This window comes from Convolutriloba macropyga, unplaced genomic scaffold (assembly GCF_964194025.1).
Source record: "Convolutriloba macropyga unplaced genomic scaffold, txConMacr16.3 SCAFFOLD_926, whole genome shotgun sequence".
Lineage (NCBI taxonomy): Eukaryota > Metazoa > Xenacoelomorpha > Acoela > Convolutidae > Convolutriloba > Convolutriloba macropyga.
This window is the reverse complement of record NW_027452912.1, coordinates 1-72,089: the sequence shown is the minus strand read 5'-3', so window position 1 is coordinate 72,089 and position 72,089 is coordinate 1. Positions and strand designations below refer to the sequence as shown.

Below are 72,089 nucleotides of genomic sequence, written 5' to 3'. Positions count from 1 at the left end.
GGGAAGAAAATTTTGTCTTATCCAATTAGAGGCAAGCCAGCTGCAAAAATTTAACGATAATCCAAATTGGAGGGAGTATGTCGGTCTGCCCAAGCTACTTCATAATTTACAAAAACTAAGCAAAAAATACCCATGACCAGAAACCAAGTATTAATTGTCAATTGTAATTAATTGAAGAAACGAACAATGGCAGCAGCAATTTTCCAAAAACTGAAAATTTTGTAGCTAAATACTCTGTGCAGAATAGACAAAAATTATAATGGTACTTTAATTATAAGTACTTATAAGGGTATTTCAAAATCAAAGATTATGGGAAACGGCTGGGTCAATTAGGACACTATTTCACCCAGCACTCGCTCAGAAAAAAACATTCAGTTCATATATGTCTACGGTCACTCAAATAGCTCTGTAAAATTGTATCATAGCTTGACTGTTTGTTTCTATGAATTAGTTTTTGTGAACAACCGACAATTTCAGAGAAAAAAAAAACAATTTCAGAAAAACAATTTCAGGTTTTCGGCGAGTAATGAAGTAAACTTATTGGTAGCAGTTGCATTTTTAAAGTTATTTTGTACACTTTTAGTCGCTTTTGACTAATCAATTTAAAAAATATTTTCTAGACTATGATTTGGAAGCACGCAAACTCGATTTTGTGCGACTCATCTGACCATTGAGAGGAGAATACCCACAATGAGTTATCAAAGGAAAATTTTAAAATTAGTTCACTTGAACAAATTTTTCTAAGATTGTAATGTGAGATGAGTATGACATTAAAATGGCATAACATTCCCGTGATTGTTTCCCAAAAAACCTACTAGGGAAACGGGGAATCTTATTTTTTACTGGTATTCTTGGCAGGAAAACCGGGAAATTTTGAATTTTTTTTATTTACAAATATTGATCTGATTATAGCAAATTTTTTTTTTCTAAGGATTAAATTGATTCTTTGGGTAATTTGTATCATTATAAATAAAATAAAATTTATGATGCGTATAAAAACAACATGCGGAGGACTGTTTGTATTTGAAGCAGTGATTGGTCAATTTAAAGCTTCGAAATTTAAATGAAATCGAAAATATTCTGATTACTTAGTCAGTCTGACTGCAAAACATGGACAACTCTTATCATAATTAGTCGATGGAAATGTGCACCATTGCACTATTCAGATAACCATGTGTTTGTTGGCATGGCCCCAAAAATATTTAATTGCAGAGTGAATAGAAAGAAATTGGCACAGGAAAGCTTGTTCCCGGGACAGATTTTTTCCCCTTAGAATTAGAATTTCTCTCATTAAAAATTAATTTTGCTATGGTCTCAAACTCTGTTTTTTTCCTCAAATTTGATTGAATCTGGCAACTGATAACATGTTGAAGCCATATATAAGCTGATGCATTACTGAAATATCCTCAATTTTTTGCTCAAAACTTAAACGCCAAACATTATATATTCTCTCGACAGATTTGAACGTATGAGCAGGCCGAATTGTCGTCTACGCAGAGTTGACTAGAAAAAAGTCAAATACAGACATTTTACTTTCAAATCAGTATATCCATTAAGGAACGTCGCACTGAACTTGAAATGAAGCACAGATGAACAAATTTAAAATTTTCATAAAGAAAGTTATGTTTTTACGACTCAGACAGTCTTTTCAGAACTATTGTCAATTGTGCAGTTTTGCCTGTATTCAATTTTTGTAGCCTCATAAGTTTAAGTTCCCCTTAGCTGCTTATGCAGGCGTAATTGAATTTAATTTTAAACAATTTTTTGATCAAGTTGGAACGGTTTTTATATTTGGAAATTATTGTTTTCAAAATATCGGTCGTATTTTCAACTTTGACTTTTTTGTTCCTACTGCTTTCGGCCTGCAACATAAAGCGCAGATCTCAGCCATTTTTTATTTAGACGTAGCAATTTTTTGTTTTCAGTGCTGTTAAGTTTTTATCTAATGGTTTGATAGCTCTCCTACTCATAAAGACTTTGTGATTTTTGGAAATTTGTTTGGACAATTTTTATATTAGTCCAAAAAATGACTTATCAATTCATCTTTTTGTGGTACACCGTTGAGGTGCTCAGTGTATCATCTACGTTTTTTTACTTTGATTTTTATCTGTTTCGTTAAACGGTTTAGATTTGTTATAGATTTATTAATAGCAAGCGTTGTTTAGTAGGAAACCAAAAAATCCATACGTTTTTAAAACTCAGCGCTGATTTTTAGTTATTCATTTCCCTATTTGTTAAATTTGCGCTTTTCTTTCTTAGTGGCATCCATTAGCAACTTTAGCTGCTCTCAAAACTTGGAATTTATTTAGCGATTTGATTTTTCCATTTATATTTATGTCTTTTGTAAAACATGACGCCACTAGTTTCCAAAAATCTATCAGTAATACCAAATGTCTGCTTGTTGTCTTTTCAATTACCCTTCCTGTCTTGTCGGGAATCGTGAAACAGATTTTTTGTTGTGCTGCCATATTTTTTTTGACAAACTGACGCCAATAAAGAATAAAAACCGCCCATTTGTATTTGTTTTGGTGTATTTATGTTCATATGTTTTGTTGACTATGAATGGCTTTTTTAAATTAAAAAGCTTCAATCGAATTCATTAAAAAAATCAATCCAATAGTTTTTTTTCAAAATCTGTGCGAATTAATTTAGCTGTCAAACTTTGTTTTTTCTATATCGCCGTTTCCCTTGAACATTGTGAAGAAGGTTATCACGCACCAAGGAGAAATATTTAGAGCTGGCTTCTACCACTCAGCATTTGAATGCAATAAAAATTGACCACACCGTATGCATCAGGACTTCTTTTACTGCAATTTGCTCGCTTTCTTAGTAGGTCAATCGTGCGAAATCTATCTAGAGCACACACGAATTATCTCACTTAAAAACGTTACTTCTGTTTTCAATTTAAATCTAAATTAAGAATCTTGAGTCTAACTAATTTTAAATAGCAACCAGATAGCTAGATCAATATAGGTCTATAATAATTTTTTGAGTAGGACAATCATCTTTTCGAATAAATTTTTTAATCAGGTGAGAGTTTGTACATCCTGCTAGTATTAAAAAGTGATTTGCTCACTGGTATACATGTTTGTAGTTTTTATGCTTGTCGATCAAATCTGAAATCACAAAATAGAAAATACTAATTTGTTTTCAAATATTTTCAATATGCTGCTTTTGGGAGACGAATAAGCCAAATAAAAGAATGATTGGTGACGGAACAAAATCTGCCAACTCACATTTATAAGATTTAACGTTTTTCCGTATATTAACAAGGAATGGTAGCTTTTTGCACTTCAGTGCTATAGTTACGCTCCGGATGTCGGTTTTTAATTTTATCATAATTTTATACTGAATGCGCCACTAAAAGTAAAAGGAAAAATAGTTTTGAAACTTTTTCAAAGGATTAAGGCAACCCTCTAAGGGAAAAATGTGAAACACAAGAAATTTAACTCGGCCATCTGATTTTTATCACTACATCAGGGCTCTATGTCCTTGTGTTTTAGAGTATAGCTACATAGTAACTAAACTACCCACCACTTTACCTTTAAAAATTTCTAAAGACACAAAACCGATAAATGCACAACTTTCTCTTGTATGTCAGGCACGGTTCGAAAGTTCTGAGCATCATGTTTTGAGACATTGTGGTCAAAATCCGGGAAATAACTGTGACCGAATTACTCCTCACAAAGAAATTTTGCGTAACAAAATATTATCCTTCAAAAAAGATCTCAACAGGCTGGAAGTCTCAAAGATTGAAATTTTAATAAGCGAAGCCGGCATGCTGCAATTATGCCAATGTATGTTAATAACAAAAGACAAGAAGTTCAATTTTGTGCGTGTAACAGAAATTTCCAACGCAAGTTTTGGTTTTAGTGATTACCGGTTATACCAAGTAATAGTCATCAGACAAATTATTTCTGGAAAAGATCTATTTATAGCTTTGAAAACCTTTCTGAAATAGTAACTAGAGACCAACTAAAGTACTTTTCAAAAGTTTTAAAGTTGGATTAAAAGTTTCAAAACATAAAAAATTGAGAACACGAGTTGTCGCACTATCCAATTCAGCTTAGTAGAAATGTATAGAGAATAACGATATCATTGTTTGAGGATGAAGTTACCAAAACACGAACAGTTGCCAGCTTTTTTTCAGCGAGCGTGGCGTTTAGGGCGAAAACTGGCCTTTAAAATAAGGAAAAGTAACAGAAAAGATCAGGGAACTGTTCGCTCCTCAAGGGAAAAAACACAATTTAAGAAAAAAATAAAGCAAAAAAGACTAACTACCGTCCATCTATGAAGCTTTGATTCCTGTAGTGATTCAATTGAAAAATTGCTGAAAGCAATGAGCTAATTACCGACCAGAATTTGAGCATCCATAATATTGGATTTGTTCATTTTGTCGAAAACGATCAGTTCAAAAGGACCCGAAACAATTTTTTTAGAAATATCTGAAGCAATTGACGGGAAATTATACCAGAAATTAGAGATAACCTCATATTTTGAGGACATACACAATCTTTTCGATAAATTGGAAAGTTATTGCAATATGTCATTTTGATACTAAATATACCAAATAATGAGGCAACAAGGGAACAACAAGCGAGAGAAGACCTCAAAAATAACTAATAGAGTTATGAAAACAAACAGTTTAAAAGTTAATAAAAACCGTTAGATTTAATTAAATTTGAACTAAATTCTCACCCATTTCAGTAAAGAGCCAATGAAATCTATCGTTCAGCAGACTACGTGACAAAAAGACAAAATGGCCCAAAAAAATTAAAGAATAATTAAATATTTGTAAAAAAATAAATTGTGTGGAAGTCATAAAACCGATAGATATGGACAGAAACCATTGAGCAGATTCAATTATGCCTCATTTTAGTGACATTAAAACATTATTCAAACTAAGTGCGAGAGAAACCAGTAGCCCTTTGTTTGTTTTCAAAAAATCTCTTATGGTCTACGATATTTATTGAAAGACTGGTAAAAATTCAAAGTTTATCTATTTGCATACCATGACGATTTATCCTGATAATGTCATATTTGCAGAGTAAAAAAGCATGAGAACAATTCTGTGCAAAGATTTTTCGAAATAGGTTTTCCGGCTGGCAAAATATTGTATACCAGCTACAGTGTTCAATGATTTCGCAACGCCGTGCCAAGAATTGCAAATTATCGGAACAGAATTTCGAATCCTGCGAAAAAACAATGACAGAAATTAAAACGATTCTTAATTTTGAGTGAGTAGCATAGATTTAAGAGACTCTTCAAATTTGATCACGCATAGTTGAATCAGTTCTTCATTTCGTTTGCCTGCTTGGGTTATTAATGATAAAAGAGGCGTTTACCAGGATAAAACTTTACTCAAGATGAAAACAATTAACACTTCAGATAGTGTTTTGTAGCCTCTTCGGGTTAGAGATATTTTTTAAAATGGAATCATATTTTTTTTCAAGAGAGTGGTTAAACAATTGAGAACTCTTTTATTCAAAATAATGAGAACAGATTTAGAATTTTTCTCATTCATGCAGTTTTTAATCTAAAAATTGGATTAACACGTTTTTTTGCTGATTGAAATATGGAAAACAGAAAGTAAAAATTAAAGATCGCGCAGCAGTGTTGATCTAAAATGAGACGTATTTATTTGACTTTATTACTCTGTCATTGGTCGTTAAAATATTTACAGCCAGAATATCGAGATATATTCACTCTAGTTACAGCTGTTTTCTAAAAATAGATATTTATGAAAAAAGGGGTTTTCCTAACTTCTCGGCACTGCTGCTCTGAGTGATTTTACCTTAGCTTTACTCTGAGCTTTCATTATTACATGAGTTAAAACATAACCGACTAACGTCGGGCGAATTGCTCTCAAACGACCGAAGAGCTGTTGGCTTCGTCAGTAGCTAGCTATGGTTTAGTGAGGCTAGCCTTTGCCTAATTGAAGGGATGTGAAGTGAGCGAAGCGGGGGGGGGGGGGGAGGTGCGCCTGGGAAGGTGGGGCAACAGTGGGGGTGGGGCAACGGTGGTAGGGGTTTTTGGCTGCATGGGACCCCTACGCCTTGAACGATGGGCAGGGGTGGGGATTGGGGGTAAAGTGAGAGGGGGCTGATGTGGGTGGTGGGGGTCAATCTCTAGAAACCAACCTTCACACCATAAGTATAGGTCTTCAACTCATTTTCTGTGAAACAGTTACTTGGAGACTATTGAGCTGAAAGGCTCTAAGAGAACTCAATGTCCGCTGGGCGCTACCCTTTTATCCCGTTTTTGAGGACGAAAAATCTAATGGGTCAGCCGAAATATCGGTCATGAGAAAAATTGCGTTAAACAAAGACCGACTGGACTAATGTAATTGCTACAAATTTCGTTTGAGAGCTATTAATGAAGAAGATGGAAGTAATTTCCTCTTACTCGTGCCGATTTTCATAAAAATTGTTTTAGCAATGATCAAAAATTGTATTTTTGCTCTTTAACTTCAAAATGCATCACTGCATTTTCGATGGTCGACTACAACCAGGAGACAACATTTTAAAGTAATTGTTGAAAATTCCTTCCGGCTTTGCCAAAGCATCTCTAAAAGGTGAGATTTTTTTGAAAAAAAACATTACTGGCTCCCAGCCAAAGTATGATGAACTTTCTATTGTATAGCAATAGACCATGGTGAAAACGAATCACTTTTCGAAAGAGGTTCCACATTTCGAATTTATGGTTTCTATTGTCCCAATTTACTGAGCAAAAGCACAGACGCTGCGAAGATTTTCATAACTTAAAGAATTCGCCTATGAAGAAGTTTTGAAAGAAATTGGGAAAATTATTTACAAAATTTTGCAAATTTGACCAAAACTGTTCAAGAAACGAAAGCATTTTATGGTAGAAAGTTTATTTCAGAACGTTAGACGGAAAACTCCAGAAAGCTGATTTTAAATTCCTTCAAGAAATTGGGATAAACATTTGTAACAAAAATTTTAAAACTATCAAAGTTTATCAAAACTATTTTAAAAAAATAACATCATTGGACAGATTGTATGTTCAATTATTGTAGCTTCGCGCGTGTATTGCATTTATTTTCTTTTACCGATAAAATCTAGGAATCGGCTTTTAACTTTCCCATAGTTAATTTCAGTTTCCCCGGGTAGAGACACTTTCACCTCGTGCCATTTCGTGTCTATAAAAGTTTTCTCTAACTTTTTTCGATTTGAATCTTCCGAATTCTGAGCCTGAACTTGTTTCACTACAGTAGCCCAGCGTGAATAGTTTTTGTTTGTAAATAATTTGTTTGTTTTTGAGTCGTTGTTGGCATTGGTTGTTTCTGTTGGTGAATTTTTAATGTTCGTGTTGTTTTCTTTTGGTGGTGGCGCAGTTTTGGACGCCGAACTATTTCTTGAGGCTGAAACTAGTTGGTTATTTCTAGTTGCATGCGTCTTAATTTGAGCTTTTGGTGGTGTTTTCGGAGCTATTTTGGCAGTTTTTGATTGGTTAAGAGGTGTTTTTGCAGATAGTTGTCTCCCGCTGCTAACTCGCGAGTCATTTCTAGTAGCGGTACTCGATTTTGTCCGATCTGTCCACGCAGTTTTGCTGGCTTCTTTTTTACTGATTTCAGAAACTTTAAAACCATTGTGAGGTGAGCTTTGGTCATCATTTATCAATATCGAACAATCAACACTTTCATCGTGTTCTGTGGCACTTAATGTCCTCGGCGAAGTTTGGGCAATATCTGATGCGTTTGTTTTGCTATCGCTTTCGTCTTTTTGTTTTAGGTTTCGTTTTCTTTTGCTCAAACAGCGCTTTACTTTATATATTACTAAACCGATAGTTATAATTGAGAGCGTAGACGATACCGTTGCAATTATTATTAACCAGATTGGAATCGACGAATTTTTACTATTTTTGTCAAAATCGTGAGAAAATGTGCTAATATTACTTGCTAAATTTTGATCGGATTGCATAAATTTAGTCGTGGAAGTTTCCAAATGAAGCGATTGCAGTGTAAGCTCTGCCTCTGGCGCAATCGATGACGTAATTTGAGATGCTGTTGCATCAACTAATTGCGTAGCTTCCGTTCGTGCTAACGTAGATGACATAATCGATGCAGTCTCAATCGATTGCGTCGTTTCCGGCGTTTGTGAGCGCGATGACGCAATCAAAGGTTTAGTCGTCTGAACTGATTGCGCAACTTCTCCGGTTGGTTTAATAGGTGACGTAATAGGCAGCACTGAAGTACTTCTGCTCTGCGTAACATCCGATGGTGACGTAATTGAATACAAACTTGGAAACAAAGAGTTCACCGATCGCATAACAATTGAAGTCGGTTCCAACAACGAAGTATTCGAGGAAAGAGTTGATTCCTCAGATTGCGTAATTTCCGGTGACGTCGAAACCGATGACGTAATTTGAGCAGTTGTTGTAAGAATTGCCGACTGCGAAGTGTCCAGTTGATTTGCAACAGATGACGTAATAGTGGGTAACAATTGTGTAACATTCTCGGAATTATCAGTCGTTGCGATTGGCTGTCGTACTGCAGAAGTTTGAGGAACGTGTGATGTCTTTTCTGACGTCACGACAGATGACGTAGAAGGAGTTGCTATAGCGGTTGAATGCTCAACGTTTGGTGTTGTTGTAGTTGTTGTTGTTTGTGGTGACGTCATCGGTAGCTTTATCCCGACAGTTGACTGAACGACACTAGGCGGTGTCGGGTCTTTTGATGACGTAATCGAACTCGTTGCCGCGAACATTGATTGCGTAACATCCGGTTGCGATGCAGTCGATGACATAATCGGAATAGTTGATGTAAATGCTGACGTAACAGCATCCGGTGAGGTTTTGATTCGTGAACTAATCGGAGAACTTAACATAGTTGCTGATTGCATAACATGTGGGGTCGATAAAAGTGACGATCCGTCAGTTCTAATGAAAGTCGATTTCATATCATCAGGAGTTGATGCGTATATTTTACTGGTCCCAGTAACGCTCGTTTGTATATTTGTGGATTTAGACATAGTCGGTGATATTCTAGATGTTGTTGATAGAACAGATTGCGCAACTTTTGCGTGTGATGCAACGGATGATGTAAGCAAAAGTGCTGACGCACTCGTAGATTGCGTAATTTCGGGAGTTGGTCCGATAGATGATGTAATCATCGATAATGCCACGTTCGTAGATTGCGTAACTTTGGAAGCGGCAACTGGAGGTGTCTGTGACCGAGTTTTTCCGACGGTCGAACTCGAAATATTCAATGTTGTCGCGGGTTCGGTTATCGGATGAGAATTTGTGGACTCTTTTGGTCGAGTTCTTTGGTGTTGAAAACTTGTAGGTGACGCCACAAGTGAAACTGCAACATCAACTGTCGTTTGTTTTTCAGTCACGTGATTTTCGAAAGCTGAAGTGAAGTCAGTAAGCTGTTGAAAAATGGTTGTGGTATCAATTCTGGTCGATATTGGAGTTCGAGGTGTAGATGGAACGTGGGCAGTTGTCGAGGGTTTTAATGTTGTCTTGAAGGTTTGAGAGGTCGTTTTTATTATTGTTGACGTTTCCATATCGTGAAAAGTTGGTTGCGGGGGAGCGGTCGGAACTGGTACTAAAAATACACTCCTAAGTGAACAATTATCTTAAGGTTTGGTCTCGACTGTTGCAAAATGAAAACAATTTTGCCCAATATATTTTCCCAATATTTACGCAATATTTCACAAATACAGCAGATAAATAGCAATGTTTTGTTTCAAGCTTTGTGTTATATTTCAACTTTCTACTTTGTATCTATCTACTCCCCCCAGCCCTTTTGCAATCGCCTCCCACGCTCACAGGTCATATAAGTTTTCCACTCCCCCGTGGCCCGCGAGGCATGGCCAGACGCGCTAAATGCGCAGCTCTTTAATAGTATAACAACAATAACATGTCCTTAGATTTGAAAACCGAATTTATTATAGTAAATTGGGGGTTTATTTCCCTTAATCTCGGAACAGAATAGAGTGAATTTTATCATTCAAACTTGAAAATTTGGCATGACTTATATAATATCTTACGTGTGGCTGTTATCAAAACTGAGGCGGACGTTTTCTTGTCTCTATTAGCACAGAACGAAACAGGCTTGACGGCATAAGTCCTAGTTGGTTGCAGACCATCGAATACGATTTGTTTACTGTCACTGATGTCTAACCCAGAAAGCTCAATTTCTTCTTCACTCACTTCGGCGTCATTTAGAAACAACTGGATATTGAATTTGTCCATGTTTCCGAAATCTGTAACTGTAATTGTGAATGTTATTGACGAACTTTTCACAGACAGTGACGAATAAGCGAACTTTGGGTTCGGGCCTGAAAAAAGATGGCTTGTTAAACTTTTCACGACCTGCTCTACTGTTTTATAGCACTATTGAAGGCCACTCAACGTGAAACCCCGGGTCGGATGTCCTCCCTAAAATCCTCCTATTTTGTTGTTAAGAGTGGGGGGAAATTTGTTTATGAGGGGTAAATTGATGTAAGAGTGTGGGGGTATTTTTTGAGGGGGTAAAATGATGTAAGAGATGGGAGAACTTTCGAGGAATTACCCCCCCCCCCCCTGACTAAAAATGCCATGTAAGAATGGGCTGCAATGGGAGGACTTTTCAGGAATTACCCCCTGATTAAAATTGCCATGTAAGAGAGAGTGGGCTGCAATGGGCTGCAATGGGAGGACTTTTCAGGAATTACCCCTGCCTAAAATTGACATGTAAGAGAGAGTGGGCTGCAATGGGCTGCAATGGGAGGACTTTTCAGGAATTATCACCTGACTAAAATTGCCATGTAAGAGAGAGTGGGCTGCAATGGGAGGACTTTTCAAGAATTACCCCCTGACTAAAAATGACATGTAAGAGAGAGTGGGCTGCAATGGGCTGCAATGGGAGAACTTTTCAGGAATTACCACCCGACTAAAATTGCCATGTAAGAGAGTGTGGGCTGCAATGGGAGGACTTTTCAGGAATTACCCCCTGACTAAAATTGACATGTAAGAGTGGGCTGCAATAGGCTGCAATGGGAGGACTTTTGAGGAATTACCCCCTGACTGAAATTGCCATGTAAGAGTGAGCTGCAATGGGCTGCAATGGGAGGACTTTTCAGGAATTACCCCCTGACTAAAATTGCCATGCAAGAGAGAGTGGGCTGCAATGGGCTGCAATGGGAGGACTTTTCAGGAATTACCCCCTGACTAAAAATGCCATGCAAGAATGGGCTGCAATGGGAGGACTTTTCAGGAATTACCCCTGACTAAAATTGACATGTGAGAGAGTGGGCTGCAATGGGCTGCAATGGGAGGAATTTCAGAATTACCCCCTGACTAAAATTGACATGTAAGAGAGAGTGGGCTGCAATGGGCTGCAATGGGAGGACTTGTCAGAAATTACCCCTGACTAAAATTGACATGTAAGAGAGAGTGGGCTGCAATGGGAGAACTTTTCAGGAATTACCACCTGACTAAAATTGCCATGTAAGAGAGTGTGGGCTGCAATGGGAGGACTTTTCAGGAATTACCCCCTGACTAAAATTGACATGTAAGAGTGGGCTGCAATAGGCTGCAATGGGAGGACTTTTGAGGAATTACCCCCTGACTGAAATTGCCATGTAAGAGTGAGCTGCAATGGGAGGACTTTTCATGAATTACCCCCTGACTAAAATTGCCATGCAAGAGAGAGTGGGCTGCAATGGGCTGCAATGGGAGAACTTTTCAGGAATTACCACCTGACTAAAATTGCCATGTAAGAGAGTGTGGGCTGCAATGGGAGGACTTTTCAGGAATTAACCCCTGACTAAAATTGACATGTAAGTGTGGGCTGCAATAGGCTGCAATGGGAGGACTTTTGAGGAATTACCCCCTGACTGAAATTGCCATGTAAGAGTGAGCTGCAATGGGCTGCAATGGGAGGACTTTTCAGGAATTACCCCCTGACTAAAATTGCCATGCAAGAGAGAGTGGGCTGCAATGGGCTGCAATGGGAGGACTTTTCAGGAATTACCCCCTGACTAAAATTGACATGTAAGAGTGGGCTGCAATAGGCTGCAATGGGAGGACTTTTGAGGAATTACCCCCTGACTGAAATTGCCATGTAAGAGTGAGCTGCAATGGGAGGACTTTTCAGGAATTACCCCCTGACTAAAATTGCCATGCAAGAGAGAGTGGGCTGCAATGGGCTGCAATGGGAGGACTTTTCAGGAATTACCCCCTGACTAAAAATGCCATGTAAGAATGGCTGCAATGGGAGGACTTTTCAGGAATTATCCCCTGACTAAAATTGACATGTAAGAGAGAGTGGGCTGCAATGGGAGGACTTTTCAGGAATTACCCCCAGACTAAAATTGACATGAAAAAGAGAGTGGTTTGGCAATGGGCTGCAATGGGAGGACTTTCCAGGAATTACCCCCTGACTAAAATTGCCATGTAAGAGAGAGTGGGCTGCAATGGGCTGCAATGGGAGGCCTATTCAGGAATTACCCCCTGACTAAAATTACCATGTAAGAGAGAGTGGGCTGCAATGGGAGGCCTTTTCAGGAATTACCCCCTCACTAAAACTGCCATGTAAAAGAGAGTGGGCTGAAATGGGCTGCAATGGGAGGACTTTTCAGGAATTATCCCCTGACTAAAATTGCCATGTAAGAGAGAGTGGGCTACAATGAGCTGCAATGGGAGGACTTTTCAGGAATTACCCCTGCCTAAAATTGACATGTAAGAGAGAGTGGGCTGCAATGGGCTGCAATGGGAGGACTTTTCAGGATTTATCCCCTGACTAAAATTGCCATGTAAGAGAGAGTGGGCTGCAATGGGAGGACTTTTCAGGAATTACCCCTGCCTAAAATTGACATGTAAGAGAGAGTGGGCTGCAATGGGCTGCAATGGGAGGACTTTTCAGGAATTACCCCCTGACTAAAATTGACATGTAAGAGAGAGTGGGCTGCAATGGGCTGCAATGGGATTACTTTTCAGGAATTACCCCCTGACTAAAATTGACATGTAAGAGAGAGTGGGCTGCAATGGGCTAAAATGGGAGGACTTTTCAGGAATTACCCACGGACTAAAATTGACATGTAAGAGAGAGTGGGCTGCAATGGGCTGCAATGGGAGGACTTTTCAGGAAGTACCCCTGACTAAAATTGACATGTAAGAGAGAGGGGGCTGCAATGGGCTGCAATGGGAGGACTTTTCAGGAATTACCCCCTGACTAAAAATGCCATGTAAGAATGGCTGCAATGGGAAGACTTTTCAGGAGTTATCCCCTGACTAAAATTGACATGTAAGAGAGAGTGGGCTGCAATGGGAGGACTTTTCAGGAATTAACCCCAGACTAAAATTGACATGAAAAAGAGAGTGGTTTGGCAATGGGCTGCAATGGGAGGACTTTCCAGGAATTACCCCCTGACTAAAATTGCCATGTAAGAGAGAGTGGGCTGCAATGGGAGGCCTATTCAGGAATTACCCCCTGACTAAAATTACCATGTAAGAGAGAGTGGGCTGCAATGGGCTGCAATGGGAGGCCTTTTCAGGAATTACCCCCTGACTAAAACTGCCATGTAGAAGAGAGTGGGCTGCAACGGGCTGCAATGAGAGGACTTTTCAGGAATTATCCCCTAACTAAAATTGCCATGTAAGAGAGAGTGGGCTACAATGGGCTGAAATGGGAGGACTTTTCAGGAATTACCCCTGCCTAAAATTGACATGTAAGAGAGAGTGGGCTGCAATGGGCTGCAATGGGAGGACTTTTCAGGAATTATCCCCTGACTAAAATTACCATGTAAGAGAGAGTGGGCTGCAATGGGCTGCAATGGGAGGCCTTTTCAGGAATTACCCCCTCACTAAAACTGCCATGTAAAAGAGAGTGGGCTGCAATGGGCTGCAATGGGAGGACTTTTCAGGAATTATCCCCTGACTAAAATTGCCATGTAAGAGAGAGTGGGCTACAATGAGCTGCAATGGGAGGACTTTTCAGGAATTACCCCTGCCTAAAATTGACATGTAAGAGAGAGTGGGCTGCAATGGGCTGCAATGGGAGGACTTTTCAGGATTTATCCCCTGACTAAAATTGCCATGTAGGAGAGAGTGGGCTGCAATGGGAGGACTTTTCAGGAATTACCCCTGCCTAAAATTGACATGTAAGAGAGAGTGGGCTGCAATGGGCTGCAATGGGAGGACTTTTCAGGAATTACCCCCTGACTAAAATTGACATGTAAGAGAGAGTGGGCTGCAATGGGCTGCAATGGGATTACTTTTCAGGAATTACCCCCTGACTAAAATTGACATGTAAGAGAGAGTGGGCTGCAATGGGCTAAAATGGGAGGACTTTTCAGGAATTACCCACGGACTAAAATTGACATGTAAGAGAGAGTGGGCTGCAATGGGCTGCAATGGGAGGACTTTTCAGGAAGTACCCCTGACTAAAATTGACATGTAAGAGAGAGGGGGCTGCAATGGGCTGCAATGGGAGGACTTTTCAGGAATTACCCCCTGACTAAAAATGCCATGTAAGAATGGCTGCAATGGGAAGACTTTTCAGGAGTTATCCCCTGACTAAAATTGACATGTAAGAGAGAGTGGGCTGCAATGGGAGGACTTTTCAGGAATTAACTCCAGACTAAAATTGACATGAAAAAGAGAGTGGTTTGGCAATGGGCTGCAATGGGAGGACTTTCCAGGAATTACCCCCTGACTAAAATTGCCATGTAAGAGAGAGTGGGCTGCAATGGGCTGCAATGGGAGGCCTATTCAGGAATTACCCCCTGACTAAAATTACCATGTAAGAGAGAGTGGGCTGCAATGGGAGGCCTTTTCAGGAATTACCCCCTGACTAAAACTGCCATGTAGAAGAGAGTGGGCTGCAACGGGCTGCAATGAGAGGACTTTTCAGGAATTATCCCCTAACTAAAATTGCCATGTAAGAGAGAGTGGGCTACAATGGGCTGAAATGGGAGGACTTTTCAGGAATTACCCCTGCCTAAAATTGACATGTAAGAGAGAGTGGGCTGCAATGGGCTGCAATGGGAGGACTTTTCAGGAATTACCCCTGCCTAAAATTGACATGTAAGAGAGAGTGGGCTGCAATGGGCTGCAATGGGAGGACTTTTCAGGAATTACCCCCTGACTAAAATTGACATGTAAGAGAGAGTGGGCTGCAATGGGATTACTTTTCAGGAATTACCCCCTGACTAAAATTGACATTTAAGAGAGAGTGGGCTGCAATGGGCTGCAATGGGAGGACTTTTCAGGAATTACCCACGGACTAAAATTGACATGTAAGAGAGAGTGGGCTGCAATGGGCTGCAATGGGAGGACTTTTCAGGAAGTACCCCCTGACTAAAAATGCCATGTAAGAATGGGCTGCAACGGGAGGACTTTTCAGGAATTACCCCCTGACTAAAATTCACATGTAAGAGAGAGTGGGCTGCAATGGGCTGCAATGGGAGGACTTTTCAGGAATTACCCCCAGACTAAAATTGACATGTAAAAGAGAGTGGGCTGCAATGGGCTGCATTGGGAGGACTTTTCAGGAATTACCCCCTGACTAAAATTGCCATGTAAGAGAGAGTGGGCTGCAATGGGAGGACTTTTTAGGAATTACCCCCTGACTAAAATTGCCATGTAAGAGAGAGTGGGCTGCAATGGGCTGCAACGCGAGGACTTTTCAAGAATTAACCCCTGACTAAAATTGCCATGTAAGAGAGAGTGGGCTGCAATGGGCTGCATTGGGAGGACTTTTCAGGAATTACCCCCTGACTAAAATTGCCATGTAAGAGAGAGTGGGCTGCAATGGGAGGACTTTTCAGGAATTACCCCTGCCTAAAACTGACATGTAAGAGAGAGTGGGCTACAATGAGCTGCAATGGGAGGTTTTTTCAGGAATTACACCCTGACTAAAATTGCCATGTAAGAGAGAGTGGGCTGCAATGGGCTGCAATGGGAGGACTTTTCAGGAATTACCCCCTGACTAAAATTGACATGTAAGAGAGAGTGGGCTGCAACGGGCTGCAATGGGAGGACTTTTCAGGAATTACCCCCTGACTAAAAATGCCATGTAAGAATGGGCTGCAATGGGAGGACTTTTCAGGAATTACCCCCCGACTAAAATTCACATGTAAGAGAGAGTGGGCTTCAATGGGCTGCAATGGGTTGCAATGGGAGGACTTTTCAGGAATTACCCCCAGACTAAAATTGACATGTAAAAAAGAGTGGCCTGCAATGGGCTGCATTGGGAGGACTTTTCAGGAATTACCCCCTGACTAAAATTGCCTTGTAAGAGAGAGTGGGCTGCAATGGGAAGACTTTTCAGGAATTACCCCCTGACTAAAATTGCCATGTAAGAGAGAGTGGGCTGCAATGGGAGGACTTTTCAGGAATTACCCCCAGACTAAAATTGACATGTAAAAGAGAGTGGGCTACAATGGGCTGCAATGGGAGGACTTTTCAGGAATTACCCCCTGACTAAAATTGCCATGTAAGAGAGAGTGGGCTGCAATGGGCTGCAATGGGAGGACTTTTCAGGAATTACCCCTGACTAAAATTGACATGTAAGAGAGAGTGGGCTGCAACGGGCTGCAATAGGAGGACTTTTCAGGAATTACCCCCTGACTAAAAATGCCATGTAAGAATGGGCTGCAATGGGAGGACTTTTCAGGAATTACCCCTGACTAAAATTCACATGTAAGAGAGAGTGGGCTGCAATGGGCTGCAATGGGAGGACTTTTCAGGAATTACCCCCAGACTAAAATTGACATGTAAGAGAGAGTGGGCTGCAACGGGAGGACTTTTCAGGAATTACCCCCTGACTAAAAATGCCATGTAAGAATGGGCTGCAATGGGCTGCAATGGGAGGACTTTTCAGGAATTACCCCCTGACAAAAAATTGCCATGTAAGAGAGAGTGGGCTGCAATGGGCTGCAATGGGAGGACTTTTCAGGAATTACCCCCTGACTAAAATTGACATGTAAGAGAGAGTGGGCTGCAACGGGCTGCAATGGGAGGACTTTTCAGGAATTACCCCCTGACTAAAAATGCCATGTAAGAATGGGCTGCAATGGGAGGACTTTTCAGGAATTACCCCCCGACTAAAATTCACATGTAAGAGAGAGTGGGCTTCAATGGGCTGCAATGGGTTGCAATGGGAGGACTTTTCAGGAATTACCCCCAGACTAAAATTGACATGTAAAAAAGAGTGGCCTGCAATGGGCTGCATTGGGAGGACTTTTCAGGAATTACCCCCTGACTAAAATTGCCTTGTAAGAGAGAGTGGGCTGCAATGGGAAGACTTTTCAGGAATTACCCCCTGACTAAAATTGCCATGTAAGAGAGAGTGGGCTGCAATGGGAGGACTTTTCAGGAATTACCCCCAGACTAAAATTGACATGTAAAAGAGAGTGGGCTACAATGGGCTGCAATGGGAGGACTTTTCAGGAATTACCCCCTGACTAAAATTGCCATGTAAGAGAGAGTGGGCTGCAATGGGCTGCAATGGGAGGACTTTTCAGGAATTACCCCTGACTAAAATTGACATGTAAGAGAGAGTGGGCTGCAACGGGCTGCAATAGGAGGACTTTTCAGGAATTACCCCCTGACTAAAAATGCCATGTAAGAATGGGCTGCAATGGGAGGACTTTTCAGGAATTACCCCTGACTAAAATTCACATGTAAGAGAGAGTGGGCTGCAATGGGCTGCAATGGGAGGACTTTTCAGGAATTACCCCCAGACTAAAATTGACATGTAAAAGAGAGTGGGCTGCAATGGGCTGCATTGGGAGGACTTTTCAGGAATTACCCCCCGGACTAAAATTGCCATGTAAGAGAGAGTGGGCTGCAATGGGAGGACTTTTCAGGAGTTACCCCCTGACTAAAATTGCCATGTAAGAGAGAGTGGGCTGCAATGGGCTGCAATGGGAGGACATTTCAGGAATTACCCCCAGACTAAAATTGACATGTAAAAGAAAGTGGGCTGCAATGGGCTGCATTGTGAGGACTTTTCAGGAATTACCCCCTGACTAAAATTGCCATGTAAGAGAGAGTGGGCTGCAATGGGAGGACTTATCAGGAATTACCGCCTGACTAAAATTGCCATGTAAGAGAGAGTGGGCTGCAATGGGCTGCAATGGGAGGACTTTTCAGGAATTACCCCAGCCTAAAATTGCCATGTAAGAGTGGGCTGCAATGGGCTGCAACGGGAGGACTTTTCAGGAATTACCCCCTGACTAAAATTGACATGTAAGAGAGAGTGGGCTGCAATGGGCTGCAATGGGAGAACTTTTCAGGAAATACCACCTGACTAAAATTGCCATGTAAGAGAGAGTGGGCTGCAATGGGAGGACTTTTCAGGAATTACCCGCTGACTAAAATTGACATGTAAGAGTGGGCTGCAATGGGCTGCAATGGGAGGACTTTTGAGGAATTACCCCCTGACTGAAATTGCCATGTAAGAGTGAGCTGCAATGGGCTGCAATGGGAGGACTTTTCAGGAATTACCCCCTGACAAAAAATTGCCATGTAAGAGAGAGTGGGCTGCAATGGGCTGCAATGGGAGGACTTTTCAGGAATTACCACTTGACTAAAATTGCCATGTAAGAGAGAGTGGGCTGCAATGGGCTCCAACGGGAGGACTTTTCAGGAATTACCCCCTGACTAAAATTGACATGTAAGAGTGGGCTGCAATGGGCTGCAATGGGAGGACTTTTGAGGAATTACCCCCTGACTAAAATTGCCATGTAAGAGTGGGCTGCAATGGGCTGCAACGGGAGGACTTTTCAGGAATTACCCCCTGACTAAAATTGCCATGTAAGAGAGAGTGGGCTGCAATGGGCTGCAATGGGAGGACTTTTGAGGAATTACCCCCTGACTGAAATTGCCATGTAAGAGTGAGCTGCAATGGGCTGCAATGGGAGGACTTTTCAGGAACTACCCCCTGCCAAAAAATTGCCATGTAAGAGAGAGTGGGCTGCAATGGGCTGCAATGGGAGGACTTTTCAGGAATTACCACTTGACTAAAATTGCCATGTAAGAGAGAGTGGGCTGCAATGGGCTGCAACGGGAGGACTTTTCAGGAATTACCCCCTGACTAAAATTGACATGTAAGAGTGGGCTGCAATGGGCTGCAATGGGAGGACTTTTGAGGAATTACCCCCTGACTAAAATTGCCATGTAAGAGTGGGCTGCAATGGGCTGCAACGGGAGGACTTTTCAGGAATTACCCCCTGACTAAAATTGCCATGTAAGAGAGAGTGGGCTGCAATGGGCTGCAATGGGAGGACTTTTGAGGAATTAACCACTGACTAAAGTTGCCATGTAAGAGTTGGGGGTTAATTTGTCTTTTACCCCCTCATTCTTACACAATTTTACCCCCGTTGGAAGCATAATGCAGTCCAAAAAAACGTAAGAGTTTTGAGCTGCAATTTCCTAAAAAATTCTCCCATTGCAGCCCCACTCTTACATCATTTTGGGCGGAAAAATTTGACACGGGACGCTTTAAATCACCTTTTTTTTGATTGGATAAAAATATTTTATGCTGAACAAAATTTTTAATCCTCTGAATGAAAATTTAATAAATCACAATACTAATGGTCAAAGCTACCGTCAAGGTATCCGAAAAGATTTTCCTGAAAAAGTGATTATAATATTGGTCTACAATACTAATAGATATACCCTTTAAGCTACGTTATTCTAATTACGCCATCGGATTCTTCAATTACTTGTACCACTGATAAAACCGTTTGTAAGGTTATCAAAATTAAAATAAGATCTAAAAAATTATTTTTTCACTTATCGGAGCTCTACCTAAGTTACTGACTCTACTGGTTCGTTAAGGGACTTATTTTGCTCTAAACTTCAGTTTCGAAAAATTTTTGTCGATCGAAATCAGAACAATCAAAAGTTATGATGTTGCAAAATTGATGATCCTAATGTATGTGCAAAAATTGTGCAAAAAAGTTGAATTATATCAACCCGGATTGTCAAAATGCTATAACTACTGAATTTTTTTTTATGGTGCACGGACTTTATACATCAAAAAGGTAATGAGAAAATGGTAGTACAAAAAATTTCTCACAAATCAAAAATCTACTATTAGAATTTTCCATAATGGGAGCTCAACAATAACAGTTTTTTCATAAATTGAGGTCATATAGTATCTCATCCTTCATTGCCAACAAACAAGAGATATTTATCGTTTTTGAGTGATACCTCCCGCCCGAGCTTCTTAAAGTACGAAAAAACTTTTTTCCTTTTTTACAAATCAGATTCTTACATGTTTGCCATACCGTTGAATTTATTGTAAACTCCGCTTAGATCATATGTATCATATTTGGCATTCGATATAAGTTTAAACAAAGAGCCTTAGTTCAGAGCACTGAAAAGCCGGATATAACAGGACCATGGCCTGATCATGACCAATGAGCAGGAAAACTGAATTAAACTTAAAAATGAGTTTTGTTATTGTTCCAACCCCATTTATTATATTTTTGCTTTTTTTTTCTTCAGGCAAACCATATCAACTATTTTTCGTGCTTGAAAGATAAGAGATCGATTTATATTGATTTGGAGAACTATCGATGTTTAATGTTTTGCAAATATCGGGCAGTTTTTGGTTACTTTAGTACAATTTTTTAAGATTTTTTTTGTCTTAAACTTTTGTTTTCTAGAACACGTTGAGATTGTTTGATTAACAGTCATTGGTCTCAATCTCTATAAGGGAAAAGTGGTTGAAAGTAACTATTTTCTGGTTTTCCAGGAAATTGTTTCTAGCATTAAAATTTGAAATTTGATTGAAAAAACTTATATTTATCATGGGGCTCTCGATTCTTCTTCCCGAAGCAATTGATTTGTATGACATCTCTAGATTACAGCAAACAATTACTGATTATACCAGATAAAGTTTTTTGATCCAACTTTGTGACAACAAATATACTTATATATTCAACTGTCAAATCAAAAATTTTATGTTTTAGTGATTTATTTGTGGGCATCAACTGATATTGTCGTTAAAAATAAGCAAAAATTTTACTGAAAAACATAAGTTATTTTTTTTCCTTCGGAACATTCTGATTGTAAATGTAATAGTTGAATAGACCGTTTTAGAGGACTCTCTAGGAACAGAAATCGACCATTTATATAGACACGTGAACATGAAAACAGCGTATGCTACCGTCGGTTTCAGTTTCCAGTTATTACAAGAACTAGTATTAAAAATTTTCAATCCTTATCGTTTGTGTTGTTTTCCGCTTAGGACAATAATTGAATTCATTTAGGTTGCTTGCAAACTGTATTTTTTTGTTTGCATGGGATGTAAGAGGGAACCGAAACAACGTATCGATGTAATACGATTTCCTAATGTCAAAAATACTTTAGATAGTGAAAATCATGTGATTTGAAGCAATAGCTTTAAACAGACAACTTTCTCCAGGCTGAAGTTATAGACAGCAAATGAAAGCGTACTGATAAAATATTTAGCGCAATTTGGTCATTTTTTCAAAAAAAAACTTTGTGAAAGTTTTTGGTCAACTCTGTCTCCATCTAATGCCTGTGCACCTAATTATTTGAACAGCGGTCAATTTTCATTCAATTTTTTGTAAATTTTTCTGGTTTTACTTTTTGAGAAAAATGGGAGCTTAGATGCTACGTCACAAGAGGATGCTAATATTAATAATTTAACGCAACTGTTGTTATATTTTGTTCAGTCAAATTTCGGGTCTTTCCCATTATAGCCCTCCCCCCCCCCAAGCTTAGTTGTCAGATAACCTAAAGCCCCCCCCCCCCAATCATGGTAATTATACCTTAATGGGGGGGCTATAATTTCATGGGGGGAGCTATAATGGGAAAGACCCCAAATTTCTTCATTTTAATAAAAGTAATTAATGTCAATTTTATCAATAGAGTCATTAAATTCAGTTTCATTAAAGTCAATATTATCGTTAATTTCCTGCCTTTTTCAAATCAGTTCAAAGATTTTGAATGTTTGATTTTTTGCAATCCTTTACACAATAGAGGACAGACAAAATGTGTTTTTTTGGTTATCATAATCCACAGCATATTTATTGGTTAATTGCACGTTCAGCTGAACTTCAGTTGTACAAATACCTCAAGATCACCTTGTAGTTCACGTCAATTTCTTATCTGATCTGTTTTATCAGGTGCAGTTACCTGGAAAAGTAGTTTTTGCTTATTTTTGTACTCCGACTATTATTTTCGTGCTCAATTAGGAGACTTAAGTACCTTATGCAACTCCCCCCCCCCCCCCCTCAAGTACCTTATGCACCTCTAGTAATAGAGCACGTGTCATTTAGTAAATCATTATGTGAAAATATGGTACGTTCGTCTGGAAGGTGCAAATAATATGCACCCAATAAGCTGGGGGGGGGGGGGGGGGGGGGGTTCACATATAGAAAAGATCCCAAAATCTATAGTAAGCCTTACATCCAAATCTTGGAATATGCGAAAAGGGGGATCTTTTCTATTTGTGGACCCCCCGCCAGCTTCGTGGGTGCATATTATTTGCACCTTCCAGACAAACGTACCATATTTTCACATAATGATTTACTAAATGACACCTGCTCTGTTACTAAGGGTGCACAACGTACTGGGGGGGGGCACAAACGGAAAAGACCCCAAAGGGCATGTTGCCAATGTTATTGCAACTTTCAAGATGATTCAAAAACCGCCAAAATTGCAACAAAAACTTGACTCTTTTGTCCAACAACGTGAAACATAGACGTGCTCTTTTAACAAATGATTAGACTAGAGATATGTTTTAAAACATAATTTTGGCGACCATCCGCCTTGATAATAAGGACATAAAACCTTCTGAATTAAATTTAATTTTTTTTTAAACCAAGAGGGGGCATGAGCACACCCCAAGACTAATATCCAAGACTACGACAGAGGAAGAGTTTCTTATTGCAGACGAGCCAACCAGAGACGAAGAGTTTTTTTTCAAGGGTTTTCGGACGTCACCCGACCAAGAAGGCCTGACATTTTTTTGGTTACAGACGTCACCAAGAGATGATCGCCCGAGGTTCCAGACTTCACCTTAGAAGTCCTTTCCCCGGTTAGACGTATCCAAAAAAAACGTGATTTTTTGCGACAAAAAATCTCAAACACACAAAAATTGTCCACCAACGAGCTTTTGGTAGATGGTTTATGAAAGAAATAGCCGTGAGCAACCACAAGTCATCAATTAACGAAAAAAAAACACAAATTGCCCGAAAAAACGATATAGCGTTTTTTGCATCGGAAAAACTCAAAAACAATTTTCTCAATTTGTCGCAAAAAATCTACATGAAAGTAAAATTTTTAATTGAATACAACACTTCAGTTGGACTGAATATCAACTTTATTTTGGTTGAACACCTTATGTAATATTTTTGCTCAAAAAATGAGAAAGTCGCAAAAGTGTTTTTTTGAGCGTCAAAAATCAAAAAACGTTTTTCTAACGTTTTAATGAAAACTTTTTATTATATCCAAAAACCCATTGATTAGCCCCCTGGGTTCGTTGGAAAAAAAGCTTCAAAATCAATTTATCGATTTTGCAATTTTGTAAAGAAGCAACTCAATTTTGACAAATTTTGCTTCCTTGACTACAAAAAATCGAAAAACGTTTTTCTAACGTTTTAGGGAAAACCTTTTAATAAATCCAAAAAACCCATTGATTAGCCCCCCTGGGTTTGTTGGAAAATAAGCTTCAAAATCAGTTTATCGATTTCGCAATTTTGTAAAGAAGCAACTCAATTTTGACAAAAATTGCTTCTTTGAATCAAAGAATTCAAAAAACGTTTTCCTAACGTTTTGAATAAAACATTTAATAGTTCCACTGAAACCCATTGATTAGCCCCCCTAGTTTTATTGGAAAACAAGCGTCAAAATCAGTTGATTGAATATACAAACTTATAAAGAGGCAACTTGAAATTTGCAAATTTGCTTCTGTTACTTAAAAAACTCAAAAAACATTTTTCTAATGTTTATTGGAAATTTTCAGTAGATAACAAGAAAGCGTTCGAAATAGCTCCTTCTGTTTGTTTGAAAACAATCTGAAAATTTATTTCATCCCCTTGCAAAATTGCAAAGAAGCAACAGAAAAGTGGCAAAATTGTTTCTCTGTTATATAAAAATCGAAAAACGTTTTTTCTAACGTTTTTTTTCTTATTAAAGAAAAAATCAATCATTTTTCAAAAAAAGAGCCGATTTATATACCTCCGCAGTTCATTACAAAACAAACTGAAAAACTATATAACCATTCTGCAAAACCGAAAAGAACATACAGATAATTACTGAAAAGCTTCTGACAAAAAAAAACCTACAAAGAGGTTTGTGTTTTCTTTGATCTTAATTGCATACTACTAGCCGGGAGCCTAGTTAATGGGGTAGTATGCTTTCCTAAGAAAACCCGACATTTACACTTATTTTGTTTTCATTTTGCATACTACTAGCCGCGCATGTATTTAATTGAGTAGTATACACTGAAAATACCCTCTCAAGAGAAATAAAAAGAGAAGGTAAGATCTATTTTCCTTTTTTCTCAAATAGAAGTAAATCAAAAGCTCTCGAATAATTCCCCACTCAAATTCATTCACGCATTTAGTCCCTTTAAGTTGGAAAACTCAAATGTCTCTTCTTTTTTGTCCACGGTCTCAGAAGTTGCCGAAAGAAGTCCCTTTTCCCCCTTTGGTCTCAGTAGTCACCAACTGAAGAGGAGTGTGTTTCCGTTGGGTCGCAGTAGTCACCAAAGTAAAGATGAGCAATTCATAGATGGCAGATGATATCCAGAAACAAATACAAGCAGTTTAATGGTAGCAGTTGTCCTTAACTTCATAAGAATCGCAAAACAGAGTTTCTTGGAAAAGAGCTTCAAAGTAGACCCAGCTTTTAAGCAACCACTTTTCTCTGCTTGTCTGTAGCTCACGTTGCCTGGTCGCACCGCATTTTAAATTCTAAAAAAATTTTAACTTATTTTGAAGAAGTATCAATATAGATTTAGTGTGTTTGGTTCTAGGTTCTATTTGTTCTTAAAACTCCACACACACACAAAAAAAAGAAAACACTTCAGTAAAATTTTTTCTGGTACCTTGATTGTGATTAAAGGAGAACTAAAAATTGCAGGAGAATCGTTGCGAAGTCATATATGTAAAAAAAATTGAAAGCAATTATTTGGTCCTGTTCAACAAATCAACGGTACACACGCGCGAACGCTTAGTTTTTCCTTTTTTAAGCAAATTTTTAGCTAGATTTAGCACCAAAAAAACACCTTTAGGATTCCTGTTTTTCTGAAAAATTGCATTGCTACTTTTGAACGAAAAGAGCTAGGCTGATTAGCCTACATAAACTTAAGAGGTTTTTAATTTACCAAAAAAGTCGTCGCTCAGTAAATTTTGAGCCATTTTTACCTTTATTTTACTTACGACAGAACCATTACGAGTTGACTACAGCCGGTTCATCGAGATGACAAAAGAAAACAGCCAGAAGCTGCAATACGCACTGATTAAGTTCAAAATGACTGCGCTCAACATGAAAAATTAGCTTGATCTCTTACAGACATCCGTTGAGCAGAGAAAAATCTTCCGCACTCTTTATTTGTTGATCAACAAAATCAAGGAGAGCGTTGAAGAGCTGAAGACAAACCTTGACAGCATCATGATGGAAAAAGTAAGCTCTAGTAGCAAAAACTCAGTCATGAAACGTCAATCGGACTTGATATCTCGTCAAGAAAAATTGGAACTAGAAGTCAACAGTCTCGACGATGATGGTCAATTGAGTCAATCATCAACTCGAGTGCGCGATGACATCAGCTGCGTCTCACAGTCCTCAAAAAGACAGCTCGAGTCGCATCGATTGACACCGGTTTCCCAAAACTCAGAGCAAAACAACATGACAGTAAAGAACCCTGCCAGCGATGTCTACCCTCCAGTGCCCCCAAAACCGGCGAAACCATCGTTTTTCCTTCCGCAAGCAGAAAATAAACCCAACCTTAACTCCAAATTCCTTCAGGGCAACAGACAATTTGCGCAGGATACTAGCAAATTGACTGAAGAATCATTAAAAAATTTTACGACAGTGAACACATAAATCAATCAGTGTCGTTGTTAGCAGCCCCAACACCAGCATCAACCCTATTATCCAGAGCAAACACTCAAGACAGATTTGTTTTGAGTAATCCTAAACCCCCAGAACACAACGTTGTTCTCAGAGAGCAAGAGAACACTTTCAACCAGTTTGCTTCAATTCAACAACCCTCCATTCCAATGAATCAAACTGCAGTTTTTTTTCCTGTTGAATCTATTAATAACCAGCCGGAATTAATTCACTCATCAATTGGAGAATTGGACCAGTTCTCTAGTTCAAAGCTGATCACAATGCCCGAAATACCAATGAATCAACCAGCAAATGCCTCAGTTAGACAAAAAGAAAAGTCTTCTGTTCCCTTAAATAACAAAAGAGAAGATCAAAGCATACAACGTCTTGCATTAGATTTACAAAAACTCAATTCAACATAACTGCTCAGTTAACAAAACCAATACATACCAAACGTCAAGTTCATGCAATTTGAATGAGCAAATGCTTCAGCGTCAATTTCATTCAGGAAAAGGAACAAATAGAGTGACAAATGAGACCACGCCAAATCCATATTGTTACGAAGACAGTCGTCACAATCCCCTACATTTTGACAACAGTCAAAGTGCAACTGCTCAAACTGTTTCAAACACTCAATTTTCAGCTGTTCCAATAAGTAAAAACCAGAACAGCGGAAAATTGGCGTCAGCAATGTTGTTACCAACAGTAGCGCAAACAAACGTTTCCCAACAATTTCAGAACCCACTTTACCCAACTGGAGTTCATTTTAGCAATGGAAATCGAACCGAAAAACCAAACGATGGAGTTGTTTTCCCCTCCAATACAACACTCAACAACCAAGGTACCAACCTTGTTTGCTGTACATCATCTCAGCCACCTAATTGTCCGCTTATTCTGGAAAATCTCTTTACAAACCACCAAACAGCCATTCTTCTCCCCTTTACTCAACATATTAGCCAACCAAACATTTCGGGAAATTCGACAGAAATTCCAAATCGGTCTTTTTCTGGAAAGCAACTGTTTCAGCCACGGACTGAAATACAAACAGAAACAATCCCGTTTGAAAATAATTTTAATTTACGAACCACAAACAAAAATTCCATTAAACTTCCACCGAAAACACTATCAAATTTCAATGGTAACCCACTGAAATACCATGAGTGGATAAACATTTTTTTCAACTTAGTTCACAAAAATACTAGCCTTACGGATACACACCGTATAACATACTTGCAGAACTTGGTCGTAGGAAAAGCCAAAGAAAAATTTCAAGCCTACTCGTGTGACCCAGCTTACTACGCGATTGCTTTGAAAGAGCTCATGGATCACTTTGGAGATCCCAGCATTGTTGTGAATGCTTTCATCAATCAACTGGAAGCCTGGCGTCCGAACAATGACTACAACAAACAAGAGTTTTGTATCTTTTGCTTCTTTTCTCAAACGATTAGTGCAAGCTTTTGAATATTTAGGCTTCAAAGCCGACTTGCAAAGTTCAACATTGATGAAAAAGGCAAAATAAAAAATTCCACATAATATTCTGACAAAATGGACAGAATATACAATAACATCAATTGGAAATCAACCAACCGTCTCTGATTTTAAGAAGTGGCTTGAAGTACAGGCCCAAGTATACAACAAAATCAACAGAGAAATTGTTCATAAGCCGTTTAATAATTGGAACACTTTCGGTCAAAACAGAAATAGCATTAGCAGAATTAACAACAACAATGATAATAGGAACAGCAATGCTATGAATCAATTTTCTAATAATTCACAAAACAATTAGAAACCGAATTCATTGCACTCAAGTCGCCCTGCAAACCAGCATGGTCAACCACCCTTTCCTCCGCGTAAAGATGCTGATCAGTCAAACAAGTCTTGCGAGAAATGCAAAGGAAGTCCCATACTCGCAACATGCCTTGAATACCAGAAATGTGCGCCAGACCAAAAGTATGACATTGTGAGCAAGAACAACTTTTGCTCGAACTGTTTAAGCAACAAACATTTTAAGCAGTCATGTCCGTCCACAAAAAGATGCCAAACATGTAAAGGATTTCACCACACAACTTTGCATGATCCTTCGAAACAAGTTAAGCGGCCCACCGCTGCCTTCTCAACAAGCAATCCCAATCAGCCGACACAAAACCTAGCAAGCCCCCAAACACAGCCATCCTTACAACAACAAAATCAAAACAAAAGTACTGACACTGTCAGCAGTAAAAAGAGCCAGCAGACAAGATACGGTCAATCGTTTTCGGGTAAAAGACAATCACAGCAACAAAATTTTCAACGCGCCCGTTTGAATGCTTCGAATCCGACCCAAAACTTCAGTATCAACCGAAATACAATTCCACCTCCTGAATGGTATGAACAACTACAAATAATACCAGTTTCATTTGTAAACGGAAGTAAAGTGATTGATACCTACGCCTTGATTGACCCCGGAAGCCAGTTCACCTTCCTGCCGGATAAAGTTACTAGCTTTCTTGAGCTTCCCTGCGAAGCACAAGCATCAACAACTCTGCAGTACCTAAACACTGAACATGAAATGCCACTGTCCAAAATAAGTGAAACAGTGACAGTAACGCCTTATGACAAACTCAATCAACACTTCAGCATTGCAAGAGCCTATAGCACGCCATGTCTCAATGTATCACCCGCTAACGTTCTTGAACTCAATCAATTATGCGACACCTTCAAGGAATTTAGTCACATTTATTTCCATGACATAGCCAACGGTGCAATAGGCGCCCTTCTTGGTGTCAATATGTTTGCCTTCGCATATCCAGTCGACGTAATCCAAGGTAGCAAAAAGCGTCCATTCGGCGTAAAAACAAAGCTTGGTTAGACTCTCGCTGAAGAGTACGAGCTATCTCCTATAACAATGAATGCAAACAAGCATCCTCGCCAACCAATCATTTACCATGGCTGCCGGAAAGACGTTGAAGCAGAACCATTGGACGAATTGGTTCAAAGATTCTGGAAAATAGAAGCTGAAGGTACATTACCCGAACAGAATGAAGAAACTTCACTAGACCAATTAGCAGTGCAAACAATGGAAAACTCAATCTGTCACAACGGTGAAAGATATCAGATTGGCCTTCCTTGGAAACCTGTAAAGAAACTCCAGAATAACTATTTCTCAGCAGTCAGTCAACTAAAAAGTCTACAAAAACAACTACAAAACGATCCCGGTCTCAATCAGAAGTACAACCAGACACTCCAAACAGACTTGGATACAAATTTTGTCAAGCCAGTCGAAATGCAAGCACCACCCCCAGAGTCAATATGGTACTTACCTCATCATCCAGTCACTAATCCAAACAAACCCGGAAAAGTGAGAAGAGTTGCCAACGCAGCATCAAAATTCCGCGGTGAATCACTGAACTCAAATCTTCTAACTGGTCCTGATTTGCTAAATAACTTAATTGGAAAGCTGTTGAGATTTAGAGAACACCCGGTTGCTGTTTTGTCAGACATCAAAGGAATGTTTATGCAGATTGCCGTGAGACAAGACGACCAGTCTGCTCTTCGTTTGTTTTGGATGATAGACAACTCCATTCAACAATTCCAATTGACTATATTAATCTTTGGCGTAACATGTTCAACATTTAGCGCAATTTATGTGCTCAATAAATGTGCAGAAGACCACAAAAGTGTATTTCCAGCTGCCTTGAACGCTATTAAACACCACTTTTATATGGATGACTACATCCAGTCCCTGCCAACAATTTCAGAAGCCAAAGAAGTCATATCACAGACAACAAGCTGCCTGAAAAATGGTGGCTTCAGGTTGACAAAACTTGTTTCAAACGAACCAGATGTACTCGCTGAGATCTCTTCCGACGACAAAGACGAAACAAAAGAGATCATAAGAGTCCTTGGTCAGAAATGGAACATAACAACTGACGATTTTGTCATGTTTCCCCTACAACAATTTCCTAAAGATGCAACAGTGTACACACAAAGGAAAATATTCAGTTTGGTATCTTCAATCTTCGATCCCTTCGGTCTGTTGTCTCCCCTGACAATCAGAATCAAAATGGTTTTGCAGCAGATTTGGAAACTTGGAAGAAAATGGGATGATTTGATACCACATGAACTACACCATGACCTCCAGAAAGTTCTAAACAGCTACTTTGCCATGCCCCAAATCCGAATACCAAGAATTGTTCACAATTTCAGTAAAATCACAAGCAGCCAACTTCATATATTTGTGGATGCCTCAATGGCAGCTATGACAGCCGTTGCTTACCTCCGTACAGCAATAGTCAAACCACTCCGCCACAAGCATGTTTTCTCATGCGAAAATGCAAAGTTGCTCCCATTAAACAAATAAGTGTGCAAAAAATGGAACTAGAAGCCGCTGTTATAGGAGTGCGCCTTCTACAACTGATCCAAAGAGAAATGACACTGACATTCGATCAATTTTTCCTCTGGTCCGACAGTCAAGTAGTTTTGGACTGGATAGCCTCAAATAAGAAGCAAAACGTTTTTGTTTCAAACAGATTGCGAGAACTTCATAAAAGTTCTTCACCCCAGCAATGTCAACACATCTCAACTTATCTCAATCTCGCCGATCACGGAACTCGCGATCTTGAGACAAACGAAATTCAGCAGAAATGGTTAGGTCCACCCCAATTTCTTTGCCAAAGCGAGTCGACCTGGAATAAGATAAACAAACCACGCGCAACATGTGCGGCAGTCACGAGAAGTCCCAAGACAATTAAACCTATAGTCGATCCGAGTAAATTCTCAACATGGAACAAATTCTTCTGACAGTTGCAACAGTTTTCAACCTAATTAATGGTGCAAAGAAAATGCAAACGAACAATTACCAATACACAACTGAAGACATTCAATTATCAAGAAATTATCTCCTGAAATTATCTCAGACAGTTATTTCTATTCGACAATTAATTCCTTACAACGTGGAATCAAACAAGATTCTAAGTGCAAAATACGATGCTTAAATCCGCTGTTGGATGAGGACCGATTACTCAGATCTTGTGGTCGATTGCAGTGTGCACCAACTCAACTGGATTTGGAAAAACGTCCAATAATTTTGCACGCCAAGGACAAAATTGTTCGTTTGTACTTCGAACATGCCCATCAATAGATAAAATGTTCATAAGCCGTTTAATAATTGGAACACTTTCGGTCAAAACAGAAATAGCATTAGCAGAATTAACAACAACAATGATAATAGGAACAGCAATGCTATGAATCAATTTTCTAATAATTCACAAAACAATTAGAAACCGAATTCATTGCACTCAAGTTGCCCTGCAAACCAGCATGGTCAACCACCCTTTCCTCCGCGTAAAGATGCTGATCAGTCAAACAAGTCTTGCGAGAAATGCAAAGGAAGTCACATACTCGCAACATGCCTTGAATACCAGAAATGTGCGCCAGAACAAAAGTATGACATTGTGAGCAAGAACAATTTTTGCTCGAACTGTTTAAGCAACAAACATTTTAAGCAGTCATGTCCGTCCACAAAAAGATGCCAAACATGTAAAGGATTTCACCACACAACTTTGCATGATCCTTCGAAACAAGTTAAGCGGCCCACCGCTGCCTTCTCAACAAGCAATCCCAATCAGCCGACACAAAATCTAGCAAGCCCCCAACAACAACAACAACAACAACAACAACAAAAACAACAACAAAATCAAAACAAAAGTACTGACACTGTCAGCAGTACAAAGAGCCAGCAGACAAGATACGGTCGATCGTTTTTGGGTAAAAGACAATCACAGCAACAAAATTTTCAACGCGCCCGTTTGAATGCTTCGAATCCGACCCAAAACTTCAGTATCAACCGAAATACAATTCCTCCTCCTGAATGGTATGAACAACTACAAATAATACCAGTTTCATTTGTAAATGGAAGTAAAATGTTTGATACCTACGCCTTGATTGAACCCGGAAGCCAGTTCACCTTCCTGCTGGATAAAGTTACTAGCTTTCTTGAGCTTCCCTGCGAAGCACAAGCATCAACAACTCTGCAGTACCTAAACACTGAACATGAAATGCCATTGTCCAAAATAAGTGAAACAGTGACAGTAACGCCTTATGACAAAATCAATCAACACTTCAGCATTGCAAGAGCCTATAGCACGCCATGTCACAATGTATCACCCGCTAACGTTCTTGAACTCAATCAATTATGCGACACCTTCAAGGAATTTAGTCACATTTATTTCCCTGACATAGCCAACGGTGCAATAGGCGCCCTTCTTGGTGTCAATATGTTTGCCTTCACATATCCAGTCGACGTAATCCAAGGTAGCAAAAAGCGTCCATTCGGCGTAAAAACAAAGCTTGGTTAGACTCTCGCTGAAGAGTACGAGCTCTCTCCTAAAACAGTGAACGCAAACAAGCATCCTCGCCAACCATTCATTTACCATGTCTGCCGGAAAGACATTGAAGAAGAACCATTGGACGAATTGGTTCAAAGATTCTGGAAAATAGAAGCTGAAGGTACATTACCCGAACAGAATGAAGAAAGCTCACTAGACCAATTAGCAGTGCAAACAATGGGAAACTCAATCTGTCACAACGGTGAAAGATATCAGATTGGCCTTCCTTGGAAACCTGTAAAGAAACTCCAGAATAACTAGTTCTCATCAGTTAGTCAACTAAAAAGTCTACAAAAACTACTACAAAACGATCCCGGTCTCAATCAGAAGTACAACCAGACACCCCAGCAGACTTGGATAAAAATTTTGTCAAGCCAGTCGAAATGCAAGCACCACCCCCAGAGTCAATATGGTACTTAACTCATCATCCAGTCACTAATCCAAACAAACCCGGAAAAGTGAGAAGAGTTGCCAACGCAGCATCAAAATTCCGCGGTGAATCACTGAACTCAAATCTTCTAACTGGTCCTGAATTGCTAAATAACTTAGTTGGAAAGCTGTTGAGATTTAGAGAACACCCGGTTGCTGTTTTGTCAGACATCAAAGGAATGTTTATGCAGATTGCCGTGAGACAAGAAGACCAGTCTGCTCTTCATTTCCTTTGGATGATAGAAAACTCCATTCAGCAATTCCAACTCACTTTATTAATCTTTGGCGTAACATGTTCAACATTTTGCGCAATTTATGTGCTCAATAAATGTGCAGAAGACCACAAAAGTGAATTTCCAGCCGCCTTGAACGCTATTAAACACCACTTTTGTATGGATGACTACATTCAGTCCCTGCCAACAATTTCAGAAGCCAAAGAAGTCATATCACAGACAACAAGCTGCCTGAAAAATGGTGGCTTCAGTTTGACAAAATTTGTTTTGAACGCACCAGATGTACTCGCTGAGATCTCTTCCGACGACAAAGACGAAACAAAAGAGATCATAAGAGTCCTTGGTCAAAAATGGAACATAACAACTGACGATTTTGTCATGTTTCCCCTACAACAATTTCCTAAAGATGCAACAGTGTACACACAAAGGAAAATATTCAGTTTGGTATCTTCAATCTTCGATCCCTTCGGTCTGTTGTCTCCCCTGACAATCAGAATCAAAATGGTTTTGCAGCAGATTTGGAAACTTGGAAGAAAATGGGATGATTTGATACCACATGAACTACACCATGACCTCCAGAAAGTTCTAAACAGCTACTTTGCCATGCCCCAAATCCGAATACCAAGAATTGTTCACAATTTCAGTAAAATCACAAGCAGCCAACTTCATATATTTGTGGATGCCTCAATGGCAGCTATGACAGCCGTTGCTTACCTCCGTACAGCAATAGTCAAACCACTCCGCCACAAGCATGTTTTCTCATGCGAAAATGCAAAGTTGCTCCCATTAAACAAATAAGTGTGCAAAAAATGGAACTAGAAGCCGCTGTTATAGGAGTGCGCCTTCTACAACTGATCCAAAGAGAAATGACACTGACATTGGACCAATTTTTTCTCTGGTCCGACAGTCAAGTAGCTTTGGACTGGATAGCCTCAAATAAGAAGCAAAACGTTTTTGTTTCAAACAGATTGCGAGAACTTCATAAAAGTTCTTCACCCCAGCAATGTCATCACATCTCAACTTATCTAAATCTCGCCGATCACTGAACTCGCGATCTTGAGACAAACGAAATTCAGCAGAAATTGTTAGGTCCACCCCAATTTCTTTGCCAAAGCGAGTCGACCTGGAATGAGATAAACAAACCACGCGCAACATGTGCGGCAGTCACGAGAAGTCCCAAGACAATTAAACCTATAGTCGATCCGAGTAAATTCTCAACATGGAACAAATTCCTCTGACAGTTGCAACAGTTTTCAACCTAATTAATGGGGCAAAGAAAATGCGAACGAACAATCACCAATACACAACTGAAGACAATCAATTATCAAGAAATTATCTCCTGAAATTATCTCAGGACAGTTTTTTCTATTCGACCGTTAATTTCTTACAACGTGGAATCAAACTAGATTCTAAGTGCAAAATACGATGATTAAATCCACTGTTGGATGAGGACGGATTACTCAGATCTTGTGGTCGATTGCAGTATGCACCAACTCAACTGGATTTGGAAAATCGTCCAATAATTTTGCACGCCAAGGACAAAATTGTTCGTTTGTACTTGGAACATGCCCATCAAATATGTATTCACCAGTCCACAGAACCAACAAAAGCATTCATTCAACAACGTTACCATGTGATTGGCCTTCGGAAAGCGTTAGCAAGCGTACGGTTTCATTGTTTCTTATGTCGACGCTTTGACACGTAAAACATCCAACCAATTATGGCACCATTACCTAGTTTTCGTTTTCCAACAGCAAGAACACAGTTGCCCTTTGCTAATTCTGGTGTAGATTTCTTTGGACCCTTCTATATCGAAGATTCCAAAGTCATTTTAGAAAAACATTATGGTCTAATATTTACATGCATGGTGACGCGAGCAGTTCACTTAGATACGTGTCCAGACCTCAATACAGATATGTTTCTCAATGCCTTCAGAAGATTTTGCAGTCGTCGATGCTAGCCCCAACTTCTCTACAGCGACAACGGGAAAACTTTCGTTGGCGCTTCTGAAGAACTGAAGAAAACTGTTAAAGCCTTGGACAATGACAGAATCTACAAAGCTTTAGCAGTAGCCAGTACAACGTGGAAATTCAATCCCCCATACGGCCCTCATTTGGGCGGTGTCTGGGAGCGTTTGATCCAGAGCGCCAAAAGAACGCTCCTCCTCATTCTAGGATCCAGAAGACTCTCTTTTGACACTTTCCTAACATTTATGGTGGAAACAGAATCAATCCTCAACTCCAGACCACTGACTAACGTTGCTGAGCAGCCTGACAACGAGGAACCTTTGACTCCAAACCCCTTTCCTATCCAGCGTCCCTTCAATAGCTTGCCACCAGGACAATTTGGAGACCAGCAACCTCCAAGCTTGAAGACATGGAAGAACACGCAGAAGCTGATGAACCATATATGGCGACGCTTGGTGAAAGAGTATCTGCCAACGCTTAGCCGACGGTCGAAATGGTCAAACAGCAATGATCAACCTCTCAAAGTGGACGACATTGTTTGGGTGTTGAAAGACCAAACACAAAGAGGCATTTGGCCACTGGGAAGAGTCATGGAGACAACCCAAGGATGAGATGGAGAAACACGAGTCGTAAAGGTAAAAACGGCTTACGGCACGTTCGTTCGCCCCGTTTCCGGTCTAGCACGCGTTTTTTCTCCGTAGTTTTTTTTCGATTTTTCTCGCTCCGGTTTTAGGCAACGTGAGTTACCCCTTTCCCACAAATTGATGTACTGACCATATTGACAACATTTCAGCCTACAGTTTCAGAGCCAATTTCAAAGAAGATGACAAAAGACTCCAATCAATTGATGCCTCCGAAAACCCTTGATGCCCCCTTTGTGCCCTTGCAGCATGTTGCCAATGTTATTGCAACTTTCAAGATGATTCAAAAACCGCCAAAATTGCAACAAAAACTTGACTCTTTTGTCCAACAACGTGAAACTTAGACGTGCTCTTTTAACAAATGATTAGACTAGAGATATGATTAAAACAGGGTATTTACAAATAGATGCAAAAGTTAGTACCCAATTCTACTGTTTCCTGGGTAAAAGCTGTAGTCAATGGGTTATTCTGAGAGTCAACAGCAACACAAGACACGTCATAATCTGAACATGTGGCCTGAAGTGTTACATTTAGATGTGGTCCCCCAATTGATTTGAAACTGATCTCAGGAGCTGTACTGGTAGGGTCAGAAGGTACCCATGTGAACAAGAAATCACCGCTGTTGAGAGTAACCGGGACCGCGAAGCATTCTAGCTGGAATTTGTTGTCATCAAGTGCGACTGGAGTTATGTAGGATAAGTCTAAAATTATATGGACCTTTTCCGTTTGTGCCCCAGTAAGTTATGCACCCCCATGGGGGGGGGGGGGAGCGAACGAGATCCAATTAAATTTTTTAACGAGATCAATTCTTTAATTGAAAATATGCTTTTATGTAGTGATCAGCAAGACAACTTTCGTAATGTAATTTTTAAAAATTTGCTTTTTTGTCGCTGTTTTCATTAACAATTTCACAAACCTTGTTTAGTTTCAGTGAGTTGGAAGAAAAATTTAGACTCAAACCTTGTGCAGAAACACCATTCAGTGGGGTGTGCATTGAGTGCATCAACAACTGAAACAGATGAGTTCTTCAGAAATGATTGACAGCCCCCCTCCCCCTCCCCCCCCCCTCCAAATATTTAAACAAGCACACTCAGACACACAAACACACACACACCTACATACAGACACCCACCCACCCTCCCACACACATACACCCACACGCACGCACGCGCACACACACAAACACACTCAAACAAACACACACACACATACACACACAAACACGCACTAACACACCAACACACCCACACACACGCACGCGCACACACACACAAACACACTCAAACAAACACACACACACACACAAACACACATGCACATGCATACACACACACTCAAACACACACATACAAACACACACACACACACACACACAGACGCACACGCATACACACAGACACACACTGCACGCACACACGCACACCTACATTCACAAACGCACACAATTTAAACCAATTAACGTCGGATGAGTTGCTCTCGAATGAGTTGCATGGACAATTTAATCCATAGTGGTGTAGCTTCGAAATGTTTTAGGAGTGCAAAAAAAAGTCCACGGGGGTTTGAACCCCGGACCTGCCAATTTGCAGTCTGACATCTAAACTCAGCTTCAATGGCTTTCCTTTCGGTTTGCCGACAATTGCTTTTAGCAACGAAATTTATTTCAGAAAGAGAGCAATTTAGATCATTCAAAAATGAAGAAAAAAAGTAGGAGTCACAAGATGTCAAAGAATGCTCTGCAGCAAAAGCGCAAAAACGGTCAAGCGATAGTTTTGCATAAAAAGGCACACATGTTACAAAAATTGCTTTAAACTTGGTACGAGAGAAAATAAAGTAGATAAAAGTCACCAAAACAAATCTAACACACACAATCCCGAAAAAAGTTTAATAAAACATTGCTTTGTTTCCGATTCGCGTTTTTCCTTTTTAATGCTGTTTTCAAACAATGAGACTAAAGAGATTAAGCGTTGCGTAGTCAATTTATGGTGATCTCAGTGTTGCTGAAAAAATATATAACTTAGACGGGCAGTCTATCCCCAAAGTTATTCTGCCATAATACCGAATTAAGTTTTTGAAACCATCGTTTACAAAATCTGTCGAATATTTTCTGGTTTTCGAACCCTGGCTTGGTTTAACAGATTTTGATCTGTTCTTCAGTATTAAAACACAAAATTTTGTAGAAACCAATGATGGAGTACTGGAATTTCAAAAAATTTAAATCCGAAAATCCATTGATGAATGTTAGTAAATTCATTATATTAGAACTACATCAATTGCTCCTTTCAATTTTAGAGTTTTGTCAACTGATTTGAACAAAACAAAATGACCACGTCAATTTCCATGATCACTATTCAAGCAACTGCAATCATGAGACTTGCTATAACCCCTGAGATCTTTAATTCCGTTGACGAAAAATTGCATCCAATGACGTCCTTGATTTGAACTGATGAAGAGCTGTCTAACTAACAAATATCAAATCAATTCACATTATATAACAAAGATGTATCATAGTGTTCGAATTCTGCATTTTTACTCTGTTCAATACTCTGATCATGTCAATTAAACTTTTTATGTTCAAGCACAAGCTTGATTTCCCTAATTTGTTTTGATTGATTGATGACTTCTGATTTGTTTTGATTTGTAAAATTTGCGGGTTTTATGTTTTACCCACGTGTGCAACCTAGCAATTCATTGTAATCTGGAAATCTCTTGTTAATAGGTAGTAAACATTGGTGACCTTTTTTAACGACAAACACATTGAAAGCAACCAAAATTCTGAAACTGAAACAAAAAAAGTTAACAAAATCAGGGAGTACTTTAAAAAATTTTCTCAATACCATTTCCATTGTTCCAATAACTCAAAATGTTTGCTGTATTTTAGAACCTTTTAGAAAGGAGCCGTCACTTCGCGACAATAACGAAGAACCAGAATAAAGAAGATAGAGAGTTGAAAAAAAAAAGAAGAAAGAAAGGAATAGATAAGTACAAAAATGTGTAACAAGAAATGACGTCTACAGAAGATTGTCTCTCAGCAACCAAATAGTTCTAATTTCATTTTCAAATTCTAACGAAGAACAAAGTTAACAAAAAAAAATCAAAAGGTCTTCATCCGAAGTAACATTTATATAATTATATACCTATAAAATACCTACTAATATCATATTTATATACTAATATCATATTTATATACCTGTTATCTAATATAAGAAAACTTTGTCCACGCTCCTGTTTAAAAAAAACAAAAACAAGCTTTGCATTTTTTCGATTTGCAACAAAATATTCCATATTCATCGATGAGATTAGCGTTCAATAACGTTTTTTAGTTCTCAGGAAGCGTGTACATTGCTTTCAACTCTGGAGTAGATAGTGTTCATACACATACACACACATTAAAAAAATAGAAGAACACCCACAATTTGTTTTTATTGTAGTTAATTATCATCAAGTTTCCGATTTTTTGATTCAAAAAAAATTTAAAGCAAGAAAGAACACAGCAATTACAGTCAAACGCTTTCTATTTCAGAGGGCACGTTAAAAAAAAGAAAAGATTTAAACGTCAAGGAATAACGTTTAGCATCAAAGGCGATAACAAACACATTTTGATATTATTCGTCAGTAAAAAAGAAATTGACGTTCTCTGAAAATCTGCAAAGTTCAACAGACCCAACAAAGTTTAGGTTAAAAGAAAAATCAGACCACAACACACTTCACTTCATTTAAAACAAAACAGGTCTGATTGCTTTTTCTTTCAAATTTCAGAACAAAGGAGTTTTGTATCGAAAAGGTAAAACACTTGAATCTGTAGCTTACGTATAAAAGCAGTCATATCGTCCTCCCACAGAGCAGTAACACCCTCAAAACATTAACAGGACAACAAAAAAAAGCGTCTAGAGCGGCTGTTTTAATGCAGCAAACAAACTGAATACTCTTACGCGTGTCCTTTGAAGTTGCTTTTGATAATACTTGTTTCATTCAGCTGTTACAAAAACTTAATAAAAACTAAAACTGACAAACTGATAGATCAAAGAAGAACAAAGTTCAAAACTCTTGCAAAAAGCACCTGTATCAATATGCCTGGCGCCAATAATAAGAAAAAGGCTATACAACAACAGCTGCAGAGGAGAGAAGCAGAATGGGCAGTCAATGTCGACTACCTTGAGGCAATGATTCAAGAGGAGAATTTAGAGGGCATCAATTTGTCCTATGAGTCTCTTTCTCAACAAAAGCTGCAACTAGACAAACTCTGTGACGACCTTTTTAAATTCAACCTCACACAAAATGAATTGAAAGAAATAATGGAGAGATCAGCAGAACGAAGTCTAGTTATCTTGAAATGGAACAAATATGGCAAAGACCGTTCAAGAGAAATTACTACAGACTCCGATGGCCATTTGCCAGAGCAGCAAAGAAGAGCACAACCACATCAAACTAACACCCAAAATGACGCACCCTCAACAACTCTTAAACCCTTCTACAATAGACAAAAAACGTACAATTTGAGAGGCAGATCAAAAGCAGAGAACAGAACAGATAAAGTACCTACACTTTCAGATTCAGAAAAACAAAAACAACAAAGCAGCAGAAATCCCCAACATGGACAGAAATATGACGATGACAGAAAACAAAGTCACCAATTGATAATGAGCGCTACCCATTCAGATACAACGTCATTGGAAGGAGGGGACTCCGACAACAAAGAAAGTAAAAACCAGTGTAACCCGAATTCTTACATTGAGTTTCCTCTGAGAAATTTTGGGTACAGTGAAAAACAGAGACGAACCGATCCAAAAACCAACTTCACACAAGTCCGCGAGAAAACATTACAGCCGAATGATGAGTCAAACACAGAATGCACTTCGTCAAGGATGATAGCCAGTTTTCCACTCAATAATGGTGACCATCACATAACAGCAGAGCAAAGAAAAAGCAATGGCGGTGAGGACTTGACAAAAACCCGAGAAGCAATTGAAGTTAACTACAAAGAGCAAAACATCGGACCAATTACCATAAGACGCGATGTTGGTACCACTACATCAAACGACAAACCCAAATCCAATGAACACGCTAAAAGGAAACAAAAAATACACCGATCAGATGTAAGTACCGAATCTGATTGCAGTTCATATCAGACATTTGACACTAATATCCGAGACCAACGGAAAACACAAAAGAAAATACAGCCACATCAGCAACAATCAAGACAACGAAACTTACATCCTTTTAACGGCAAACAATCATCAAATAAAATCACGCCTTTACACAGAAGAAATCAACAGACAACAGACTACGACAGTAATTAACTACAATCAACAGACGATGAAAGCGACGATCATCAACAAATCGACAACGTCAGACTAAGCAGTAACCCAACGCATTATGGACTACAACCAAAAATACAAGGAGCCAGAAAAAGAGAAAGAAAAATAGACAAGATCCATGATGTTAACCTTGCTTCAACAAATACCCAATTTCAGGAGACCCAAGGTCAAGGTACTTCAAATATTCACGAACATGTTCAAAATCAAGAACAGCAATGTCTTGAAAGCATCGATTTCTATCAAGATGAGAACAAAATCAATAGAGGTAACCAGCCAAATGAAAGAGAATTGAGAAGAAAAGCCGTCAACAACCTAATCTCAGAAACGAACAACAATCTTGGCAATTTTAATCTAAACGCACAGGACCAAAGACTACCAAATTACATCAACAGAACTGGCCAACAACCAGACAGACAGTTTCAACATACACAGACAACAGAAACCATTTTTTGCCACGACAAGCACAACAACAACATGTCACATCCACCATTAATCTTCCAAAAACTCAACTCAAATCCTTCAGCGGAGATCCATTGAGATGGCACGACTGGTTTAGTTTTTTCAAAGCCACAATACATGACAATGTAACACTGACAGATGCCCAACGGATGACATATCTTCAAAACGCCCTCACAGACAGAGCCAAAGACAGCATTATTGGATACTCATACAACGGAGAGTTTTATAATGAAGCAATGCAAGAACTACAAAAACGATTCGGGAAACCACAGCATGTTACAGCAGCCTACCTTGATAAGTTGGAACAATGGCCCAGACCGACCATTAATAACCCCGAAAGTTTTGTATCTTTCGCAGCGTTTCTTAGACAAATGGTTCAAACGTTCATACTTCACAATTTCGCATCAGATCTTCAATCCTCAGCTGTCCTTAAGATTGCAAAAGATAAACTTGCGCCAACAATGATAATCAGATGGAACGAATACGTCCTTAGACAAGCTATTGTTCAACCTAATTTAATACATTTTAAGGACTGGATCGATAATTTCAGAAGCTTGCGAAGATTTGTCAACATCACAAAGACCAACCAATCAAGAAAACAGTTCGTCTAAAAAATCAAACAGACTCTTCCAACAGCAAAGTAACAAAAGATGCCCTCTATGTGGTTACAGTCACAACTTAGGAAAATGCAACCAATTCCTCAATAAAGATATTAACGAAAGACAACAAACAGTAAGACAACTGAAAATTTGCCCAAATTGCCTCACCGAGCACCCAAAAGGACAGTGTAACAGTCATTACCGATGTCGAATCGAAAACTGCAACGGATTTCATCACTCAACAATTCACACAAAGAACTTTAACAGCTCACAGACATTTTCACCAACTCAGCAACAGCAAAGAAACCAACAGCAACAACATCAACAACAAACAAACAACCAGGTTCAAAACCAATCTGCAAACAATTATCACAACAATCGTGGTCTGCAAAACAACGGACACCAAACACAGATAACCGCAAACAGATCACAGTTTCAACCACATGGATTCAACCATGGAAGAATGGCTGGTTACAATCATAACAACAACACACGTAATTCGTTTGGTCAAAACAATAACACTAACCGTTTCAATCAGAATTACAATCCCAACAACAACAATGGAAGCACCTTCAATAGAAACTATAACAATCCGAACAACTTCATGCCAAATACAAATTCACGACAACAGAACACCGGACATTCTCATAACCAAACAGACACACAAAATCAAAGCCAAAGGCAACAGAACTTTAACAACAACAACAGCAACCTACGACCACAAAATCACACATGCAGCAACAACCAAATCAGTTCGTGGATACAACCTCAAGTTCAACTTCAAGCCACTCCGGTTATCCTTTACACAGAAGACGTATCAATAGAAACATATGCTCTTTTGGATAGCGGGAGCGACAACACACAAATAACAAACTCAATGGCAAAAGCACTCGGAATAAAAAACACAGATCACATTGCAGTACCAATTTCTTCACTTTACGGAGAACATATCAAAACATCAACTGAAATTCTTCTGGGAATTGGATCACTCAACAGCACCCGACCTCTTTTCAACCTACCGGTGTACGCCACGTCAGCATCTGACTTTCAAATGCCGAATGTACCCGTTGAGAAGTTGAACTCTATCTGCGCCGACTACGATCATCTTAACAACATCACATTTCCACAAATACGAGATAACAGAATAGCAGTTTTAATCGGAGCGGATGCCTTCATAGCAACAGTACCACTTAAATTCACAACAGGACCACCAGGAACCCCATACGGAGTCTTGACGCAGCTTGGATGGACCGTTACAGGACCAATACCACAGAAATACAAGCCAACCAGTAATAAACAAGAAGTCAATTACAACATCACGCTTTACAGCAGAATTAAAACCCAGAACAGGAAATAGAGAACGACATGCTTCAAATGTTTTGGACAATGGAGGGAAAAAGTTTAGTGAGCGGAAAAAAGACACTGACAGCAGATGACAGGAAAGCTCTTGAAAAAATAAAAAGGACGACATGCCACAACGGTTCTCGTTATGAGATCGGACTACCTTGGAAAGATGACACTAAGCTACCGAACAACTACTTTCTTGCCAAAGCACAATTACAGTCACTTGAAAACAGACTTCAACAGGAACCAGACCTATTTTGTCGTTACAACCAAACCATCGAAGCAAACATCGAAAATGGATTTGTTGAAGAGACACAACGTCAACCCAGTTTCATGAATTCACAACTTTGGTATCTTGGTATCTCCCACACCACACCGTTTAACATAAAATGAAGAAAAAAGTAAGACGGGTCACAAATGCAGCTTCAGTATACAAAGGACATTCACTTAACAAAGCTCTTTTGACCGGACCAGATCTACTATGCAGCCTTGTTGGACTTCTTCTGAGATTTCGGCAGTACAAGATTGCAATAACCGGTGATATCGAAGCGATGTTCATGCAAGTTGCCATCAGAACAGGAGACCAAGACGCACTAAGATTTTTGTGGAACAAAGATGGAGAAGAAACAATTTTCAAGTACAAGACTAATATTTGGTGCAACCTGTTCCCCTTCATGTGCAATCTACATACTCCACAGATGTGCGGAAGACAACAAATTAAGTAATCCCGAAGCCTACTCAGCCATAAGAAACAATTTCTACATGGATGATTACATTCAAAGTTTCAACCCAACCGAAAACGCAGTAATCAAAACAACAGAGGTAAAGGATACATTACACAAAGGTGGCTTTAAACTTACAAAGTTTTTTAGTAACGAACCAAACACAGTCATGAAAATAACTGGAGAAAATGCAGACACAGCGATAGAGCAACGCATTTTAGGACAAATGTGGAATGCCAAGGAAGATATTTTCATCTTTAAAAGACCAGACTTAAAACTGGATGTCAAAAGCATGCAACAACGTCAATTGCTCTCACTGGCCGCATCCTTGTTCGATCCCCTTGGAATCATCACGCCGTTTTCCATTAGAGTACGATGCATTCTTCAATCAATAGTGAAACAAGGTAACAACTGGAGCAATCAGATTCCAAGAGTTCCAACACGACTTACAGCAATGGGTCGACGAATATGAGCAGATGCCAGAGATTTCAATTAGCAGATGTCTGAACCCCAACACAGATGCTAAGCATGAACTTCACATATTTTGCGATGCATCAAGTACAGCAATAGCAACGACAATATACATCAGATCAACAAGCGCAGAAGAAATAACAACTCAATATGTTGTTAGCAAAGCAAGAGTTGTCCCCATTAAAACAACAACCATCCCGAAGTTAGAACTAGAAGCAGCAGCTATGGGAGCATAACTTGCTTCTTTTGTTCGAAGCAAAATGACAGCACAGTTTGACAAAATTCAGTTCTGGACTGACAGTATGACCACATTAGGTTGGATTAAATCAACAAAACACCAAAAAGATTTTGTAGCAAATAGAATTGCAAAAATTTTAGCAAACTCTAAGTCAGAACAATGGAATTTTGTACCTGGTAAAATCAACCCTGCAGATCACGGAACAAGAGGACTTTCTTTAACAGACTTGAAAGAAAAATGGCTGTCAGCGCCAAAATTTCTCCTAGAAAATCCCGTTCCAAATTTCCAAAAAGACCAGCAATTTACAGCGATAAACGTTTTACGTACAGAAACTTCAAACACAGTTATTGACACTGATGATTTCTCTAGTTGGAATAAACTTATGCGACGGACCAAAACAGTAATGAAAGCAGTCAATATCTTTCGAAAACGACCAGTCACAAACAGTTATGAAGACGCACGACACCATCTATTGAGACAATCACAGCATAAAACTTTTTCTGAAAGCATAAGAAACCTTGAACGGGAAAATGAACTAGACAAAAAGGACAAGTTATTACAGTTCACTCCCTTCCTGGACAAAGATGGTTTAATACGAGCAAGAGGCAGACTAAAGCACGCTAAAATACCCTACAGCCAGAAACATCCAATTATTCTTGACAGTAGGGATAATATTACCAAATTAATAATTGAGCAAGCCCACAACGACTGTTGTCCGAGCACACCTGCAACAAGATTTCATCATTATAGGTCTTAGAAGATTTTTAAAACAACTAAGTAAAACATGCTTCATTTGCCAACGATGGAGAGCACAAAATATCACCCCCCTCATGGCCGACCTACCCAGTTTCCGATTCGCAGAAGCAGGAAAACAATATCCTTTTCTAAATGTTGGGTTAGATTTTTTCGGACCCTTTTTCATTGAGCACACAAATCGCAAATTGGAAAAACAATACGTATGTCTTTTCACCTGTCTTGTAACTAGAGCTGTGCATCTGGAGGTTTCTCAGACATTGGACACAGATAGTTGTCTACTAGCCATTAGAAGGTTTGTTTCGCGACGAGGATATCCCGAGTTAATCATCTCTGACAATGGATCGAACTTCACATCAGCGAAAAAAAAATGTTGGATCTGAGCAAAATCAATGTGGACAACGACTACATCAAGTCCCAGCTACAACAGCAAAATATTACATGGAAACTGAATCCACCTCTAGCCCCTCACTTCGGCGGGATATGGGAAAGGCTAATTCAGTCTGCTAAACGCACTTTGCTCATAATTTTAGGCAGCCAACAATTGAAAGCCGAAATTTTTCAGACAATTGTAGCCGAGACTGAAGGACTTCTCAACTCCAGACCAATTACATATGTCTCTTCAGACACAAACGATGAAGAAGCACTAACCCCTAATCATTTCTTATTAAGACGCCCTTACAGCCCTTTAGCACCGTTGACATCAACCAGCCGAACATTTAGTAAAAAGGAGTTCTCTTACACACAAACATTACTGGATCATTTTTGGAAACGTTTGCAAAAAGAGTACACATCAGATCTTATCAGCCGACCAAAGTGGAGAACAGAATCAGAACAATTGAAAGAAGGCGATTTGGTCTGGCTCTTGCATGAGTTCACTCCGAGAGGTATTTGGCCAATGGGTCGAATTGCGAAATGCCATAATGGATTGGACGGACGAGCACGATCCTCCGAAATCAAGACATCAACTGGAGTGCTGAAACGACCAGCAGTCAAATTAGCTAAAGTTTTACACAATAGTTGAAACCATTAAACTTTAAATTTCAAACGACGTATTGGTTTTAAATTTCCATAATCATTGTGTCCAAAGTCAGCGTATCAAATATTCAATTCACACAAGCTCAAACAATCGAGCTCAAACAATCATGAAGAAGTAACAACGCTGTGAAAATACAAAACGAAAAGAGAATTTTAACTTCCCCAAGTCCTTAACTTCCCTAAAACTACGCGAAATCCAGCCTAAAGTGTTTCTTTGCCCTCACCGACAACAGTCATCATCAAGTTTTCGTTATATTTTGCCCTTATTTGTCAGTTCGACAAAAGCTAACGTCTCCGGAATCCAACCCACATAATTTTGTCAACAGCCTTCAGATCGACGGAGTATACACCTTCACATCAACAGAGTTTACAGGATATACTGCCAACGATCTTCGATTAAACTTCAACTTTCACAGCCCCCATGAAGCCTAATAACTATTTTCACATATCCTTGTCATTCAACAACACAATATTCCAACCACCACGCATCAAATTAAAACGTCGATGCAAACGTATGATCACCAATTTTCACCTACATATAGCCGGAGTATATGTGTCGCCCCGGAAGAGTGTACAACAAATTTACACATACACACACACAGAAAGCAAAAAATGCCCTCAATTATGACAACAGAGCATCTTAACAGCTTCGACATTACAAAACAATGTTGAAATTACATATCAGCAAAAGAATCATGTAAACTTGATTGTCGAAATCTTAAGTTGTAAAATACAACAAGAGTATTCAGTTTTACCCTCATGCACGCGGCCCGGAGTGTCCAAGCACAAGCTTGATTTCCTTAATTTGTTTTGATTGATTGATGACTTCTGATTTGTTTTGATTTGTAAAATTTGCGGGTTTTATGTTTTACCCACGTGTGCAACCTAGCAATTCATTGTAATCTGGAAATCTCTTGTTAATAAGTAGTAAACATTTTATGGCAAAATTTTTCAGCGCAAAAAACATTGACTACGTATTACGAATGCTTCTAATACAGTACAAATGCACTGTATGTAAAAACACAACAAAGCGTGCAATTTTTTGTGTTTTTTTAATGATTTTCAGACCTAATTTCTGATTCAGACGTAATCCAGGAATTCAATCTCAATTTTCCTCTGCTCTAGAGAAATTCAGAGAGCACTGATTCTGAATTTTCCGCGGATTCAGAGAGCTTTCAGAATCATAACGGTAACAATTCTGAAAAATTTCTGAATCAGTACTGTAGGTGAATTCATAATCTAATAACAAAAGTTAAATGAATTTTCTATTCCCGTCCTAAAACGATAATGATGCATAATATGATCAATTGACGGGCTTATATGAAATTATCATGATCCATACCAGGGAGGAGGTTTCACCCACAATCTACCCCTAATTAGCGGAGATTAGGGTGTAATCTGTATTCCACTCCTATTTATGGGGGAAAAGAGTGTAAAAGTGTAACTACACTATTTATGCTCTTTTCTTCACCCTTTTTACGCTCTTTGCAAAAAGTGTATTTTAGAGTGTACTGATAAAAAAATTACACTCTTATAAATACACTCTTCCGCCGTTAATTAAGCGGAGAAATAGGGGTGTATTTTTTATTTTTACACTCCTTTCCCCGTTATTTTTGGGGAAAATCTTCGGCCCGGCTAGCTGGGATAATATTGCACCCTAACCCGTTTTAACTCATCCAGGTAAAACTCAAGCCATGAAATAATTGACTAAACGCTCAAATAATCATCAACTAAAATAAACTGCACTTACCATCGCAAACTTCAATATTTGGGAAGGTTGAAAGCTCCCTCTCATTTCAAGCAGCTCTTCACGAATAAGAATTTCAGGTAGCTAAACTAGACAAATTTTTGTGAGGTCGAATAAATGATGACTTTAGCAATTTTACGTATCTTTCCAAATTCTATTCCAGTAAGTTCGAAAAACTTTTTTCAATTTTGAACTTAACAATTGCTCAGCTAAGTATATCGAAGTTAACATGCATGAGCGGTCAAATTACTTGACGTGTACCATATAAAATAGATTTTGAAGATATAAATAAGTTAATATCTGGATAATAACTCATAAATTTGTGCAAAACTTTGGCCATTCAAACCAAAGAAGGCCTTAATGTGTGTTAAACAATGACAAGTAAACAAAATTATCAATTAAAAACTAGTTGACAGCTTTTAGCTCGCTGTCCATACACACATTACTTTAGAGTCTGTAAAAATACTGGTCAAATTTTGAGATGTTATGACTTGAGATTGCCAATGGGTATGAACTAAGCGCCGCCTCATTCTTCGTATCATTAATTGTTGCATCGATTTCTAGAAAACGGATGATTGTTTCTCTCTTTCAGTGGATATCACAGTCTGTTGTATGCGAAAAAAGTAGGAACATCGTCGAGATCAACTCATAAATCACAATTTGTTCCAATCAGACTACTAATTTCAAACAAAAGTTTTAAAAAATTTTATACAAGACTGATCTACTGGGGCTGAAATCAGCAAAACGCTCATAAATTCAGCGCAGTAAACTGAGCAAATATTTAATGCTACAAAAAGCAAAACTAGGAAAATGGGGTAACAAATAATTAATATTTAAAAAACCTTCAAGAAAATGAGCAAACTACCTATCTATGTCAGGTTAGCGACAATTACAGTTTATCATTCAAACATGCACAAGCAAATTCCGTAAATACCCTTGAAAACACATAGAATCTCTTGACATCTTACTTTCAACATAAGATGCGAACAATTGCGAATTAAAATTTCCTCCAATTTGCAAAAAAAAAATTTGAAAAAAGTCATTTCATTGGACTACAATTCATTCGACAATTGTTTAACTAACTGAGATTGAATAGTAATTGCTCATAAAATTGGGCAAAACTGTCGCCTCACAATACAGAAAAAATATTTTCTGAATTTAAATCTTTAAAATCGAAAAGACCTCAAATAGAATTACAAACAGTTTGCCTGTTTGTTTGAAATATATAAAGCAAATGGAACTCGACCACGTCACGAGTAAAAGAAAACCTGGTTGTTTTACTTTTGAAACAAAAGGCAAAATTTTTAAAAGTTTCGAACAAACTATGCGCGACAAAGTCAATTAAGCCAGCGTTACTAAATAGCTGATAACAAAGCTGATAACATAATTATAAACAAAGCTAAGAATTTTAACAGTTTAATATACATTGAGCAATCCACAGCGTTTAGGTGTAAGCACACGGTTCCCGAGTAAACAATCTATAGTGAAAACGTACAATTAACTAATCAAGTTTTAAAAAGGTTCGGAATGTTTCAGAAATACATTAAACGTGCGTATACACCATGAAGCCTCAATGTTTTTTATTCGCTTTAAATCCCTCAAAAATGGTTCTCCACAAATTCAACTGGAAACCGAGGGAGAAACTAAACTCATTGATTAAAAAGTGACACATGGCTCCTGGAATTTCTATATAGAGTGATTCTCCAAAATTTGAAAAGAAAAGGAGCTTTACAATGATGAAAAAAGCACCCAATTAAGCTAGCTTCACGCCAAACATAAGAAACCGAAACAAATTTTTCGGGAGAAAAGAAAAAATTTTGTCCCGAGTAGAAACGCTTTACAACGTCAGACTTGCGCTACATAGCGATAGGTATCTATTTTTTTTACTAGTATGGAATGCTAACTATATTTATTGTACACTATAGATGTTTTCTGTCGTCCAATTTTACGAAAATAATACAAAGTTGAGTTAAAGTTTGATGGTGCTCATAGCTTAAAATATTTTTTGCAAATTGACAAATTTTGCAAATAAATTCTTGACGCTAAGATGATTTTTTCGAATAACTTTCTATTCGGCCAGTCAATTTTGTCTCAAAATCTTAATGGCCTTATTATTTACATGATAGTGTTATATTGAGCAAAAATTGAATTGAGTAAAATTCAAAAATGACGTTTTTGCCCTGTAATAATCCTGAATTTCTTCAGTTTCTTGCTTACATAATTCAGATAAATTTTTATGGCGCGTTTGACTTTATATTTAGGTTTGTTTGCAGCATAATAACGCGCAGTTTTGTCACTGTTATTACCGCAAATGTTTCAACGTTGTTCAAATAATTCCGATGAAAAATAATTCCATGTAAATGAATATGCGACCACTTTTTAAATGTTTTCAAATTTTCTCAAGAGACGCCTGCTTCTTTTCAATGCTAGCAGTGTAAATTTTCAGAGGGTAAAGTGATGTAGGATTGGGGGGTAATTTGTTCAAAGGGGTACAATGGTGAATGAGTGGGGCTGCAATATGCAACAATGGGGGGGGGGGGGGACTTATGAGGGATTACACCTGACCAAAATAAAACTCAATTCATCAAAGCATCAATTTATGTTCGCATAAAAGTACACAAACATATCCGACTAATGTCAGGCTAATTGCTCTCAAACGACTGGGGAGCGGTTAGCTTCCGCAGTAGCTAGATACCTAGCTACAGTTGGCTAGCTTTAGCTTAATTCAAGGGGCTTGGGGCGAGCTCACGGAGGGTGGGTTGGGGGGGGGGTGAAGAAGTGGTTGATGTGGGGAAAAAGTTGAAGAATGGGGGTTCAAACTCTTAAGAACCGCCCTTTACACCATGAACTAATGTCTCCCAAGGTTTATGAATTTCAGCAAATTGCATACTTAGAGTCCAGTAAACCGGAAGGCTCTAAGAGAACTTAATGCCCGCTGGGCGCTACCTGTTCATCCCGTTTTTGAGGACAAAAAGTCAAATGGGTCAGACGAAAAACCGGTCAAGCGAAAAATCGCATAAAAAGATCACCGGGCTACAAACTTCATTTGAGAGCAATTGAACAGTACTCATTTTCAAGTATCACACTTTTCTAGGACTTCTTAGGTTTAGAGCTGCGTCTAAACAGTCGCCTCCAACTTGACGAAGTTGACTTCGAGGTTCGGTTTGGCATCGGGTTTGAATTTTTCGATTTCGATCCCGAAGAACTGCCCTCTTTCAATCTATCTTCGCCCTCATTGGTTGAAAATTCAGACGAGGCCGAGGGCGACACCGTTAACTCGGATCCATTCGTACTTATAGATGGGGTCGATTGTCCCGGGGGAGAGGTTGGAGACATCATTGCAACGCTCCGATTTGAAGAGCTAGTTTGAGATTTTCCATCTCCAAAAGTACTACTCAATGATGAACCAAGGGAAGTTATCGAGAGACCGGTCAAGCCACTTTGATCTAAATACGTTTCCTTTTCCCCTGTAGAGTGCAAACATATACAGCTCATTTTTCACCTTTATAAAAGTGTATACAAAATAATTGCAGCAAAAACACAAACTGCCTATTTTTTATTAATTAAACATTAGCTCACTGTCAACGTAAATTATTCATCAAAAACAGAAATTATGCTATCTGATGTAATTTTATGAATTTGTTCATCTAAAACAGAAAATATGTAATTCAGTAGAATTTAGTATTTTATGAATACAAAACGGAGTTTCTGTTATCTGATGTCATTTATGAATTTTTTAATTGAAAACAGACAGATATTACGGTGATTTATATAATTTATTAATCTATTAATCGAAATCAGAATTTATGTTATTTGATGTAATAAACGAAGTTATTCATCGAAAACAGTATATATGTTATTTGATATAATACTTGATTTTTTTTCATCGAAAGCAGAATTTATGTTAATTGATATAATTAAGAAACTTATTCATCGAAAACAGGACTGATGTTATTTGATGCAACTTAGGAATTAATTCATCAGAAACGAATTATGCCATTTCATGTAATCTATGAAATTATTCATCGAAAACAGAATTTTTGTAATTTGATATGATTCACTGATTTATTAGTCAAAGAGAGTATTCATGGTATTTTTTACAATTTATAAATTTTTTCATCAAAATAAAAATTATGCTATTTGATGTATTTAAAAAAAATTATTCATCTAAAAGACAAAAAATGTTTTTCAGTAGAATTTAGAACTTTTCTAATAGAAAACAGAAATTATATTAGTTGATGAAATTTATAAATTTTTCCATCAAAAGCAATGTGAGGAACAGATTTCGAAATCGATTGTATACAAAAAAACCTAAAAAGGTATTTACGTTCACACATCGACAACAACTTTTGTTTCTAAGAGGAATTAATGCAGATTGCGAACAAATGGCCCACGGAATTAAGACATGGTATTTTATACAAAAATTTAAGCCGCAAAGTTTCCCAAGGCCTAAGTTAAAAGCATTACTTGGCTGTCATAGCTCAGCCAACAGAACGAAAATTATTCTTTTTTGCAGCATTAATTAAATTGGCATAAAAAACTTTTTTTGTCGAAAATACAACCTTATTCCAGACAATTTCCAGACAAAACAGTACCAGACAAAATGGTCCCAGTTGGCACAATACTCCCAGACAGAGTCCTTGAAAAAAAAGTCCCGAATAAATCTCGACATAATTGTAAAAAATATTCTACTAAAGATTAACAAACATAATCTATCTGTTAGGATTCCGAATGCATTGTTTTTGTTTGATATGAGTTTAGATTAAACCAATCTTTGGGTTCCAAATACATAATTGGGAAAAACTAAGTTGTAATCAGCTTACAATCATACGAACGATTTGAAAATTTTTGTGTTAATTGGTGTGTATTTGTTTAACTCTATGTTTAGTTGGGACTCTTTTGTCTGGGACTACTTTGTGTGGGGACTACTTTGAATGTTTTCTTTGGACTTTTTGTCAGTGACTGTTTTATCTGGGAAAAATTTGCTATTCGGGACTGATTTGTTGGGGGCTCTCTTGTTTGAGACTGTTTTGGCTGTTCACCAATTAAACTGAATTACCTATTCATTTTGACAAAAAACAAATCGGTTTTGTTCTCACTATTTCGTACATCTATCTGTAGATTATGCAACTCTTCGTGAACGACTTCTCCATTTTGTTGGTAAATAATCTCTTCTGCGATAATTATTTATTATTCTAGCTTATTATTCGTCAATGTTCCAAGTAATTAATATTCGTTATGAAGTTTAAGATTAATGGTATGAACATTATTCGTTTTTAATCTTTTTAGTATATCGTATTCTTTATGTCTGCAAGAATAACTTGATGACGTGAACAGAAAAAAAACAGTCCCGGACTTGTACATCAAGACGGCCTTTAACTGTTTTTTTTTAAAAAATGTTGTGTTGATGATTTTTGTGTTGAATTTTTCATTTCTAAGTTCATTCAATTGTTTTTGTTATGTTACTTAAATTTTGAATGCGATAGTGATTTTCTAACATTTACATCACCGTGCTTTTGTTTCAATTGATTATGTCTAGTTTCTAATCAGTGTTCGTTCTTTAGGCTATACAAACAAAAAACACAGCCGGAAAATTGCCGGAAAATAGCCGCCGCTTACCCGCTTGACGCACATTGGTTTTGAAACAGAAGAAATAAGAGATAGAAATTGACAGAATTTTTCCAAGTGTCAATGACCAGGCTTTATATGCTTGTCCTGCTTCTTTTGATTTTTTATTTTGCTGTTTTGACTTTGACTGTAGTCACTACATTGCGCAATTCAATGCGTGAAAAAATTTTCAATCCATTCAGTTGAAACATTGGATGAAGGATGTCAGAAGTCAAGCGTGAAAATTCTGATTTATGTGAAAAAAGGTGATCAAAATGTGAAGTGAATAAAAAAACACAGAACCGGAAGAATTGCGGAAACGATTTAAAGAGTCGTCTGTGCTAAGAAAATTACTGATTGAATTATCTGGTACCTATTAAGAAAACAGAAAACTAAAAACATAACCGACTAACTTCGGGCGAATTGCTTTCAAAGGACCCACGAGAGCTTGGCTTCGTCAGTAGCTAGCAACGATTTAGTGAGGCTAGCTGTAGCTTAATTGAAGGTGCGCGAGGTTAGGGTAATAGATGATGACATCACGCCACATAACAGCAGCTGAAGGACGTCATCAACAAAACAGTTAAAGAAAGAGAGAGAGACAGAGCAAAATTGCAAGAGATAAAACGTAATCGAGAAAGAGATGGAAAGAAACCCTAACCAACGGAAAGCGAGAGAGAGAGAGAGAGAGAGAGAGAGAGAGCTAGAAATGTTTTCCATGATGAGATTCAACTCTGCAACTTCTAGTTTTCTGGCTATGTTTGTAATTGAACCCTATGGAAAACTGAAAGTGAAAAATTCAAAAACGTTTTCACGATTCGCAGCAAAAATACAGTTGAAACCTTTTCTTTTGTGTTGTCGCTGGCCAGTAATGATCGTTAAACACAGAAAAGGACAAAAATATTCATAAACTTTTAAAGCAATTGCTAATTTTAACAAAATCTTGCATAAATTCGTGAAAATAAAGTCTTCAGAACCGTTTCATTGTCTCAAGAGTGGACACTTATTCAGTCTTCCTATTTCAAACCTTAAAAAGTGTGACTGGCTCATGGAGATCCATAAATTTGGAACATGATCACAACCTTTCGAATATTTTATTTTATCAGAAAATTGCTTAAACTGGAGCCATTAAAATATTGATAACCATTCAACTATGTCTAAAAACTATACAGCCGCTTACTATCGAGCCTCGGAAGAGGTCCCTGGGCCCCTGGTGTCGGAAAAAATAATAGGCTCAAAACTTTTCAAAAGACAAGAAGATATTTTTAATAAAATTATCTTTGAAAATAATTGCTTATATGCGTGATATTAAATTCTTGAAAACCATTCCATTAGATCTAGAAACTATACGGTGCTATTATCAAACCCTAGAGGAGATTGCTTGGCTCTTGAGGCCGGAGAAACCTAATAAATGACAAACAATTTTAAAAATTGCAAATACTCTTCAAAAAATTTGCTTATTTTCTTGACAATAGAATCTTGAAAAACAATCCATTACATCTAGAAGCTATGCAATTATCTAAAAAACTGGCCCCTGGGTCGCAAAAAATTCAAAAAATGACAAACGTCACAAAGTTTGAAAAATTTGCAAGTTTTGTAAAAAAAATGCTAAAATTTGTGATGTCAAAAAGCTGAAAACAATGCCATTACCACCAATTCTATGCAATAATCCAATAGATGGGGTTTCTTGACACCTAGGGCTGAAAAAAGCAAAAAATGACAAATATTTTAAATAAAACTTGAAAAAATGTGTAAATTAGTATAAATTTGCGTGTTTTTGTTTGGATTTCAAAAACATACAGCTTGTTAAACGGTCATAAAAAGTATTCATTTTTGCAAAAGGCAAAAATCAAATTTTAACCAGAATCAATTTTAGAAAGGTCCAACAAATTTCGAAAATTGACGAAAAAAGACGAAAAATTGCAATATTTTGGGCTCAAAAAAGACCTTTTAACCTTAAACTACGACCTTCTCGATAGCGTCAACGCACTAAGCACTTGATGGAATACTAAACTCCGCTAAGGGCCTCTATTGAAACTTAATGCCCGCTGGGCGCTATCTGTTTACCCCATTTTAGGTACGAAAAGTCAAATGGGTCAGATAAAAAATCGGTCAAGCGAAAAACCGTATAAAAAAGACCAACAGAACTAATATAATTGCTATAAACATCGTTTGAGAGCAATTAAGCAAGTAAGTCATAATGAAATCAGTCCACAAAAACCATTTGATCTGAAAAAAATTAGAAAAAATCAAACAATTTTTTCTATAATACAATTATACTTAACAAAACACTTGATGCAATTACAAACATCAAAGTAATTAGTTCCGCATTACATCAAAAGAAATCGATTGCAGACAAAAAAGATGAAAAAAAGACTAAAATCATTAAATTTTTCGAAGAATTAATGAATACAGAGCCGAAATAAAAAAAACCTATAGGTCACAGGAGAAAACTAGAATGATACATATTAAAGTGTGAAAAGCACAAAAATTGTAAAAAATATGAACAAAAAAATTTTTAACTTTGAAGCTTAAAAAACAAAATAAGAAATAGTAATCAAAAAATAAGTAAATAATAAATAGAAAAAAAATAAAATAACAAGAAAGTTTCTTTATTTAGGATTCGAGCCTCAAAAAATTACATATCTGTTCTTTTGTCAATGGACAAAGTAGAAAAACAGTTCAAAGATTCGAAACATTAAATCAATTGAGAAAATATCAAAAAATTGTTTGAATTTCATTTATGAGAGAGATGATTTTGCACTGAATGTCACAGACCTATCACGAAAAACAAATCAATTAACACTAACACAAATCTTGAGCCACTGAAGTTGCATATACTTTTGTGGTGACTAAATCTAAATTACAATTAAAAACTTTAAAAACTTAGAAAAACAGCCAAAATCGAATTATTATGTGTACAGCTTTATCTAAAAAAATTTCTCACGTCCAAACTGGCAAAAAATTATAAATTACTAAAAAAGACGCCGCCATATACATTGATTCAATAGAATAGTCTGCTCAGAGATTCAAAAATGACGAAATTATTGAAGAAACTCTGAACATTGATTAAAATTGAGAATTATGTGCCAATTTTGCTCTTGAAGTGCATTATTATGGTATCGAAAACATTGGTGAATCAATTTCAGAGGATTACATATTAATGCAGCATCAATCAAAACTTAATTCAACAAAAACCAGATTACGAGCAAAAGAATTGGTACAAATTATCGAGAAACCACCTCAAAACTGACTTCTTTGTAGTCCATTCTCTCAAAAACACTTTTCAAAGTCAAAAAGTCGTTCACTGATAGCAGCGCATGATCAGACAAATTGTCTCCCTCAGAAAAAATTAGTTCATATAGCGATTTTACTCTTATTTTGATTTTAAGGCAAAACGCCGTTTGAACAAATAGTACTTCCGGTAAAAGAAACTCAGGAAAATCAATACTCCTCTTCAAGTCGTTGAAAAAACTTAGAGCAATATAGCTTCGCTCAACTTATAGATTCGCAGCTATTAGAAAAAAATACATGGCTGCAATTAACAGTTCAGATTTCGTTCGAAAGCAATTAGATATATTGCACTTTTTATAGCCGATTTAGGAAGAGAATCCCTGTTTTCAACTCTCCCTTTCGGCCGACTTGTTCTCGGATGTTGTTGTTGACTGGATACAGCAGAAGCTGTGTTTACAAGCATTGAATTGTAAAAAAAAACGATAGAAAACCAATACTCCTCTTCGACTCGTAAAAAAAGGAAAGGCTTAAATAATAGCCGTTGAGGGGGTGACGGCGGCTATTAATCAATTCAAAAACCAGCATTCTTCCGTTCACGCAGTCTTATGAAAACCCAATTTTTTACAGCAGGAAAAAGGAACAGTACCAAATGCTGAATTAGGGGTCGACTCCGCTCGCATTTTTTGGCGATCAACTTCAAATTTGTTGGTGCTCAATTCGCGAGTTGCTGGCCTTTGAGGCGGACTTTCAATGCCATTCAATTCGTAAGTGGAATCCCCGCCGTTATCGTCTTCAGAACTGAATATCGGAGTTGCTTCTGTTTGACTTGCTTGGACGCCTGTTGCACCAAAAGTGGTTGAATCATTGGATCGTTTCACTTTATTTGCCATCATTACTGGTCGAAATCAGCTCCGAAATTGTAAGACAAGTACGGAGATACTGTTAATTTCTGATCAGTATAAAATTTCAAGATATCACATAATTAATAGTTACCGGGAACCTTTTCGAAGTTCTTGCCCAGTCAAAAAGAATTTTAAAAAATTCCTGCAAGTTCTTAAAATAAGCATAATGCACAATCTTATTAAGGTTTGACCAAGCCCTCAAATACTTTTGTATTATCTTAATTAACGATATTCTTTTAATAGGCTCATAATTACCATCGGGTATCACTACAATTAAAATATTTCCACTCGGGGTGAGATGATAGAATGCCACTCATCGACGAAACTTACTAATCATAAAACGCCATATATGGATTTTATGGAAACTTACTAAACATACAACGACCATAAAATTTTTGAGTTTGGCTGAGAAAAAGCCCAATGGTTCTAAAACAACGTTTTTGTGCTTAAAATTTCAAAATTCTGTACTTTAATTTTATGGTACCGTACTTATCATAAAACGCTATCAAAATGACTTTGAGATTTTTTCCGACAGAAGTTAGCTATATTTAATTTTTGTCTTTTCAACAGACTTACAAAACATTAAACGGACCATATATGGAAACTTATTAAACATAAAACGGACCATATATGGAATTTTACAAACCATAAAACGAGTCATATATGGAAACTTTTTAACCATAAAACGGACCATATATGGAATTTTACTAACCATAAAACGAGTCATATATGGAAACTTTTTAACCATAAAACGGACCATATATGGAATTTTACTAACCATAAAACGAGTCATATATGGAAACTTTTTAACCATAAAACGGACCATATATGGAATTTTACTAACCATAAAACGAGTCATATATGGAAACTTTTTAACCATAAAACGGACCATATATGGAATTTTACTAACCATAAAACGAGTCATATATGGAAACTTTTTAACCATAAAACGGACCATATATGGAATTTTACTAACCATAAAACGAGTCATATATGGAAACTTTTTAACCATAAAACGGACCATATATGGAATTTTACTAACCATAAAACGAGTCATATATGGAAACTTTTTAACCATAAAACGGACCATATATGGAATTTTACTAACCATAAAACGAGTCATATATGGAAACTTTTTAACCATAAAACGGACCATATATGGAATTTTACAAACCATAAAACGAGTCATATATGGAAACTTTTTAACCATAAAACGGACCATATATGGAATTTTACTAACCATAAAACGAGTCATATATGGAAACTTGATTACCATAGCAAGATCATAAAACGGAAATTTGTATGGACTTTTATGGACCATATATGGTCCGTTTTATGGTAAGTAAGTTTGGTCAACCCGGGGAGAGTAAACTCCCGTACATTAAGTATATGGTCTGGGCCGAGTTCTTTGTGGCGCTTTTTTCAATCGTCTGAGCATCTGCTCCCTTTTCTATAGGGTTGACAAAGTACATATTCTACCACCACACCTAATTCTGTCTGATCACAGCCGCATAGTTTCTCATCGGTGGTGGTGTCCAGTCAAAGTCGCAAAATTTTACATAGTCCTGAAGAGCAGACACTTGATCGCACTTTGTTTTGCATTAATTCGTCCAAGTTGATTCATCGTCAATTTTTGTCTGCAATGCCAGATGATGGCCAATTTTCGCCTGGAACGCTTGGTTCACATTTCGGATCTATTCGGTTTGCCCCCCCCCCCCCCTCAGTGTTTTTTACGCCCCCCCCCCCCCCCCCCCGTTACAAATTATATGTTGTTGTATAGCACGTTACAATGAAAAAAATAGCACCTGAACCGGGGGGGGGGGGGGGGGGCGTAAAAGATATAAGCCCACTAAGCTGAAGCGGGGGGGGGGGGGCAAAACAGAATAGATGCAACATATTTCTACCATTTCACCCCATATATTAAAATGTCTAGATTTAATTAAGCAAACAAAAATTTGTCAGAATTTCTAGCTAGTAATGATGTTCATCGAACGATTGTCGTTACTATGGTTACTTGACGAGGTCGAAGCAGTTGGGTATCTAAATGTTCTTGATTGGGGTTCGGTAACACCTTGACCTGATTCCATAGTTCGACTTCCTGGCTCATCATATCCATCATCTACACCATTTCTGCTATCTTGAACGTCGCCATGGCTCCCAGTGCGCTGTGGAATTGACATTTGGAAGGAACTGTAAAAGGTTCCAGTTAACGTCGTATCATCCGGAACACTTTCATAACCATGTGGTTCGCTATCAGCACTTTCGAGTTGGCTGCTCAAACCATTAATGGATTCCGACATCATTGATTGCATGTTGCTAGGACTTGGTTCGATTCCCAACGTATCCTCATGATCTGTGACGTCATAAGACCCCCACTTGATACGATCACTTAAAAAATATTTTCCAAAAACTAAACATAGCTGGCAGATTGCCAGAAAATAGCCGCAATAGATTCGTAGATCGGCAGTCTAAAAAAACAGTAAAAAAGACAGACCAAAAAAATTCGTCTTTTCATTGAGGGCTGATCTGTTATATTTTGATTAAAAATCTGTATAAGCTATTGCTGCCTCTATTAGCTGATCTCAAATAACCTTCATTTAGAGTGACACATACTCATTTGACCTTATCTCTCTGAATTAAACTAAATAAAAGTCAATTTCAAAGTGAGGAAGTCATTTTTCAGAGTGAGGAAGTCATTTTTCAGAGTGAGGTAAGTCAAGTGTGACCAAAAAAATTAATCCCGCGCATGAACAAAAAACTCGCTCCACTAAGAACGAAAAATGACGTCACACATGCAATTCAGTTGAAATTGCATGATCGAATTTTCAAAAAGTGGCTGTGACGTCATATGGTCGTAACAAAAATTATGACGACGAAATAAAAAAACATAGCCGGAAGAATTCAGGAAGCGATTCGAAGCGTCAAAACTTCGCTAACAAAACCGTATTTGCAGCCAGTGGAAGCCACTACCTTTTGTATTAAACCATTAACTGACTACCTCTCCAGGTCTGCTCTAAAAATTGGTGAAAATTAAACCACTGTCAACAAGAGAAACAAAATGCAGCAACATTTTATATTATTGAAAACGTTTGGTAACGTTAGAAAATCCAAAATAATTAAGGTGGTCAAAAACCTGATAGTATGAAAAAGCTGGCAAGTTTATCAATAGCCTTCAAACATTTCATGATTCTAATCTGAAAAAGATCGCGAAAGCAAACGGCAGATAATAATCTTAGAAATTAAGTTAAATCTTTACAACAAAAAAACTCAAATTTAAGAACCAGATAACACCTATAATTACGCTCCTAATCACTGTGATTAAGACAAAAAACAACACACATACTGTTCCTTTTTGTACATAAGCTAGACAACATGATTTCATACTAAATCAAAAATAAAACTGATCATAGAATAGACATAAGCAGCAGAAGAATATTCAAAGGCAAAAACTTGTTTCAATTAATACCAAAGCCGGCAGAAAGCTGCAGTGAAAAGTCATATTTTGGAAGAAGCTTGCTGTCAAACTCTCAGTACTGCCTTTTGTTGAATGAAATCAATTGCACACCAAAGAAATGGCCAAAATCTAAGAAAGAGCTGAAATTGTTTAAAATTTATAACTGAAAACTCAATATACCGAAAATAAATTTAGGTGCCAGGACAAAGCGAGAAGGATACTAACTAGAATGTGAAGATTATGGACCAAATGTAAGGAAATCCGTAACAAGAAGATTTTCTTGATTTTTGAAAGTTAAAAATCAATCTAAAAAATTCAAGAAAAACGAATACATTTCGTTGTTCACTATTCAAGACAGAGAAAAGATAACTAGTCATCCGATACAAAGATCTATCCTCCCGAAGAGATCAAAAAATAGGAAAAAGCAGAATTCATAAATAAGAAACATTGAAACATTTTGCAAAAAAATGGTCAAATAAGTTAAGACTGCATTATGAAAAATTTTAACTGTTTTCTTAAAAGTTAACGCCAAAATATGATTGAATTTTATTGAAACGAAATTAAAGTCCCGCATGTGTCACAAAAAAACTTTTTCTATCAATTACAACCAAAATACAAACGAAAAACTGCCGAAAATTGGAAAAAACTACCAAAATCGGATTAGCATATGTACAATTTTATGGAACAAAACTACATCGAGGTAGAAAGAGGCGTTGAGTATAGAAATTATCAAAAGAAATTGCCATATTAACTGATTAAAAGAAAAAACGCCAAAAAATTAACTAAAAAAATCAAGAATTGTGTGCCAATTTTCAATTTGAAACGCATTTTCAGGCTCTGCAAAACACTGTGTCATCAATTTCCGATGTTAACATTTCAATATAGTATCAAATAAAGTTTATTTATACAAAGAACTAAAATAAAAGCAAAAAAATTGGCTACTTAGACGAAGAAACGGCTAAAAACTGTTATCCATATGTGCAATTCAGTCAAAAACTACTTTTCAAAGTCAAAAAGTCATCCCCTAAACGCAGCGCAAGATCAAAAAACTTCTCTCGCTTAGCGAAAATCTGTTCACCAAGACAGCCTTTCTCACTTTTGCTTTTAGGTCAAAATTCCGCGTGAACAAATCTACTTCCTGTAAAAAAACGAGAGAAACCAATACTCCTCTTCGAGTCGTAAAAAAACAAGAGAAGGCCAATAATAGCCCCAGCTATCGCTCTGCGGCTATTAAAAAGATCGGTGAAAATTTGAGGGAAGAAATGCCCCTTTTCTAGCAAAATTTTTAGGAAAAGTTTTCTTTGATTTCAGGCTTTGAAAACGCTCAAAAGCACTCAAGGACTAAATAACTGCTCGGTCATACAGGAGGAGGACTCTTATCAAAGCCTGCCTATCACTTGATCATGATTTGGAGGTATCTTTTAATTATGACTGATCCTTGTCTCTATACCTCTGATCATGAGTTATTTTGAAGAAAGCCCCAGATTGTCAAGCTGTTTTAATTTCTTCCCTAGACGAACTCCGACGCTTATCTTGCAAGATCTTGCAACATTCTTGCAAAATGACGCTTATCTTGCAAGATTCTTGCAAATGACGATTATCTTGCAAGATCTTGAGAGATTCTTCCGAAATGACGCTTATCTTGCAAGATTCTTGCAAATGACGATTATCTTGCAAGATCTTGAGAGATTCTTGAGAAATGACGCTTATCTTGCAAGATTCTTGCAAATGACGATTATCTTGCAAGATCTTGAGAGATTCTTCCGAAATGACGCTTATCTTGCAAGATTCTTGCAAATGACGATTATCTTGCAAGATCTTGAGAGATTGTTGCAAATGACGCTTATCTTGCAATATCTTGCAACATTCTTGCAAATGACGCTTATCTTGCAAGATCTTGCAAGATTCTTGCAAATGACGCTTATCTTGCAAGATCTTGCAAGATTGTTGCAAATGACGCTTATCTTGCAATATTTTGCAAGATTCTTGCAAATGACGATTATCTTGCAAGATGTTACAAGATTTTTGCAAATGACGCTTATCTTGCAAGATCTTGCAAGATTCTTGCAAAAGATGATTATCTTGCAAGATATTACAAGATTCTTGCAAATGACGATTATCTTGCAAGATCTTGAGAGATTGTTGCAAATGACGCTTATCTTGCAATATCTTGCAACATTCTTGCAAATGACGCTTATCTTGCAAGATCTTGCAAGATTCTTGAAAATGACGCTTATCTTGCAAGATCTGGCAAGATTGTTGCAAATGACGCTTATCTTGCAATATCTTGCAAGATTCTTGCAAATGACGATTATCTTGCAAGATGTTACAAGATTCTTGCAAATGACGATTATCTTGCAAGATCTTGAGAGATTCTTCCGAAATGACGCTTATCTTGCAAGATTCTTGCAAATGACGATTATCTTGCAACATCTTGAGAGATTCTTGAGAAATGACGCTTATCTTGCAAGATTCTTGCAAATGACGCTTATCTTGCAAGATCTTGCAACATTCTTGCAAATGACGCTTATCTTGCAAGATCTTGCAAGATTCTTGCAAATGACGCTTATCTTGCAAGATCTTGCAAGATTGTTGCAAATGACGCTTATCTTGCAATATCTTGCAAGATTCTTGCAAATGACGCTTGTCTTGCAAGATCTTGCAAGATTCTTGCAAATGACGATTATCTTGCAAGATGTTACAAGATTCTTGCAAATGACGCTTATCTTGCAAGATCTTGCAAGATTCTTGCAAAAGATGATTATCTTGCAAGATGCAAGATCCGGACGCCTATCTTGCAAGAACCTTGCAAGATAGACTTCAAAAAATTTTAGAGAAAAAGGTGCAGTTTTAAAAACTGATTAACTCAAAGATCATATACTCTTGAGTTCAGTCCATCGAAGGGAGCTCTCGGTTCAAAACAGAAACTTTCATATCATTTCTACCTTTAAAAACGTTTTTGAAAAATTCCTTTCCGGAAAAATTGTTGAAAGATCATTTTAATGGTTCATTCTGTACAAACTAAATGTGAATAGCATTCGTTCTTTCTTTCTATTAACTAGCCCCCCAAATGATCTTAAATATACTATAATCCCCCCCCCCGCTATAATATATTTAACATGATTTGGGGGCTATAATTTCGTGGGGAGGGGAGATAGTTACCCTATTTTATTCATTTAAAAAGTTTTAAGGTCTTTTGTTTCAAATTTCATCACACCGATCATGGGCTGTGATGTTCCCCAATAATCAGTCATCAAATACAAGTTATGTACTCTCCTTTTCCCCGCAATTTTTCAAGTGGAGGTACCAATAGCTCGTTCTTGATCATCATCGGCATTAACCCCGTTTGCAAAGGTGCTAGTTTGAATGTTGTTGTCAAACCTCACTTTCTTCGTACTTCTCGTATCGCTCTTAGAAGCTGCATGATTAGGATTCCCATCAATTGGTCTCTTTTTCGTAGTAGTCGCTTTTCTAGTAGTTGTATCGTCAGCTTCAAAAGTATATTCTGAGTAGTCGTCGTCATATTCGTCCGCATTTCGGATTCCACTTACCATTTCGTAAACATCGGGTGCAGATTCAACAATTGGGTTTTTGTCAAATGTATTCATATCTGAGCTGTAGTCAATCCGGCCATGGCTGGCTCTGTCATCGCCGTCATCATCTTCATCAGTCAGGTCACCACTTGAGGGCGAGTCTAAGTTGCTGAGCACAGTGCCCTAATGAACAAAATAATGTCAAGCGTTAGGGGTGGGGGGGTGTGGGTCAAGCGATGGGGATTTAGGGTTGGGAGGGCAGGTGGAGGAGGGTAGACATGGGGATTGTTCAGAGGGAGATGACTGAGGGGGCGGGAAGATGGCTCGCATTCTTAGAGTATAGCAAGGCTTAGGGCTCTAAGATAATTTAATGCCCTCTGGGCGCTACCTGTTTATCCCGTTTTTGAGGACGAAAAGTCAAATGGGTCAGACGGAAAATTGGCCAAGAGAAAAATCACATAAAAAATACCACAATTGAAAACCTAGCCCGAAGAATTCTGGAAGCGACTCGAAGAGCCCTTTTTGCCAAAAAACACTACCTAGTCAAATAACCAGTACACTCTAAAACCACTCACAAGAATCTAGAAAAAATTTGAAGTCAATTCATGAAAAAAAACTCGAAAACTAGTAAGGTGTAAGGCCCTAAAGGAGCTGCTCAAACACTTAATGCCCTCTACGTTTTACCTGCTTATTTGGTTTCTGAGGACGAAAAACAAAAGCATCAAACGGAAAATTGGTCAAGCAAAAATTTGCACATAAAATCGCACGACTAATATAATTGCTGCAAAAATCGTTTGCGAGTAGCTAAATATAACCGGCTAATGGCGGTGCAAACTACTCTCGAACGACTAGCGAGCCGTTGACGTCATCGGTAGCGAGCTGCTGCTTAGGGAGGCTGGTATAGGCTTCGAGTGCGTTGGGGGAGCCAAAAAATGGCTCCTGACACCATGAATTAGGAAAATTGTGAACTTGTAGAGCAGTAAAGCGCTTAAAGATTTTCTCGGCAAGTTAATGCCCTCAAGATTTTACCTTTTTATCTCATTTTTGAGGACGGAAAATCAAATGGTCAGACGAGAAAAATACTGTCAGACAAAAAACCGTTAGAAAAAGACCAAAATGACAGGTAGGTTTTGTTTGAAATCAATTGAAAAGTACACTAAAATAGTAATTTGAACATAGCTGGCAAATTGCCAGATAAAAACTTTAAAAGTTTCGTAGAGCTCCAGTCTCCAGAAGATCAAAAAATAAAGATAGTGTAAAAAAAAAACAAAAAAAAAGAATTTTCTTCTGTTCATTAAAGGTTATTTTTTATTAGGAATCTGTACAGCTTATTGCTGCTTCAATTAGCTGCTCTCAAATAACCTTCAATTAGAGTGTCACACAATTACTTGAAATTGTATCTTTGAATTGAAGTGAAGAAAAGTCAATTTCACAGTGAGGAACTAAAGTGCACCAATACAATCTGAATTCTTTGAATTGCAAAAAACCAAGAGAAGGACAATAAGATCCCCGGCTATCTCTTTGCGACTGTTAAAAAAGAACAAAGAAGTCAGGTAGATGCTCACTCTCGGTTTGTAAAAAATGTAAAGCCTAGTTATCACTAGACGGGTATCAAAAAGACCCAACGCACCTGGCTGGGTTGTGGGGCTACTCCCATTTCTTCAACATTATCAGAAGTTGGGAAATCGGGCTCTTCATAGAAGTTTCCCTCGCGGTAGTTTCCAGCAGCAATACCATCGTCGTCCCTATCATCAGACAAATTAAGATGTTGTTGTCTTTCAACAAAGTTGTTTCGTTTGCTGGAACTGACAGTTGATGGCGTTTTCTTGACAAGAGATAAGCTTTTCTTGGAACTTTTCTTAGAAGGTATTTTTGGAGAGCTGCTTTTGGAAAATTTTGAAGAAGCTACAACTATTTCACTATCAGCTGATGTGGGTGGAGTCATAGACGGAGGAGATTTCATTGAGTTGACCACCGATCTGCTCTTAATTGAACTCTTGATAGTTGACGGATTTTTCTTTGAACTGTTTGACAGTTTTTTTGACGAGGCTGCCGGAGAGCTCTTTCGTGACGATGATCTTTCATTATTAGCGTCAGATTGTCTTTGAGAAGTACTCGTAACAGAATCTGGCTGTCTTGAGCTTCTGGAATTAGAACTTCCTCTGTTTTTGCTCTCGGAACTTGCCGAACGCAGTCGAGTGGAGACAGCAGGTGGGCTCTGGGACGTCAAACGGGGAGAACTGCCTGTGCTGCTTTGGCTGCTTGACCGAGCACCGGCTTCTTCATCGTCCTCAGCCGATTCCATGAAGCGACCACTGTTTCTGGACCGACTCATATGGGATCCAGAACTCCGAGGAGCTGTTGGCGACGCGTGACTGCTTCGAACAGACCTTGATGCAGTACTTTTACTGGCTTCGGAACTCCTTTTGGACGGGTCGACTCCTGACGCGCTAGACCGCGAACTTGAAGTGCTCTTAGGAGCTGTTTTCGTGGATCTTGAACTTCTCAGACTTCTAGCTTCGCTCGATTTAGTAGGACTTTGAGCTCTTGAAACAACAGAAGGCTGAGATGATCTTAAACTGTCACTCATAGGCTTTGGAATTTTGCCAGTGTTACTATTGGACCTAGCCAAAGCTGTTTTGGTACCATTACTCGAGCGGCCAAAACTTCGACTTGAAACCTCTGTCCCCTCTGATGTCTTTTTTGTGCTGCTTTTGCTAGATGATCGAACAGATTTATTTCTATCTCTAGATGGTTTAGATTTCTTGTTGCTGTTTTCATCATAAAGTGACGCCTTACTTGAAGACTGTTTTGTAGACGAGTGACGACTAACTGATGATTTTGAGGAGCTGTTTATCGAATCTGGACTTCGGGGAGACGTCTGTTGTGACACTTGTTCACGTGACCCTTGTTTTCCTTGTTTACTTGCTTCAGACTCAAGGGACTCAAAAGGGTGAGGCGAAATCGTCGATTTTGGACCAAATTTTTCGTTACCTTTACATTTTACAACATCTTCATTTATCGGATCATTCGCCCTTTCGTTCACAATCCGATTCCAGGGGTTCCAAGGTCGCTGAAGTGCGTCAAAATAATCAGCATTTTCAGGCGCACTTCCAAACCTACAGGTGCAGTTTGGTTTACTGCAACGACGCAAAAAGTCAAAGTTTTGGGCATTATTGTAAGTATTTAATCTACTGTCAATGAAATTGACAGGTGAGGTTGGGGATCCTTTTCTGCTTGATAGTTTCTCCGACCAATCGCTTCTTGCCGAAGATGAGCCTCCTGACGATTGTTGCCTTTCATCGGATGGTTTTGAACTTTCGTCTTCAGAAGCTTCTTTACTTTTGCGGTTGTCCAACTGTAGAGGTGGAACTTTCGGTTGTTCTGGGGAGCTCCGGTATTCCGTTTCCAACTTTCTGTTAGGATCTTTTACTTTAACTTCCCTATTCATTTTAATTTTTTCTTTGATAACAAGATATAAATCAACTAGCGTCGGACAAATTGCTCTTAGCGACAGGCGGGGAAATTTATCTCAAAGTGGGCTGAAGCCTGGAAAAATTTTATGAGTGCAAAAAATACGACTAGGCAGGGGTGCAAACTTAGAAAAGATCCTTCTGTATTCTGAGCATGGACAGCAAACTGAGCATTGCTGACGAGGAGTTTCAATAGGTTCTGATCGTGGCTGCTGCTGCTGCTGCTGAAATCGCCAGTTATCGAAGTCTCGGATACTCGTGTACTGTTGACAGCTGTTTTGGGCACTTAGAGGACAAGAGTAGGGTGCATGATAATAGTTGAAACCACCCCAGTACCTATCTCGTTCAACCCGCTCCAAAACTTGTTTGAACCTCTCAACCACCTCTGTAAGACAGCAATAGTTGAAAATTTCGCCAATAAAAGTTTTGACCGTTTTCGAAAAGCAATTTTTTCAGAAAAACTTTTTACAAACAATTAATTCTCTCACGAAAATTATCCGTTCAAAGATCGATTTTTATAAACAAAATCACAAAAAAGGAGGGCAAGAATTTACAAAAGATGTTGAAAATTTCTCAGAATCTTTTTCTTACTGAAACCCAAAATTAGTTCGCTTAATTCATTGCATCTAAGAAGAGGCGGCCAGGTGACATTCTACTCCTTTTAAAATAAGTTATATACCTTTAGCAGTCCTGAATTCTGATCAATGCTAAACGCAAACCTAGTATTTTCCCATAGGCCAGAAATCAGCCTGTGAAAAGACACTTAACCAGCAGGTGAGTAGCAATCACTTGCAAGTACAGTTAGTTTCTAATGTTCAATGGATGAAAACTCTGCCAATGATATGAAAAAAAAAAATGAATGTATGTATGTATGTATGTATGTATGTATGTATGTATGTATGTATGTATGTATGTATGTATGTATGTATGTATGTATGTATGTATGTATGTATGTATGTATGTATGTATGTATGTATGTATGTATGTATGTATGTATGTATGTATGTATGTATGTATGTATGTATTTATGTATGTATGTATGTATGTATGTATGTATGTATGTATGTATGTATGTATGTATGTATGTATGTATGTATGTATGTATGTATGTATGTATGTATGTATGTATGTATGTATGTATGTATGTATGTATGTATGTATGTATGTATGTATGTATGTATGTATGTATGTATGTATGTATGTATGTATGTATGTATGTATGTATGTATGTATGTATGTATGTATGTATGTATGTATGTATGTATGTATGTATGTATGTATGTATGTATGTATGTATGTATGTATGTATGTATGTATGTATGTATGTATGTATGTATGTATGTATGTATGTATGTATGTATGTATGTATGTATGTATGTATGTATGTATGTATGTATGTATGTATGTATGTATGTATGTATGTATGTATGTATGTATGTATGTATGTATGTATGTATGTATGTATGTATGTATGTATGTATGTATGTATGTATGTATGTATGTATGTATGTATGTATGTATGTATGTATGTATGTATGTATGTATGTATGTATGTATGTATGTATGTATGTATGTATGTATGTATGTATGTATGTATGTATGTATGTATGTATGTATGTATGTATGTATGTATGTATGTATGTATGTATGTATGTATGTATGTATGTATGTATGTATGTATGTATGTATGTATGTATGTATGTATGTATGTATGTATGTATGTATGTATGTATGTATGTATAGGCTTTGGAACTGTCACTCATAGGCTTTGGAATTTTGCCAGTGTTACTATTGGACCTAGCCAAAGCTGTTTTGGTACCATTACTCGAGCGGCCAAAACTTCGACTTGAAACCTCTGTCCCCTCTGATGTCTTTTTTGTGCTGCTTTTGCTAGATGATCGAACAGATTTATTTCTATCTCTAGATGGTTTAGATTTCTTGTTGCTGTTTTCATCATAAAGTGACGCCTTACTTGAAGACTGTTTTGTAGACGAGTGACGACTAACTGATGATTTTGAGGAGCTGTTTATCGAATCTGGACTTCGGGGAGACGTCTGTTGTGACACTTGTTCACGTGACCCTTGTTTTCCTTGTTTACTTGCTTCAGACTCAAGGGACTCAAAAGGGTGAGGCGAAATCGTCGATTTTGGACCAAATTTTTCGTTACCTTTACATTTTACAACATCTTCATTTATCGGATCATTCGCCCTTTCGTTCACAATCCGATTCCAGGGGTTCCAAGGTCGCTGAAGTGCGTCAAAATAATCAGCATTTTCAGGCGCACTTCCAAACCTACAGGTGCAGTTTGGTTTACTGCAACGACGCAAAAAGTCAAAGTTTTGGGCATTATTGTAAGTATTTAATCTACTGTCAATGAAATTGACAGGTGAGGTTGGGGATCCTTTTCTGCTTGATAGTTTCTCCGACCAATCGCTTCTTGCCGAAGATGAGCCTCCTGACGATTGTTGCCTTTCATCGGATGGTTTTGAACTTTCGTCTTCAGAAGCTTCTTTACTTTTGCGGTTGTCCAACTGTAGAGGTGGAACTTTCGGTTGTTCTGGGGAGCTCCGGTATTCCGTTTCCAACTTTCTGTTAGGATCTTTTACTTTAACTTCCCTATTCATTTTAATTTTTTCTTTGATAACAAGATATAAATCAACTAGCGTCGGACAAATTGCTCTTAGCGACAGGCGGGGAAATTTATCTCAAAGTGGGCTGAAGCCTGGAAAAATTTTATGAGTGCAAAAAATACGACTAGGCAGGGGTGCAAACTTAGAAAAGATCCTTCTGTATTCTGAGCATGGACAGCAAACTGAGCATTGCTGACGAGGAGTTTCAATAGGTTCTGATCGTGGCTGCTGCTGCTGCTGCTGAAATCGCCAGTTATCGAAGTCTCGGATACTCGTGTACTGTTGACAGCTGTTTTGGGCACTTAGAGGACAAGAGTAGGGTGCATGATAATAGTTGAAACCACCCCAGTACCTATCTCGTTCAACCCGCTCCAAAACTTGTTTGAACCTCTCAACCACCTCTGTAAGACAGCAATAGTTGAAAATTTCGCCAATAAAAGTTTTGACCGTTTTCGAAAAGCAATTTTTTCAGAAAAACTTTTTACAAACAATTAATTCTCTCACGAAAATTATCCGTTCAAAGATCGATTTTTATAAACAAAATCACAAAAAAGGAGGGCAAGAATTTACAAAAGATGTTGAAAATTTCTCAGAATCTTTTTTCTTACTGAAACCCAAAATTAGTTCGCTTAATTCATTGCATCTAAGAAGAGGCGGCCAGGTGACATTCTACTCCTTTTAAAATAAGTTATATACCTTTAGCAGTCCTGAATAATTCTGATCAATGCTAAACGCAAACCTAGTATTTTCCCATAGGCCAGAAATCAGCCTGTGAAAAGACACTTAACCAGCAGGTGAGTAGCAATCACTTGCAAGTACAGTAATGTTCAATGGATGAAAACTCTGCCAATGATATGAAAAAAAAATGAATGTATGTATGTATGTATGTATG

General features: G+C 38.1%; 3 protein-coding genes across 3 annotated transcripts; all 3 read right to left on the bottom strand.

Moving 5' to 3' along the window:
- Positions 1 to 6,907: 6,907 nt before the first annotated feature.
- On the bottom strand, positions 6,908 to 10,230 carry LOC142357893 (uncharacterized). The gene is made up of 2 exons (XM_075409388.1): positions 10,014 to 10,230; positions 6,908 to 9,568 (listed from the first exon to the last, which is right to left on the bottom strand). Exons 1-2 carry the CDS (start codon positions 10,216 to 10,218, stop codon positions 7,056 to 7,058), a joined length of 2,718 nt encoding a protein of 905 aa, XP_075265503.1. The 5' UTR covers positions 10,219 to 10,230; the 3' UTR covers positions 6,908 to 7,055.
- A 25,847-nt stretch (positions 10,231 to 36,077) lies between these two features.
- Positions 36,078 to 48,611, bottom strand: LOC142357892 (uncharacterized). The gene is made up of 3 exons (XM_075409387.1): positions 48,371 to 48,611; positions 36,642 to 36,690; positions 36,078 to 36,382 (listed from the first exon to the last, which is right to left on the bottom strand). The coding sequence occupies exons 1-3, from the start codon at positions 48,413 to 48,415 to the stop codon at positions 36,078 to 36,080; spliced, it is 399 nt and encodes a 132-aa protein (XP_075265502.1). The 5' UTR covers positions 48,416 to 48,611.
- Positions 48,612 to 51,403: 2,792 nt separating this feature from the next.
- Positions 51,404 to 71,598, bottom strand: LOC142357891 (uncharacterized; the record flags this gene model as incomplete). Its single annotated transcript, XM_075409386.1, has 8 exons — positions 51,404 to 51,813; positions 57,852 to 58,082; positions 60,122 to 60,460; positions 64,869 to 65,277; positions 66,725 to 68,510; positions 68,694 to 68,952; positions 70,321 to 71,156; positions 71,340 to 71,598. Coding segments are annotated over 8 exons (4,475 nt in total), but the record flags the coding sequence as incomplete, so codon positions are not given.
- Positions 71,599 to 72,089: the final 491 nt, after the last annotated feature.

Coding starts and splice junctions, on each gene's coding strand:
- LOC142357893 (XM_075409388.1), bottom strand. CDS start 10,218: ATGGACAAATTCAATATCCAGTTGTTTCTAAATGACGCCGAAGTGAGT. Junction 9,569..10,013: donor AGTTTTGATAACAGCCACAC/GTAAGATATTAT, acceptor GTGTATTTTTAG/TACCAGTTCCGACCGCTCCC.
- LOC142357892 (XM_075409387.1), bottom strand. CDS start 48,415: ATGAGAGGGAGCTTTCAACCTTCCCAAATATTGAAGTTTGCGATG. Junction 36,691..48,370: donor AAATATTGAAGTTTGCGATG/GTAAGTGCAGTT, acceptor CATCTGTTTCAG/TTGTTGATGCACTCAATGCA. Junction 36,383..36,641: donor GAATGGTGTTTCTGCACAAG/GTTTGAGTCTAA, acceptor ATATAATTTTAG/ACTTATCCTACATAACTCCA.